Here is a 72,089-nt window from a genome sequence, read left to right on the forward strand (position 1 = left end):
AATTTAAAACTTTCTGCCCAGCACTTCCACATTTGCGGACAAAGAAGTGCATCTCTCGCACCTGCGAGAATATTCATGCATATACGAAAACAACCTACCATCCCAAGCTTTGATTCTGTGCTAGGAAGGTCGCACCTGCGACACCGTAGAAGCGAGACAAGAACCGCGGAAACGGACAGTTACCCTGATCCATAAACTCGCATCTGAGATGGGCACACCGCACATGCGGCCACATACTTGCGTTTGCCAACCTGCAGAAGCAGAACTCCCACCTAGGCCCAACATCGCATAAGTGGCTCCCCACCTGCACTCTAAAATGCGCAGGTGCGACACACCAGAAACAGACCTGATCAAAAGCACGAAAAGCATCTGAAACTCGTCTGAAACACACCCGGGGACCCGTCCAAACATACCAACTAGTTCCATAACATAATGCGGACCTACCCGAAGCCTCAAATCATATTAAACAATGTCAAAACTATGAATCGCACTTGAAATAGAACTTAATGAACTTTCAACTTCAACAACTCGTACTGAAACATATCAAATCAACCCGGAATAACCTCAAATTTTGCATGCAAGTCCCAGATGACATAACTGAGCTAATTCAACTCTTAGAATCACAATCCAAGCCCGATATCAACAAAGTCAACACCGCCCATCGACCTCTACCTCGGCCCCGGCCTCTACCACGGCCCCAACCTCTCGCGGCCCTAACTGGTGGCACTGGTGGCTGACCATCTGATTCGTTAGTACATTTCCTTACCATCTGTGAGAGAATAAAATAACAGAAATTTAGTTTCTAGAATCAACAAATTCGCATGACAGAATGCAAGAAGGTGAAATTTTCCTAAGGGTTTGGCAGCCTCTCGAAGATAAGTACAGACGTCTCCGTACCGATCTACAAGACTCTACTAAACCTACTCATGACTCGTGAGACCTATATAACCTAGGCTCTGATACCAACTCGTCACGACCCAAAATCTCACCTGTTGTGATGGCACCTATCTCAATACTAGGCAAGCCGTCAATCTCAATAAACCACCATATCTTTTAAGTTTGAAAATAAAATATTTAAATTCAACGGAAGAAATCTCACAATACAGTTATAATTACTCCCAAAACCCGGTATCACTGAGTACGCGAGCATCTAATATGAATACAAAGTATGACTGATAAAACAGTGTCTGAAAGTGTAGAATAGTTCAATAACAGAACGAAAGAAAGTCAAGGTCAGCGAACGCCAGGCAGCTACCTTGATAGGCTCCAACTGATAGCACTCTGATATCTAACAGTCGCTGTGTCCATAAGCACCTGGATATGCACACGAGGTGCAGAGTGTAGTACGAGTACAACCAACTCAATATGTAACAAGTCTAACCTCTGGGCTAAAAGAAGCGACGAGCTCCGCAGGTATAGTCCAGTATAAATAATGGTACAGAAATGTAAGCATGCTTTCAAGTTCAATAGTTAAACTCAGTACAAGTGAAATAGATCAATACTACATGATATGAGGAATATTTCATCTCAGTGGAAAGACCTCATGTAATACTTGTCACAAATCATTCGATCACTCGGTACTGTTTATGGCCAATCCAGCCCAGGGATATTCCATCTCGTATATATATACACAGCGACTGACAGTCAGTCACCTAGTACCGTATAAGGCCAATCTAGCCCTGGGGTAATTTATTCCCCATATGTAAATGATACAGACAAGATCCATGTCCAGGGAAAAAATCATCACAATACAAATAAGTAAGGCAAGTCCATCTCGAATATATAATCATTTACGCTCACTAAGGGTGTGTACAGACTCTGGAGGGGCTCCTTCCGATAATAACATGATTCTTTAATTTTTACAACTTCAAAGAATTTATTCAAGTCACAATTTCAATGGTGCACATCTACACGCTCGTCAACTATCGTGTGCGGAACCTCCAAACAATTTATATAACACCAATTCGGGGATTCATACCCTCAAAACCAAGTTTAGAAGTGTTATTTACATCAAAACCGCATATTTCTTACTCCTCTATGCCCATGCCTCGTGAATTAGTCTCCAAACATCCCGAATCTAGCCAAAAGCAACACGGTATAATCAATATAGGCTAAAGGAATCAATTCTACAAGAAAGATACGAAATTATAGCCAAAAATCCGAAATCGGCTCAAACCTGGCCCCTGGGCCCACTTCTCGAAATCCTACAAAAGTCACAAAACCCGAAATCCAATTCACTCATGAGTCTATCCATACCAAATTTACGCAAATCTGATAACGAAATCCCATTCAAAACCTCAAAATTCTAGTCCAAGAAATCTTCCTCATTTTCCTCAAAGTTTCATCTCAAAATACTAATTAAATGATGAAAACAATAATATATTCATGTATATTTACCAAATACAAATTAGAATCACTTACCCCGATGTTTTTCCTTTATAATCTCTCAAAAATCGCCTCTCCCCAAGCTCCAATTTATAAAAAAATAGAAAATGGGACGAAACCCTCGTTTTATAACTTAAAGTTTTTGTCCATGCGCTGCCCTCGATTTCCTGACCACGATTTCTTGACTTTGATTTTCTGACCTCGATTTCCTGACCTCGATTTCCTGACATTGATTTTCTGACCTCGATTTCCTGACCTCGATTTCCAGCCTCGATTCTTTTCAGCAAGAAAATTCTATGAGTTGTTGAAGGCCAAATTTTAATCTGTTAACCATCTGAAACTAACCCGAGGCCCTCGGGACCTCAACCAAATACACCAGCAAGTCCTAAAATATCATACAAACTTAGTTGAAACCTCAAATCATATAAAATAATGCTGAAACCACAAATCATACCTGTCACGCCCCTCTTTCTCGTGAAATCGGTTTTCGATATTGACAACTCTTTTAAAAGGAAGGGTTACTAAAAGAGAGAGTCTCCACCTAACAGATTAAGGTGCGTTAGGGCACCTATTGCAAATGACTCGGGTTTACTAGTTTGTGTCACCAAAGATCGGGTATGGGCTCAAATTACCTTGATGAGAAGGTGTTAGGTACTTCTCGAGGTCCACAACGGTGGGTCCCGATAGAACTCAAATCATGTGAAGTAGTCTAAGAGAAAAGAAACAATTGACAAATGAAAGAACTATTTTAACAGGAATGGGGGGGTCCTAAGTTTTTTGCCTAAAGGATCACCCCGTGCAACATAAATAATACTTCATAACTCCCTCAAGGCGGGGTGTTACTCATATTATTCAGCGGGCACAAACTATCATCTCCTGCTACCCGATTACTATCTTTAAGTTGTTTACCTAAATCGCTCTAGTCAATTCTAAGTAGTACTCTACGCATGCACTACCCGTCCCATGCCTAGGGTCCAAGAGGCTTTTGGACCTCTATTTCAGGGTGGTTCTAGACCTTAAATTAGGTTGCTCAAAAGGAGAAAACTAGGTGACATACAAAAATAGTTTAGGACTTTCATGTAAATGAAAATAAGGGCTCAGGTTAGCCTCCACACTTAGGTAGCTAATGCAGGCAAAAAACTTTGCGTTTTGACAGTTTCAACAATTGAAGTCGTTAGCCCCTATAGACATGATTTCTATATGATTTTGGATTTTAATCATGCGAGCAGTTATGCAAAGTAATTTCTAAATGACTGCACAGTTATCTACTGATTTTAAGTATAAGTGGTTGAAACCTATAAACATGCTATCTAGGTGATTTACTCAGTATTTGGCAATAATAAACACGAGAGATATTTGGAATAACTCAGTTGTTCCTATAGGCATGCTTTATACTGGCGTTCAACGAGGAAGTATTTTAACATTTTAGTGCTTAACACAGATAGTGATTACCCTATAAACATGATTCCTACCCTTGATGATTGAAACTGGTTTTAGTTCTTATATACTAAATGAGCAAGTATGACAATAGCATATCAATCAATTAAGAACCCTATGGACATGACTTTTAAAAATGCAGATTTATAAATGACCCTTTGATCATGATGCCTAATGAATATGCTGCAATGCAAATTGAACTTTGGTTATTTTATTCCCTATAGGCATGGTATCTAAAAAGCAGAATAGGCAGGTTATCCACATAACTTATTCGAGCAAGTAAACAACTATAGGCAGGTTATCTACAGAGCATATTCGAGCAAAATAAACACCTATAGGCAGGTTAATTAACATACAATAGCAGAATGTATTTGAATAAAGTAAACACCTATAGGTAGGTTATCTAACATACAATAGCAGAATGAGCAAAGTAAACACCTATAGGCAGGTTATCTAACACAATAGCAGAATGAGCAAAGTAAACACCTATAGGCAAGATTTCTACCCATTCTCATGCATATGTTAAAACAAACCCAGTTTCCCAATTTACTAATACCCCAATTTTATTACAAATAATTATTACAGACCAGAATTGAATGAATGAATTACAAAGTATAAAAACTATAGGAAGCCTGCAGCAGGCCCAAATACACCTAGACAGGCAAGGCCTTCAACTCACAGTAGCTCCAAAAGCCCATGTTCATAGAGACACAGTAACCAGCGGTGAATGATTCACCCATGTCTCAAGGATAAGCATACAGAATCCAAATCTCTAGTGTGTCAGAGTTCCCAGGGACTTCAAGAACCCAGGGCAGTGCTCACACTAGAGAAGAATGAACAGAACAGTTCAAAGAAGACTAGGGACCAAATCCTAGTGGGTCAGAGTTCACGAGGGTCTCATATGAACCCTGAGCAGTGCTCACACTAGGGAGGCCAAGGGACAGAACCTAAATTGCTTTGGCTTTCAGCTAGCAAAGAGTGAGAATTCAGGAGAGTAGGATGGGATTAGGGGGTACAGAATCACACATAGAACACAGACAAATAGCAACACATTTGAACACAAACAAATAGCAACACATGCTAATAAGACCAGTTCATAAACATGTTCACAGTGATAACAAAGACTGCATATCAGACTAAGTCACAAAAAGAAAGCTCATTGATTAACAGTAGGTCAGAAACACACTAATTAGTATTAGGAACTGATTAAACAATTTAGCAGAGGTATCATAACATAGTGAGCACAGAACTAAACAAGTCACATGGTGACAGGTTCAATAAACAATCTGATGAATCTGTTAAGGCCCACATAAGTAGACAGTCCTTAGGAAAGGTATGAAGGCATTTAAGGCTAAAGAATAGCCCTAAATTACACAGAGTTAGGCAGATTCAAACTAAGTTCAACATGTCTTAAATACATGTAATAGCATTTGGGGTAACATGGTTTGATAATAGTAACACATTAAGCAGGTAATCATAATGGAATAGCAAAGGATTCAATAAACATACCAGTTAAGATGAAACAGGAAAAAGGAATCCAACAGTGTAGCAATTATTACCAATAGAAGCAAAACAGTTGAGGATTCCTGGCCTTGGCTTCCAGCCTGCCAGGAATCAAAAGCACATAGTAGTATTGCTAGGAGTGAAAAAACTTGAATTCTAAACTTTATTTCAAAGGGAAGTGGGGGGAGGGGGGTTCGAATAATGTTCTAGCATTAAAGAATTCCTCACTTAAATACTGAGGTCAGTGTTTAAATCAGTAGGGTTGAACCCTATGGTTTAGGTAAAAAAAATGCACAAAACCAGTAGGAAACAAGGTAAAGAATCAGATCATGCAGACAAGAGACCATTGTAAAAGGAATACTCAATCCAGTCAGATTTGATTCAAGTAAAAAGGGTTGGAAACGCTAAATTAGGTAAACCCCGAAATTAGCAAAGAATAATGGCAAAGAATCATGTATTAACACATACAAATGAACGTAGACAGGGATTATTCAAAAGATACATGAAATTGAACCAGATTAGTTCGAGTAAAAAGGGACTAAAACCCTAATTTTGGGTAAAACACAAAATTAGCAAGAATAAAGGAAAAGAACACATATTAGCACAAAATAAACATATATAGGAACTTAAAAAAGAAAACTTATAATCGAACCAGATTTGGTTCAAGTAAAAGGGGTTTGAAACCCTAAATTAGGTAAGTCACAAAATCGGCAAAAATCAACAGACCCATAAGTAATAGAGAAAATATAGACGAAGAAATGTTAAAAAAACAGAGTTTGAACCAGATTTAGTTCAAATCAAAGAAGATCTAAAACCCTAACCTTTAGGGCTTAGTGTGAATCAAGAGAGATGTGAGAGAATAATCATAAATAATGTACTTGGACTCGAGATTTTTCCGGATTCAAATGATAAACACAGATTTGGATGGAATCAAATCGGGGTACTTGCCATATTTAGGCAAGTACCTAAGTTATTCCAGAATCAAGCACCAAATAGGGGAAGAACCCTAAAATGTTAAGGGAATAGGGTAAGAATCCCATTAGGATTGGGATTTAGAAGGATTTGGGTGAGGCGGCGGCGTTAGGGTTCAACGTGGGAGGGGAAATGAGGGCGGCGGGTTTTAGAAAAGTGAGGATTAGGGTAGAGAGGAGGGATATAAGGGAAGGGGGTCATTAGTTGTGGGCCGTTTAACATTTTTGATCAACGGCCAGGATTTAGGCGGATTGGGGTTGGGTTTAATGAATAGGTAAGGGTAATTAGGTTAGGGGTTTTGGGCTTGGGCTGGTTTGGGTAGTTTTAGGTCCGAATTAGTTATAGAACTAGGGCCAAATTTTAAATACCCAATTTTATTAAATAATAATTTATAAACATAATACATAAATAACAAAATATATTATTTATGCATGCAAATGATTAAAAACAATTGTTTAACATTATAAAAAATATATAAGTTATTCTTTGCATAAATAAAGTAATTATAAGTACATATGGGCTATTATTGCAAAATGTACAATTTAGCCTAAAAATGTAAATATAATTATAACAAAATGTAAATAAAATATTTAAAACCTAATATGGAGGTAAATGAAAAGTGTAGATGATAAAATCATCATAAAAATAATTTATAAGGTAATTAATAGATATTTATATAATAAAATATAGGAATAAATTGATTTAAAGCCTTTAAAAATCATAGGAAATTATGAAAAATGCTTGTATATGCTTGTAGATCAAATGATGGTGCATATACACTATATATATATATATATATATATATATATATATATATATATATATATATAATTGAAAAATATGAGGGAAAAATTGGGTATTACCCGGGAAGGATGAAAGACTTGTCGGGTAAAGAAATGATGACCGATTTTGAACGAATGGGGTGATTTGAAAAAATGCAGGCCGCACTCTGGTCTCTGAGCTGCGTACATATCCCTGATTTTACAGGAATCAGGCCATGTGTAGTTCTGGATCCAACGGTGGAACGGATCGATGAAGTTGTTGTAAGAACGGACAAAATATTCTGGATAGGACAAATCGAGATTGAGAATGGTTATGGATACTTGAGTAGGTATCAGATGAGAATGGGTAACGGACGATGATCGGTTACATTTGAAATAATTGAAGGATATGGACGTTGAATGGAAACTGGAGCGAAGATTGCTCCCGTTAGGATAACGGTTACTTCCTGGGTCACCTGCAAACTCAAAAACACGATGTATGCATAATATATATATTGATTATTCAAAGAATTTAAACATGATGCAAATTCCCTTTGGACCATGGAGATCGTCTTTGGATGGTGAGGATGATGTCCTTAGACCATGATATCCTGGGTCATGAATTGTGAGATAGGGGATTCGCAGGCGATGAAATAATATTCTCGGGCTATGAAGATGGTGCCTCTGAACCATGGTGCCTTTGAATAATGATGTGCAGTATTGAGAGATCCTCAGGCCATGGCATGGTGTCTTCCGGCTATGAAGAAGATGCCTTCGGACTATGACGCCTTCATAAAATTTGGCTATGTATCAGTCCATGCGATGCAAAGACATGATGCTTGAGATGAAACAAGACATAGCTTAGTCCCGAGAAAAGAGAATAATGCAAGGTTTTGAACAGCGCATCGTTTGTGATTTTGCAAGGAGAGATAATGCTTAGTCTCGTACGGGGAAGGCAGAGCTTAGCCTTATGCAATTAAGGAGGCAGAGCTTAGCCTCATGCAAGATTTGAGACAATGCTTAGTCTCATGAAATAGGAAGGCAGAGCTTAGCCTCATGCAAGATTTAAGACAATGCTTAGTCTCATGCAAAGGGAAGGCAGAGCTTAGCCTTATGTAGTTAAAGAGGTAGGGCTTAGCCTTATGCAGTTAAGGAGGTAGGGCTTAGCTTCATGCAAGATTTGAGACAATGCTTAGTCTCATGCAATGGGAAGGCAGAGCATAGCCTTATGCAGTTAAGGAGGCAGGGCTTAGCCTCATGCAAGATTTGAGACAATGCTTAGTCTCATGCAATGGGAAGGTAGAGCTTAGCCTTATGGGGTTAAGGAGGCAGGGCTTAGCCTCATGCAAGATTTGAGACAATGCTTAGTCTCATGCAATGGAAAGGCAGAGCTTAGCCTTATGCGGTTAAGGAGGCAGGGCTTAGCCTCATGCAAGATTTAAGACAATGATTAGTCTCATGCAATATGAAGGCAGAGCTTAGCCTTATGTAGTTAATGAGGCAGGGCTTAGCCTCATGCAAGATTTGAGACAATGCTTAGTCTCATGCAATGGATAATAAGTGATAGCAGAGTATTTCTTCGCTGGAGATGAGTTTGGTAGCTTTGTTGTTATGATGACAGCGATTCTAAGGTGCACATATTTGTGAATATTCCTTGTTCCTGCATTCAAAGAAAAATTGTGAGTTTTACGGGAGAGGTATGTTCGTGCCTCCACCTGCCTGCTTTGCTATGCTATGTATCGAAGTCCTGCTTGAGTTACCATGGGTAGCATCTGGTTGTTTCATAAAAATAAAGTTTTTTGAAAAATGTTCGTGCATATGATGAATGTAGTTATTTAAAATATATTAGTATGCAATATCGGATAAATTAGATGAACCAATAACTGTGACATTATCGGAGACATTGCGACCTTCTTGCCATAGAATTTTGATAGTCCTCCTCAAAATTTTGCCCCAGTTATTCAGACGATTTCCTGGGTATTCCGCACATGGTGCCGTTGGCTGAGCTTGCCCCGAAAGTTTGAGGGTCCTCCTCAAAATTCTGCCCCAGTTTCTGATTGTGGGAAAAATGAGAATTTTATTAAAGTGTGACTGAAACCACAGGGCTGCCTACGTATCCCCTCTTAAAGTGAAATCAGTTCAAGCGTAGTTCAGTTACATCATATGAAGAAATGCAAAAAGTTTAGACATAGTATCTTTTTACTGCGTCTGAATTGATAGGCTTTGGCCAAATTTCTCCATCCATCTCTACGAGTATGAGTGCTCCTCCTGTTAGTACCATGTGAACTATATAAGGCCCTTGCCAGTTGGGTGAGAATTTTCCTTTGGCTTCATCCTGATGTGGAAAGATCCATTTCAGCACCAGCTGCCCTGGTGTGAACTGTCTAGGTTTGACCCTTTTGTTGAAAGTTCTGGACATTCTGTTCTGATAAAGCTGACCATGACACACCGCATTCATTCTTTTCCCATCAATGAGATCTAACTGCTCGTAGCGGCTTCTTATCCATTCCACATCACTGAGCTTAGCTTCTTGTATAATTCTTAAGGAAGGAATTTCTACCTCGTTGTAGGCTTCGGAGATATCTTCTTCTACGAATGATACTTCTTCATCAGGAAAATATGTTTTTAGTGGTTCGTATTCTCCTCCTATAGGATTTTCCACAAGATGATCCGCTAATGTTTGTCCCTTAACCACCTTCTGAGTCAGATAGACTATGTTGAATTCACTCAACAATATCTGCCATTTTGCCAGCTTCCCTATAGGCATGGGTTTCTGGAAGATATACTTTAGAGGGTCCATCCTTGATATGAGATATGTGGTATAGGCACAGAAGTAGTGCCTCACTTTCTGGGCTATCCAGGTCAAAGCACAGCAGGTGCATTCCAGCAAAGAATATCGTGCTTCGTAGGGTGTGAACTTCTTACTCAAATAGTATATGGCATGTTTATTTCCTTCCAGTCTTGTCATTTTGTCCCAAGACACAACCGAAAGCCCCATCTAGTACGGAAAGGTATAGTAGTAGTGGTCTACCAGGTTCTGGCGGGACTAGGAATGGTGGTGTGGACAGCTATTCCTTGATTTTTTCAAAAGCCTTTTGACAGTCTTCAGTCCAGCTAGTGGCGGCATCCTTCTTCAGCATTTTTAAAATTGGTTCACATATTACAGTTGATTGTGCTATGAAGCGGCTGATGTAGTTGAGACGTCCCAAGAAACTCATCACATCCTTCTTGTTCTTTGGTGGTGGTAAATCTTGGATAGCTTTGACCTTTGACGGGTATAACTCAATTCCTCGGCAGCTGACAATGAAACCTAACAATTTTCCGGCAGGAACTCTGAAGGCACATTTTGCAGGGTTCAGGTTCAGATTGTACTTCCGCAGCCGATCAAAGAACTTTCTCAAATCTGCTATGTGATCTGCGGCCCTCTTGGATTTGATGATTACATCATCCACATATACTTCTATCTCCTTGTGTATCATGTCATGGAAAATGGTTGTCATGGCCCTCATGTAGGTGGCCCCAACATTCTTTAAACCAAACGACATCATTTTGTAATAGTACACACCCCACGGCGTGTTGAAAGCTATTTTCTCTGCGTCTTCTTCATCCATCCAAATCTGATAATAACCCACCAAGCAATCAACAAAGGATTGGAATTCATACTTGGCGCAATTATCGATCAGTATGTGTATGTTTGGTAGTGGAAAATCATCCTTGGTACTTGCTCTATTTAAATCCTGATAGTCGACACACACCCTGATTTTCCCGTCTTTCTTCGGAACCGGCACAATGTTGGCTAACCAAGTTGGATATTCAACTACCCTGAGGACCTTAGCTTCGATCTGCTTGGTGACTTCTTCCTTGATTTTTAGACTCATGTCTGGTTTGAACTTTCTGAGTTTCTGCTTTACTGGTGGACACATTGGATTAGTAGGTAGCTTGTGAGCCACTATGGGCGTGCTCAGCCCGGTCATATCATCAAATGACCATGCAAAAATGACTCCATACTCTCTTATCTTCCTTCTCTGATGGTGACAAGTGAATGCTTATGCGAGTTTCCTTGACAGTTTCAGAATCTTCCAAGTCGACTACCTCAGTCTCGTCCAGATTGGACTTAGGCTTGTTTTCAAAGTTTTCCAATTCTCTGACAATTTCCTCGGGCATTATATCCTCTTCCAGATCCTCTGAATCATTATCCTTATGTTGCGTTGTCTCATTACATGTCACAGTCGTAAGTTCATCGGGGTAGGTAATAATAATGTTGTAGAAAAAAAACATAAAGAATAATTATAAAAATACATTTAGATAAATCTTGAAAACGTCAAACAGGTGTGGCTCGATGACCCGAGCAATTATTTCAAAACAAAACATGCTTAAAACAAAATACTGAAAACGTCTTAAATGCTCATAAAAATTGCTTTTAAAAATAAATGATGTAAATTGCCATGCTACGTAGGAACTCGATGGGCCCTTGATGGTGCAGCAGTCCAGTTCTTGAGAACAACTCTCTTCTCCAAGATCTGAATAATGAGTCCTTCCTCCTCTTCCTCCTCAACTGTCGCACTGCAATTCATGTCTCCATTATCTAGAAACAAATTCTTTATACTGGCTAGAACTTCATCTTCTTCGGACTCCCACATCATGTCAGCTTGGTGAAATGACTGGCTTAAATGTGGTACCGGTTGCTCTAGAGGGTAATAAGGACCACGCTATGGTGGCGACCAATTCTGATAATCGTGCCACGTGTATTCATACCCAAGCCCAAAAGTTGTGCCGTGATGCTTTAGCTGTATTGGTTTGGTGATCCCCTGGAAATTTTTGCCTAGACCTTTGCCAGGCTCATACCATGTCCATGCCAATATGCCTTATATCTTACTGCTCCACCATTTGTCCTTTTCAATTACGTTGACACGCTCGATGCGATAGTATGTTTCTCCACCCAACTTCCTTCTATTCTCGATGACCAGAACAGTTTGATTGGCGTAAATAGGATTACTTCCGTCCCCATGGATGATCACTTCTGGATGGTTCCACTCAAACTTCACGACCTAATGTAGAGTAGAAGCTACGGCCCCAGCGGCATGTATCCAAGGTAGTCCCAACAATAGCTTGTAGGTAGCAGATATGTCCAACACTTAAAACTCAACATCAAACCAGGTTGGGCCCATCTGTAGGCTGAGGTTGGTTTCCCCAATTGTGGCCCTTTGAGACCCATCAAATGCTTTCACACTCATACTTCCTTCTCGTATCTCGTGCAGGCCTTTACTCAATCTTTTTAGAGTAGTTAGTGGAGATATGTTAAGACTCGAACCCCCATCTATCAGGACTCTGGCAATGAACTTATCCTCAAATTGCACTGTGATATGTAGTGCCCTGTTGTGACTTAATCCTTCTTATGGTAGCTCGTCTTCATGAAAAGTGATCTTGTGGCTTTCCAACACTTGTCCTACCATATTAACCATCTCTCCACTGGTAATGTTGTTGGGTACATAAGCCTCATTCAACACTTTCATCAACGCGTTCCTATGTGCCTCAGAATTCTACAGTAGTTATAGAATGGATATCTGAGCAGGGGTTTTGTTCAAATGATCAACCACAGAATATTCTCTCACTTGCACCTTTCTCCAAAGATCATCCAGGCCAGTTTCGATGATGGGTTGCTTGGAAGCAGCTTCTATACTCGTTCCTTCCAAATTCTCTGGTGTATAAATTCTACCAGTTCTGGTCATACCTTGTGTTGCACCAGTTTCTTCCATTTTCCCCTTTCCTTTCCTTCTTGTTTCTACAACATAATCCCATGGTATAGCTTTAGACTTATAAGACGGTGTGGATGCTACCATCACAGTGAAGGGCGTGGTCACTTCTACTTCAAACGGAGCAGGTGTAGCTACAAGTGTTGTTACTTCCACCTTGAACGGTGTCGGTGTGGCTACTTCAACTTTGACTGGTGGTTGTATATGTACCACAATAGGAGTAAGAGTGACCGCGGGTTCCTTAGGGTCATCCCCTTCTCGAATAAGCCCAATTGACCCTTCCGGGTCCCATCCTTCGTCAATTTATATCACATTCACCCCCACACCCCTCCACTACCACCCCACCCCTCCTCTATGATCCGGGAGGAAATTGTTGTAGAGGTTAGGTGTAGCCTCCTTTGCTTGTATGACCTTGGTATCAATTAGTGTCTGGATCTTGCCTTTCATAGTGCGACATTCATCAATGGTATGACCCTTCATGCGGGAGTGGTAGGCACATGGTTTATTTGGATCGACCCATTAAGAAGAATTTTCCATGGCAACAGCGGGAATATGAGTGACATAACCAACAGCTTTTAGGCTCTCATATAACTGATTGATAGGTTCAGCAATAGGGTTGTATTGTCTGGGTGGCCTGCGGTCGAAATTTGGTCTGGGTTTCTGATAGTTTTGACAGGCTGGCGGTGAGTGATAATATGCTGGCTGAGTGTTATAAGTATGGTAGGCGGTGGCAGGTTATGGATATCTAGGAGGTGAAGGCTGATATGTAGGTGGAGGTGTTTGATATTTAAGAGGAGATTTTGGACCTTGGGCCACCATCACGGCCCCTACTTCTTTCTTTTTAGATATACTCCATGACTGTAAAGCTTTGTTCGTAGCCTGTAATGCCTCAAAATTACTTACCATTCTGCTCTTGATTCCTTCTTCAATCCTCTCCCCCAATTTGATGATGTCGGAGAATTTGTGATTCTCGATAACCATTAACCTTTTGTAGTGTTGTGGATCCTGGGCACGGACAAAGAACTTGTTCATCTGCTCTTCTTCCAATGTCGGCCTTACTTTCACAGCTTCCGATCTCCATCGAGTAGCATACTCGCGAAAAGTCTCTGTTGGCTTCTTCTTGAGATTCTGGATATAGAAGACATTTGGCATATTTTTCGTATTAACCTGAACCGATCCATGAAATCTGATGCCATGCTTACCCAGCTAACCCACTTCTTTGGATTTTGGCTGATATACCACGATAGGGTGTCTCCAATGAGGCTTTTCATGAACAGTTTCATGCGAATCCTTTCATCGTTTCCAACTCCTATGAGTTTGTCACAGTATGTCCTTAGATGCACCTTTGGGTCACCTGTTCCATCAAATATCTCGAACTTGGGAGATTTGTAACCCTCCGGCAGTTCTACGTCTGGCTGAATACACAGATCTTCATAGTTCAAACCCTCAATGCCTTCACCCCCTTCGACACCCAGGACTCGGCTTGTGAGCTTCTTAAGTTCCTCTACCATATTCTTGATGAGCAGGTCCTTCTCGGCAGATTCTGGTGTGTATGGGGTTTGTTGAGTGGGGTGAGGTAGAGTTTCTACGTATATGGGGTTACTTTGGTGGATACCGGGGATTTGGGTGTAGTGATGATCATTAGTTGAGTTCTGCATATCCGGAGTAAGTTGTGGTGTATTTTGAGGGGTATGGTAAGTGGTAGTTTGTGGATACTGAGTCAGAAGATGTTGGTCTTGAGGAGGAGTTGGCACTGGTGGAGGGTTAGGATTTTGAGCAGGTGTGGCACACTGATGAGGTGCGGGAGGATTTTGTGGATGTTGGTTTGGTATGTTTTGAGGAGGTGTTGGGTTTTAGGCATTCTGTTGGTTAATATTCGGGGCGTTTAAGGTGAGGGAGAGGTTTGCCAAGTTGTGGACTTGCTCAAGTTCCCGTTGCAATTCCAGTATTTTCTGCTCCAACCGTGAAACCAAATCATTCTGTGCCGGAGTACTCCAACCATCTGAAGTTTCAACATTTTTCGCATGCGCAGCGTTAACTTTCTTGATACCACTCATGTCATCCATCTTAGCCTTTCCCTTACTTTTAGTATCACTTGGAGGAGGAGGAGGTGGAGGGCCTCTGAATCTGGTATGATACACTGATGATGCTAGTATGCAAGAACCAACCTTAGGGGATGGGAATAATCAAAAAAAAGAAAAGCAAAAAAGGTAAACAAGTCAGTAGGGGATTTTGGAAGGATATTTGCAGTATTTAAACATGTATTGCGGAATTATAAATTCGCGTCCTATTTTTGGGGAGCTCATTGTGACTGAGGTAGGCCTAGCGACACATAGATTTGGAGAAACTTGATGCCGATAACTGCCTCATTTCATTAATGTAATAAATATATCAAACCTCTAAAATGACAATAATTAAAAGAGTTGCTAGTGGCATTTGCCTTATTACAATCAATTTCTAAAACGACTCTAGAAAAGCAAATAAACAACAATTCTATTCTATTTGGTCCCGGAGGGACCCTCTCCAAGCTTGGCCTTCTTAGCCCCATCGATCAGATTCCCCAGGTCGCGCATGTCCAGCAGCAGATATGCCCTTGCTATGTGTTTTCCTTCATTGCCCTCTATATTCTGACAATCCACAATCCTTTATCTCATCTTCCCTACAAGTTCCATCAGACCTTCTCTAAGTACTCCAACCTCTCTGTTGATTTTGTAGCAACTTCCCTCCATTCATTGATTGATTCCATGTCTATCTTGTGTTGTTCCAAATGTCTGGCTTCAGACTCAAGGATTCTCTTATACAACCTCTTGTATTTTACTTGTGCTTCAGCAGCATCATTTATGACCCTATTTCCTCGATCGATCCCTGGCTCGACTTCTCCTGCTATGTCATCATCTAACCATGATAGGTAGAAATACGCATGACCGGCGTGGTACCGATCTGGTTCGATGGTATCATTTTCCACAATAATCTTCGGATACCACATGTGTTGGGCTTCACACTTGAATGGAATAGCACCACCCTGAAAGTTTGCTTTGTAGTGAACCATTTTAGAAACTCGCGGTATGACTTGTTTTCTCCCAGCCTGTCTCATGACCCTGATAGGAGCCTAAGGATAGATACCCCGCAACCCGATCAGCACTAAGTGAGGAACATCCCTGGACCTGATGATGAACTCGCTAGTAGGGAACCACTCGAACATCCAATGGACCTTGTCATCAGTCAAATTGCTAAAGAAGTGTACCCAATCCACGGCGTGTTCCGGTTGTACAAACCTGTCTGGGATAAAAGTCATTCTTTTTGGATGGTGAAAGGCTATGTGGTCATTCCATGGTCGCCGCGGAAATTCCTGACGGTACTGTCCTCTTTGAAGTTGCTCCAACAACCATATTTGCAGTAACAAATTACAACCCTCAAAATGTCTGAATCCCTTCTTACAGCGGTCCAAAGCTCGGTATATTTATGCCACGATCATTGGGACAATAGTGTAAGTCTGTCCCTCAATCCCTTCTATTAAGGTCTTGGTAACCACAGCCAAATGAGTGTGAATCCTGTCTCCTTGAATTGGAAATACTATCATACCTAGAAAACAGACGATGAACACAAAAACCCGACGATGAGTCCATCCCAGGGAAGTGATGGAAAACTCATCATGATAGATACGGTAGGATGTGTTGTGCCCATAATGCTCATAGAGAAATTCGAAAGGTATGTAGGACTTCTTCAGGCAGACTAACTCGTCATTCTTTCTAAGACCCATCATTTTTAGAAATTCCCTAGAAGTACGATTTTCCGGTACCAGCAGACCAGGGCTATCCCAGGGTAGCCCGGCAAAACCTCTTATTTCCTCAAGAAGGGGAGTCATCTCTGTGTTACCAAAATGGAAAACAACCCTCTTTTCATCCTAGAACATAGTAGCGGCCTCGATCAGTACATTGTTTGGCTGAATGTCCAGCAAAGAATGTAAATTTCCTAGAATTTTTTTTACATGGTTTTTGTCGCTTGGCGAGAGATTTTCCCACCAGTCTAGCAACAGAGGTGAAATACTTTGGACCATGCCAAACTTGGGGACTTCGTGCCTCATTTCTGCAAAATAAATAAAGTTAGCCCTCTCCCCATCCGGACTTGACTACTTACACATTAATGATTAGCATATCAGCACGTTTTCTCCAAATAAAGCACATATCATGATTGTGCCCTGTTGGGATTATGGAAATCCCGATGGGTTTTGGACAAGGCTTGCTTTAGAGAGTTATTATGCAAACAGCATTCTAACCCGTACTAGGTTCAGACATGATGCATGCATAGTTAACATCAGAGTGGGGTTTTCTAGAAGAGTCTAGACCGGTACCCTCAAGTGGACAACTTGAGAGAGAAAGGCACGGAACCGTCGACTGCACCGCTGATCGACTAGTTTTACCGCAAATAAGCCTTTCCAAATTTAAAAGGGTGATATAGGAAGAGCGCGGACACTCATCAAGTGCCGTTACGGTATTAATTGCGCACGAGTGGAATATGAGGTGGAGCATGCAATTATGCAAAGACAAAACAACATATTGTTAAGTATTTTGCAAGGTAAAGTGATAAATGCAGTATTTAATAAATGTAAAGACAGAAAAGAAAGAAAAACAAGGAAAGAGTTAGTCCGTATAATGGAAAAATTGTAAAGAGATAAAAAAGGGTAGGGATTGGGAAAGACATAAACATTGAAGCCAGCGAACAAGGGTAAACGAAAAGTTGCATGTAAATTCATGCAAAAAGGAAAATAGGGAAGGTGGTGTGCATGTAGAAAGTAAACGGTGAATTTGAGCATAAAATAATAAAGACACGCTTATCGAGAGAGACTAATTCACAGAGACCAAGTTCATTATGGTAAGAGCCTAAGGATTTCCCCAGCAGAGTCGACATGATGTCGCGCCTCTCTTTCTTGCGAAATCGAGTTTCGACATTGACAACTCTTTTAAAAGGAAGGGTTACTAAAAAAGAGAGTCGCCACCTAACAGATTAAGGTGCGTTAGGGCACCTATTGCAAATGACTCGGGTTTACTAGTTTGCGTCACCAAAGATCAGGTAACGACTTAAATTACCTCGAGGAGAAGGTGTTAGGCACTCCTCGAGGTCTACAACGGTGGATCCCGACCGAACTCAAATCATGTGAATTAGTCTAAGAGAAAAGAAACAATTGACGAATGAAAGAACTATTTTAACAGGAATGGGGGGGTCCTAAGTTTTTTTGCCTAAAGGATCACCCCGTGCAACATAAATAATACTTCGTAACTCCTTCAAGACAGGGTGTTACTCATATTATACAGCGGGCACAACTATCATCTCCTGCTACCCGATTACTATCTTTAAGTTGTTTACCTAAAGCGCTCTAGTCAATTCTAAGTCGTACTCTACGCGTGCACTACCCGTCCCATGCCTAGGGTCTAGGAGGCATTTGGACCTCTATTTCAGCGTGGTTCTAGACCTTAACTTAGGTTGCTCAAAAGGAGAAAACTAGGCGACATACAAAAATAGTTTAGGACTTTCATGTAAAAGCAAATAAGGGTTCAGGTTAGCCTCCACATTTAGGCAGCAAATGCACTCAAACAAATTAGGCATTTTGACAGTTTCAACAATTGAAGTCGTTAGGCCCTAAAGATATTAAGAATAACTCAGTTGTTCCTATAGGCATGCTTTATACTGGAGTTCAACGAGGCAGTGTTTTAACATTTTAGTGCTTAACAAAGATAGTGATTACCCTATAGAAATGATTCCTACCTTTGATGATTGAAACTGGTTTTAGTTCTTATATACTAAATGAGCAAGTATGACAATAGCATATCAATCAATTAAGAACCCTATGATCATGATGCCTAATGAATATGCTGCAATGCAAATTGAACTTTGGTTATTTTATTCCCTATAGGCATGGTATCTAAAAAGCAGAATAGGCAGGTTATCCACATAACTTATTCGAGCAAGTAAACAACTATAGGTAGGTTATCTACAGAGCATATTCGAGCAAAATAAATACCTATAGGCAGGTTATCTAACATACAATAGCATAATGTATTTGAATAAAGTAAACACCTATAGGTAGGTTATCTAACATACAATAGCAGAATGAGCAAAGGAAACACTTATAGGCAGGTTATCTAACACAATAGCAGAATGAGCAAAGTAAACACCTATAGGCAAGATTTCTACCCATTCTCATACATATGTTAAAATAAACTCAGTTTCCCAATTTACTAATACCCCAATTTTATTACAAATAATTATTACAGACCAGAATTGAATGAATGAATTACAAAGTATAAAAACTATAGGAAGCCTGTAGCAGGCCCAAATACACCTGGACAGGCCAGGCCTTCAACTCATAGTAGCTCCAAAAGCCCATGTTCATAAAGACACAGTAACCAGCGGTGAATGATTCACCCATATCTCAAGGATAAGCATACAGAATCCAAATCTCTAGTGTGTCAGAATTCCCAAGGGCTTCAAGAACCCAGGGCAGTGCTCACACTAGAGAAGAATGAATAGAACAGTTCAAAGAAGACTAGGGACCAAATCCTAGTGTGTCAGAGTTCACGAGGGTCTCATATGAACCCTGAGCAGTGCTCACACTAGGGAGGCCAAGGGACAGAACCTAAATTGCTTTGGCTTTCAGCCAGCAAAGAGTGAGAATTCAGGAGAGTAGGATGGGATTAGGGGGTACAGAATCACACATAGAACACAAACAAATAGCAGCACATTTGAACCTAGGTAGACTTAATCCAATTTTTAGAAGTTAACACAATCACATGCTAATAAGACCAGTTCATAAACATGTTCACAGTGATAACAAAGACTGCATATCAGACTAAGTCACAGAAAGAAAGCTCATTGATTAACAGTAGGTCAAGAACATACTAATTAGTATTAGGAACTAATTAAATAATTTAGCAGAGGTATCATAACATAGTGAGCACAGAACTAAACAAGTCACATGGTGACAGGTTTAATAAACAAACTGATGAATCTGTTAAGGCGCACATAACTAAATAAGTCACATGGTAAAAGGTTCAATAAACAAACTGATGAATCTGTTAAGGCGCACATAACTAAACAGTTCTTAGGAAAGGTATGAAGGCATTTAAGGCTAAAGAATAGCCCTAAATTACATAGAGTTAGGAAGATTCAAACTAAGTTCAACATGTCTTAAATACAGGTAATAGCATTTGGGGTAACATGGTTTGATAACAGTAACACGTTAAGTAGCTAATCATAGTGGAATAGCAAAGGATTAAATAAACTCACCAGTTAAGATGAAATAGGAAAAAGGAATCCAATAGTGTAGCAATTGTTACCAACATAAGCAAAATAGTTGAGGATTTCTAGCCTTGGCTTCCAGCCAGCCAGGAATCAAAAGCACAGAGTAATATTGCTAGGAGTGAAAAAAAACTTGAATTCTAAACTTTATTTCAAAGGGGAGTGGGGAGGGGTTCGAATAATGTTCTAGCATTAAAGAATTCCTTACTTAAATACTGAGGTCAGTGTTTAAATCAGTAGGGTTGAACCCTAAGTTTTAGGTGAAAACATGCCCAAAACCAGTAGGAAATAAGGTAAAGAATCACATCAGGCAGACAAGAGATCATTGTAAAAGGAATACTCAATCGAGCCAGATTTGATTCAAGTAAAAAGGGTTGGAAACCCTAAATTAGGTAAACCACAAAATTACCAGAGAATAATGGCAAAGAATCATGTATTAACACATACAAATGAACGTAGATAGGGATTATTCAAAAGAGACATGAAATTGAACCAGATTAGTTCGAGTAAAAAGGGACTGAAACCCTAATTTTGGATAAAAAACAAAATCAACAAGAATAAAGAAAAAGAACACATATTAGCACAAAATAAACATATATAGGAACTTAAAATAGGAAACTTATAATCAAACCAGATTTGGTTCAAGTAAAAGTGATTTGAAACCCTAAATTAGGTAAGTCACAAAATCGGCAAAAATCAACAGACCCATAAGTAATAGAGAAAATATAGATGGAGAAATGTTAAAAAAACAGAGTTTGAACCAGATTTGGTTCAAATCAAAGAAGATCTGAAACCCTAACCTTAAGGGCTTAGTGCGAATCATGAGAGATATGGGAGAATCATCACAAATAACGTACTTGGACTCGAGATTTGTCCGGATTCAAAAGATAAACACAGATTTGGACGGAATCAAATCGGGATACTTGCTATATTTAGGCAAGTACCTAAGTTATTACGGAATCTAGCACCAAATAAGGGAAGAACCCTAAAACGGTAAGGGAATAAGGTAGGAATCTCATTAGGACCGGGATTTGGGAGGATTTGGGTGAGGCGGCGGCGTTAGGGTTCAACAGGGGAGGGGAAATGAGGGCGGTGGTTTTTAGAAAAGTGAGGATTAGGGTAGAGAGGAGGGATATAAGGGAAGGGGGTCGTTAGTTGTGGGCCGTTGATCATTGTTTATCAACGGCCAGGATTTAGACGGATTGGGGTTGGGTTTAATGAATGGGTAAGGGTAAGTGGGTTAGGGGTATTGGGCTTGGGCTAGTTTGGGTAGTTTTAGGTCCGAATTAGTTATAGAATTAGGGCCAAATTTTAAATACCCGATTTTAATAAATAATAATTTATAAAAATAATAGATAAATAACAAAATATATTATTTGTGCATGCAAATGATTAAAAATAATTGTTTAACATTATAAAAAATATAAAAGTTATTGTTTGCATAAATAAAGTAATTATAAGTACATATGGGCTATTATTGCAAAATATACAATTTAGCCTAAAAATGCAAATATAATTATAAGAAAATGTAAATAAAATATTTAAAATCTAATATGGGTGTAAATGAAAAGTGTAGATGATAAAATCATCATAAAAATAATTTATAAGGTAATTAATAGATATTTATATAATAAAATATAGGAATAAATTGATTTAAAGCCTTTAAAAATCATAGAAAATTATGAAAAATGCTTGTATATGCTTGTAGATCAAATGATGGTGCATATGCACAATTGTGAAAGTATGTATATATATATATATATATATATATATATATATATATATATTTGAAAAATATGAGGAAAAAATTGGGTATCAACAATACCCCAATTCAAGCTTAAGGAACTTAAGAATTTCCATCTTCTACATTCGATGCCGAAACCTATCAAATCAATTTCGATTGACTTCAAATTTTTCACACAAGTCATAAATGACATAACGGATCTATGAAAATTTTCATAACTAGATTCCGACCCCGATATCAAAAAGTCAACTCCCCAGTCAAACTTTCCAAAAATTTAACTTTCGCCATTTCAAGCCAAATTCCACTACGGACTTCAAAAAATATTTCCGGACACGCTCCTAAGTCCAAAATCACCATACAGAGCTATTGGAATCATCAAAACTTTATTCCGGGGTTGTTTACACATAAATCGACATCCGGTCACTATTTCAACTTAAACTTTAAACCTTGGAAATAAGTGTTCCAATTCATTCCTAAAACCTCACCGGACCCAAACTAATCACCCCAACAAGTGACATAACAACTGTGAAGCATAAATTAAGCAGTAAATGGGGGAATGGGGCTACAACTCTCAAAATGACTGGTACATCCTCCCCCTCTTAAACAAACGTTCGTCATCGAACGGGTTTAGAATTATACCTAGAGTTTTGAAAATATGAGGATAACAGCTACGCATATCATGCTCGGTCTCCCAAGTCGCCTCCTCAACCGGATTACCCTCCACTGTACTTTTACCGAAGCAATTCTCTTCGATCTTAGCTTTCTAACATGTCTGTCCAAAATGGCCACTGGCTCCTCAACATAAGATAGATCCTTATCCAACTGGACTGAGCTGAAGTCTAACACACGAGACGGATCGCCGTGATACTTTCGGAGCATGGAAACATGGAACACTGGATGAACTGCAGAGAGATTAGGTGGTAGTGCAAGTCTATAAGCCACATCTCATATACCTAGGTCTCAACTTGCTCTTATTCCCAAATCTCATAACACCCTTCATGGGCGAAACCCGGAGCAAGACCCGCTCACCAACCATGAATGCAACATCACGAACTTTCCGATCCGCATAACTATTTTGTCTAGATTGGGCTGGATGAAGCCGATCCTGAATCAATTTAACCTTTTCCAAGGCATCATGAACAAAGTGCATACCCAACAGTCTAGCTTTGCCCGACTCGAACCAACCGACTGGAGACCGGCACCGCCTACCATATAAGGCTTCATACAGCGCCATCTGAATGCTTGAATGATAACTGTTGTTGTAAGCAAACTCCGCAAGAGGCAAGAACTGATCCCAAGCACCCCCAAAATCTATCACACAAGCACGAAGCATATCTTCCAGTATCTGAATAGTGCACTCGGACTTCCCGTCCGTCTGAGGGGCGAAAAGTTGTACTCAACTCCACACTAGTACCCAACTCTCGTTGTACGGCTCTCCAGAACCGTGATGTAAATTGCGTACATCGGTCAGAGATGATAGATACTGGTATGCCATGAAGCCTAACAATCTCGCGAATGTAAACGTGAGCCAGCTACTCCAAAGAGTAAGTAGTAACCACAGGAATAAAATGAGCTGACTTGGTCAACTGATCTACAATCACCCAAACAGCATCAAACTTCTTCAAAGTCCATGGGAGCCCAACTACGAAGTCCATGGTAATACGCTCCCACTTCCACTCCGGAATTACAAGTCTCTGAAGCAATCCGCCCGGTCTCTAATGCTCGTACTTCATCTGTTGACAATTTAAACGCCGAGCTACAAACCCAACTATATCTTTCTCCATTCACCTGGACCAATAGTGGTACCTCAAATCCTAATACATCTTCGCGGCACCTGGATGAATGGAGTATCGCGAACTATGAGCTTCCTGGAGAATCAACTCACACAAACCATCTACATTATGCATACATAGCCTGCCCTGCATCCGTAATACAACATCATCCCCAATAGTGACTTCCTTGGCATCACCATGTTGAACCGTGTCCTTAAGGACAAGCAGATAAGGGTCATCATATTGACGTTCTATGATACGATCATAAAGAAAAGACTCAGAAACCACATAAGACAAAACTCGGTTCGGCTCAAAAATATCCAATCTAACAAACTGGTTGGCCAAGGCCTAAACATCCATGGCTAAAGGCCTTTCTGCTACCGGTAAGTATGCTAAGCTGCCCAAACTTTCCGCTTTATGACTCAAGGCATCGACCACCACATTGGCCTTTCCGAGATGATAGAGAATGGTTATATCATAATACTTAAGCAACTCCAACCACCTCTGCTGCCATAAATTAAGATCCTTTTATTTAAACTGAGGTTGTAGACTCTGGTGATCAGTATAAACCTCACAATGGACACCGTACAAATAGTGTCTCCATATCTTCAAGGCATGAACAATAGCTGCAAACTCAAGGTCGTAGACCAGATAATTCTTCTCATGTACCTTTAACAGTCTGAACGCATAGGCAATCACCTTACAGTCTTGCATCAGTACTGTGCCGAGACCGATACGCGACGCATCACAATATGCAGTATAAGACCCTGAACCTATAGGAAAAACTATAACTGGTACTGTAGTCAAAGCTGTCTTGAGCTTTTGAAAGCACTCTTCACACTCATACGACCACTTGAACAGAGCACCTTTCTGGGTTAATTTAGTCATAGGAAGTGCAATAGACGAGAAACCCTCCACGAAGCGACGATAATAACCAGCCAAGCAGAGAAAACTCTGAGTCTCAATAACTGAAGATGGTTTGGGCCAACTCTGAACTGCCTCTATCTTCTTTGGATCCACATTAATCCCTTCACTGGACACTATGTGTCCCAAGAATTCCACTGAACTAATCCAGAACTCACACTTAGAGAATTTGGCATACAATCTCTCCTTCTCTCAAATTCTGTAATACAATACCCAAGTGTTGTGCATGCTCCTCCTGGCTACGTGAGTACACCAGGATATCATCAATAAATACTATGACAAATGAATCAAGATATGGCTGGAATACACTATTTATCAAGTGCATAAATGTTGCTGGGGCATTGGTCAGCCCAAAAGACATCACAAGGAATTCATAGTGGCAATAACGAGTCCTGAATGTCATTTTTAGAATATCCGAATCACGAATTTTTAACTGGTGATACCCATATCTCAAATCAATTTTAGAGAACACCCTCGCTCCTTGAAGCTGGTCGAATGAGTCATCAATACGTGGCAAGGGATATTTATTCTTAATTGTAATTTTTTTCAACTGCCTGTAATCGATGCACATCCACATAGTACCGTCTTTCTTTTCCACAAACAGAACCAGTGCAGCCCAAGGTGACACACTAGGCCTAATAAACTCCTTTTCAAGGAGTTCCTGAAGCTGCTCTTTCAATTTTTTCAACTCAGCTGGTGCCATACGATACTGAAGAATAGAAATGGGTTGAGTGCCCGACACGAAGTCAATACCGAAATCAATATCCCTGTCGGGTGGCATACCCAGCAAGTCTGCGAGAAATACAACCGAAAAGTCTTTCACTATCGGTACTGAATCAATAGGAGGAGTACCTACATCAATATCTCTCTTAAAGGCCAAATATGACAAACATCCCTTCCCAACCATACGTTGGGCCTTCAAATAAGAAATTACCCTACTAGGAACATAATCTAGAGAACCTCTCCATTCAACCTTTGGTAACCCCATCATCGTCAACGTCACAATTTTTGCGTGGCAGTCCAGAATAGCATGACATGGAGACAACCAATCCATACCAAGAATTACATCAAAATCAACAATACCGAGTAATAAAAGATCAACTCTAGTCTCCAGTTCCCTAATAGTTACCACACACGACCGATACATACGGTCCACAGTTTTAATATCGTCTACCGGTGTAGATACATGAACATGTGAAACTAAGGACTCATGGGGCATATCCAGATAATGAGCAAAATATGATGATACATATAAATAAGTGGAACCAGGGTCAAATAATATAGAAGCTTCCCTGTGGCACACTGAAACAATACCTTTGATCATTGCATCTGAAGCTGCAACATCTGGCTTGGTAGGAAAAGCATAGAATCGGGCCTGACTGCCACCTGATCAGCCTCCCCCTCTTGGGCAACCCCTAGCTAACTGAGCCCCACCCCGAGCTGGCTGGGCGGGTGGTGGAGCAACTGGTACAAAAGTAGTAGACTGACTCCTCTGCTAAACTGGACCTCGAGTAAGGCGGGGACAAAATTTCCTGACATGACCCAACTCTCCACACTCATAGCACTCCCTCTCGAAGAATGGTGGTGAGTTCTGAGGTGGACCTCAAGAACTAGAATAACTACCAGACGAACCTGGTACAAATGATCCCTGAACTGAAGGACCACGGGGCATACTTTGGGCTGGAAGGGCACCGAGAAATGGCTGACCTTGATGAGAACTGTATGAACCATGGTTGGATAATGCACCACGGTGAACTGGATGACCCGTCTGGGCGTGTCTGTAAGAATGACCCCTATCGCGGTAAAACTGACCCCTGAAGGAACACCACTGAAACCATCTGGTCTACGAGGCCTCTTGGCCTCCCTCTCACCACATTCCTGGCTACGGACCATCTCTATCTGCCAAGCAATGTCAACTACCTCATCAAAAATAGCGCCAAAAACCCTCTCCCTAGTCATAAGTAACCGCAGCTAATATGTGAGGCCATCAATGAACCTCCTAATCCTCTCCCTATCAGTGGGAACCAACCAAATTGCGTGACGAGCCAACTCAGAAAATCTCATCTCGTACTGCATCATAGATATACCATCCTGACGTAACTGCTCAAACTGCCTGCGCAGCTACTCCCTGCAAGACTGTGACACAAACTTCTCCAAAAGAGAATAGAGAACTCCTGCCATAAAAGTAGTACTGCACCGACCGGTCTGCACCTCTAATAAGCCTCCCACCATCTGAAATCAGCCCCAGAAAATTGAAAAATAGTGAACGAGACCACATTGGTCTCCAGAATACCCATTGTCTGAAGCATCCGCTGGAACTTATCCAGAAAACCCTGAGCATTCTCTGATTCAGCACCGCTAAATGATGAGGGTCGAAGCCTCAAAAATCTCTCAAGTCTCCTTTGCTCATCTTCTGCCATAACGGGGAGTACCGGGGCCTAAGCAGCTGCAATTGGCTGAACTGGTAGTGCCCCCGGTATCTGCATTCCCTGCACTACCTGATCTGGAGAATGGGCAATAAGGGTATGAGTACATCCCCCGGCCTGAGAAGTGGCAGGTGTGGCATGAGCCGAAACCACCTGAGCAAGACCAATGCAAATTGTCAATATCTGTGCTAGTGCCTCCTGAAGGCCTGGAATCACAATAGGTGCAGCTGGTGCCTGAGCTGGTCCTGTCGGCTCAACTATATCTGGAATATTCTCCTGAGTTGGAGTAGCTGGTGGTGCTACAGGTTCTATTCCAACTGTTGTACGAGCTGCACCTCGACCTTTACCTCGGACGTCTCTATACCGATCCACAAGACTCTACTAAACTTGCTCATGACTCGTGAGACTTATGTAACCTAGGATCTGATACCAACTTGTCACGACCCAAAATCTCACCTGTCGTGATGGAGCTTATCTCAATACTAGGCAAGACGACAATCTCAATAAACCACCATATCTTTTAAGTTTGAAAACATAATATTTAAATTCAACGGAAGAAATCTCACAATATAGTTATCATCACTCCCAAAACCCGGTGTCACTAAGTACGTGAGCATCTAATATGAATACAAAGTATGACTGACAAAGCACTCTGATATCTAACAGTCGCCGTGTCTATAAGCACATGGATCTGAACACGAGGTGCAGAGTGTAATATGAGTACAACCAACTCAATAAGTAGTAAGACTAACCTCTTGGCAGAAAGTGGTGACGAGCTCCGCAGGTATAGTCCAGTATAAATAATGGTACAGAAATGTAGGCTTGCTTTTAAGTTCAATAGTTAAACTCAGTACAAGTGAAATAGATCAATACTGCATGATATAAGGAATATGTCATCTCAGTGGATGACCTCATGTAATACAGGTGTTACACCATATTTTTTCATATATGAAAGTACGCCATAAGTAAATTGATCGAAGCTCGGAGAGTGATGAATTGATCAAACAAGTGGTGAATAAATTCGTGAAGGTGAGAGAGTAAGAAAATCAAATAAAATGAATTTTTGTCAAAGTTTAACATGTTGGGATAAAATACGGCCCGAGCTAAAATACCCGATATTTATGGACTAGTGCCATACAAGGTACTATATGACCATAATAGTAAGATGTATAAGGTATGTTAAAAGTGAGTAGTATTTTAATTAAGTTAAGGTAATTGATTAATTATTAGATAATGGGATATTACCTAGTTAATTAAGGAATCATTGGGTAATTAATTAAAGAATTGGGTAAGATAAGACCCTCCCCCACGTGGCAACAAGCCACCCCAAGGAATTGTGACTCTTAAGTTATTATGTTATGTGGCAAGATTAGAGAGGTGATATTTGGCAAGTCTTAAAGACATGAGTAACATATTCATTTAATGAAAGAGATCCATTTTAAGTCTTAAGCATATGAGTCACATATCCATCTAATGAAAGAGAGCAAATTTTAAGTCTTAAGAACGTGAGTTTCTTCAAATGAATTCATGTGTAAATTATAAATCAAATGAGTTCTTCATGTGTGCAATTCACGCTTTAGAGAGTGGCTGGCCGTGAGTTCTTCAAAGAGCAAAATAATTCCATACCAAAATTAGATAACGTTGGTTGTTGATTCTATAATGCTTGAATTACAAATTCTAAGAGAATCGGTTCAGGTATGTTAAGGCTATCCCTTCTTTCCTTTTGGCATGATCCAAATGATACAAATGAAATGAGCAAAATACGCAACTTTCATAAATGACTCTGTTCATAGAAATATTAGGGGTGTAAATATTCTTGATTCCCCATGTGAATTATTATTATATCTTCTGTTCATGGGTCTCAGAGAAATACGTATTTGATAAAGTTTATCCGACAGGCATATTATTTTTATGACATTCCAAGAAATCTTATTAACTTATTTCTTATGCATTTCATGTATTTATACATATACATTGACCCATGACTAGATGGCGTTATATACGCATATATTATATGTATATGGGATATGAAAAAAGTTTACGGCATTATATACGCACCACCACCTGATCAGCTGGTATACGTTGATGAATTGCCCACAGTGGCCGAAATGATATGATGGGATGCCCTCAGAGGTTTGATGATGTTATGAACATATATACCTATTCATGGTATGGCATTTATACGCATATGCATGACGTTATAAAAATGAAATGATTCACAGAGCTATGAAGACGTACATGTCAAGTCTTTTACTCCATGTTTCTCTCATGTCTATTATTTACTGATTTTCATTCCTTACATACTCGGTACATTATTTGTACTGACGTCCCTTTTGCCTGGGGACGCTGCGTTTCATGTCCACAGGTCTCGATAGACAGGTCGAGAGTCCTCCAAGTAGGCGATCAACTCAGCGGAAGATATTGGTGCACTCCATTTGCTCTGGAGTTGCTTCTTTGGTCAGTATGATTTAGATGTGTATTTATTGGTATGGTAGGGCTCTGTCCCGACCTTTATGATAATTATGTATTCTTAAAGGCTTGTAGACAGATGGCGTGTACGTAAATGATTGTATGGCCTTGTCGGCCTATGTTCAGTGTACGAGTGGTTATTTTGGTCTTAGAGGCCCATATGTCTTATGTATAAGTTGGTATTACATGTTGTATTCTACCTATCTCACGGCAGCCTCTCTGGCTCAGTTATGTATAATAGTATGATACGAAAAGATACGTTATGTTGCTACTCGGTTGAGTAAGGTACTGGGTGCCAGTCGCGGCCCATGGTTTGGGTCGTGACAAAAGTGGTATCAGAGCAGTTCTATCCTAGGGAGTCTACAAGCCGTGTCTAGTAGAGTCTTGTTTATAGGTATGTCGTGCACCACACTTATAAGCAGGAGGCTACAGGGCATTTAAGACTGTCATTCTTTCTTCTTACTCTAGATCGTGTGGTAGAGCTCAGTTGTAAGAACTCAATTTCCTAAACTCTATCTCATTCATAATACGACGATACCTACATCCAGAAAGATGGTTGGTAAGATATATAGCTGTGGAAGAGTTGAGTTATAGGAACTCGAGTTTGCATCATTCCTATGATGGATAAATGTGAGGTCTTCAGCAGAACATGTGTGTACCTTACGTGTAAGCTTCTTGATAAGGAGCCTTAAGGCAAGAATATCTATCCACCTCTATGGTGAACGGCAATGAGAGATTCAGAAGATAGATACAAGCTTCAATAAGTAAAAGGAGGAAGATGAGAAGGGTACGAGGTACCCAGTTAATGAAGATTATCAGTATTTTCAACTCCGGCAGAAAAATATAAGCATTGTGACTTACCTTCAACAGTAACAGATGTATGTAGAATTGGCCACACCCATCTCAGCTATACCCTATTTGGGGGCTAACATGTGTAGTTTAAGAAAAGGAGAGGATATTAGGATCCGGCTGGGGTTAGAATAACCCAAAATGGTAAATGGATTGTTTGTGTTAGTTGACATTTCCGAAGGATATTACAAAGGTGCTAATAGATCTCCTTGTGAGGAACCCAGATGGTGCACTCTAGAATATTACAATTAGATGTGAATATTAGCATGAGAAATAATCACAAGATAGGCATGGAAAGCCTGGAAAGGATAAATATTACCTTATTGTGGCTCGCGTCCCTAGTAGAGCGAGAACGTTAAGAAACCCAAAGAGCCACTGGATGGAGCAAAGGGGAGCTAAAAGCAAAAGAATGTCTTGTTCCAATTTTCAGAATAAAGTGATAGACATAAATGTTAGCGGGAAATAAGAAATGAGTTAATGAAGCATTATGAGTAAAATATGATACATGGATGACAACGGTAGATCAAAAAGATGACAGTATTACAGAGTCTATAGTCAATTGAAGGAAAAGACGAGAGGTGACAGGCCTTGAGATAACAAAAGAGTATAGGCCAGAAAGTCATATCCTCATTTCAAGAAATAAGTTCGTGACTCCAATGCGACTACCTGAAGGAAAAGTTAGATCTCGGAACAATAGAAACCAGTATGGGCTGGTGAACAAGATAAACTAAACATGAATTAGGGGCTGAGTGATTGGATAATAGTCAGCATCATGAGAATTTTAGATATTGTTCCGGCGATAATAGAGTGGACAACAAAAGAAGATTCATGAGAAATTCAGAGAATGGTCATTTAGGAAGACGCTTCCCTAAGGCAAGCAATGTAAGTAAAGTTAAGCTTAAGGGAATGTATGTGCTAGTTATACTAAGTGTCACACTCGCGATTAAGGAATTTTATTATCCTTGATACAGAAGGATTTTCGCAAGGCGAGTAAGGGCCATAGATGATTTAAAAAGATGCCAAAGATGAAGATGTAAAATATCTATAGGTAGATCCTCGTGGCTCCAACTCCTAGTATTCCCCTAAAGGGGGGAATATGGAGTGATGTGGCATTAAGTCATAATTAAGTGGTTCTAGTAACTATGGATTAATAAAGGAAGAATGTGATAAGAATGAGAAAGGGATAGGATTGCACTTATTCAAATCCTACAGATATGCTACGATTCCAGAACATTATGCAAATACAACGTCAAGGAGAGTAGGTAAGGGTTCCTGCTTGAGATGTTATTGATAGATAAGGAGCCAGTGCGGGACGTAAGTTAAGATAAAGGAAATGACCCATGAAAGATTACGCAGAATATTGATATGAGAATGAGCCAATGAGTAGTTGATTCAGGAAGAGCCTAGTTATGGCTAGACAAGAGGATACAGACAAATCAACAAATCGTGCAAGATAAACATAGTGAACCCCAACATGGGGAATTTAGTCTCGTAGATATGACATTGTAATACTTGAGAAATATTCAGATGGGAGTCGGGGTAGTTAAAGGTACCGTATGAATATTTTGGATATAAAATATAGTCTCACTGGGAAGACAGTCAAAACTTCAGTTCAGGAGTAACCCTACAAGCCCAAGGGCGTGGAAATAAGTAACTACGGATAATTATAGGCAAGGAAGAACATCAAAAATTCCTTAAAGTATACGATGTAATAAGCTCGCAGCTTCACAAGAGTCAGAAGGTATTCCCTAAGTACTACAACGAAAGACTAGCTGAGGAAATAAGGAAGAAGGCTTCAACCTAAGCACAGTGACCTAAAGAGGAAATGGTCATGTAAAAACAGTCTCAATACAACATTGTATGCGCTCCATGAGAAAGTGGAACCTACCATGGCTAAGGAACAGGAAGAAAAATGCAAAAGTAATATGCGATACCATGTGAGTTGCACAAAAATTCCGGCATGCGTGGGAACTAAGATAAACTAAGTATACATGCAACAGAGGGGCAGAAAGTCCAGGAAATGTAATAGCTTACGTTTAAAGGAACCTCAGAGGGAACAAAAGGGATTATGCACTTAATACTTCGGAGTGATATTCATGCACCATATATGTTGACATTCATACAACCGTAGAAGACTCTGGTATAAGTTAAAAGAAAGAATTGAGCCTAGGGCATAGACAAAGGATTGAATTATCAGAAGATTGTATCATGGATATTCCATAGCGCCCATGAAAGGCTAAAGTAATAACTAATACCGTGAGCCACAGATCAGAAAATAGCTTTAGCCTACATAAAGGTTGATCAGAAGGAAGAGGAAACTAAAGAGTTACAACAACAACAACAACAACAACAACAACAACCCAGTATAATCCCACTAGTGAGGTCTGGGGAGGGTAGTGTGTACGCAGACCTTACCCCTACCCTGGGGTACAGAAGTTGTTTCCAATAGACCCTCGACTCCATCCCTCCAAGAACTCCCCACCTTGCTCTTGGGGTGACTCGAACTCATAACCTCTTGGTTGGAAGAGGAGGGTGCTTACCACTAGAGCAACCCACTCTTATCAAAAGAGTTACAACAACGAAGTAAATCAGGAGTCTGATTATTAGACCCAGAAAATTATAGAAATCTTGATTGAGAACATTGCAGGATCGCTCTTAATATAAGAGGTACAAGAGAGATAGTACAGTAGCCATATTCTATAATGGTCTATGATAAAGTCAGTTAGAAGAGTACCAGCCTCATAAGAAGTCAATATGAAGCTCCCACCGGAGTGTGTATGCACTAGAGGTGCAAGTATTATAATAGAGCTTCCAGTCGCGGATGCGAATTATACCTATGTGGAAGGGAGGTCATGAAAGAGATAGAAGATGTGATGCGAGATTTTAAGGTAAGTAAGGTAAAGGTGAACAACGTACGAGATACTCAAATACAGAAGATCGTGAATAGTCCATACTTCAGATAGAAGGCTAGAAGCACTGTGATTCAATATCCAGGAATGATAGCGGCGTCGTCAGTGGCATATATTTTCCAGCCTATGGTTTCTAGGTACCGAAAGGCCTAGTTAAGAGAGTAAAGAAGAGTTTGAGACGATGTGATGGCTCGCTTGATGTTCCAAAATAACACAAGGAAATATATGGTGCAAGCAAGTTGAAAGAAGGTTGTGAGTAGTATAACTAGATATGTGTAGGTCGCAAGCTAAAGTATGGTAAAGCGACAAGGTTTTAGGAAGACACGAGTAAGGATAAGAAAGGGCGAGTGAAAGGTGATGAGAATGGATAAGTCCTTAGGATTAAGCCCATGAAAACAAGAGAGCTGATGGTTTCTCTAAGTTATAGAAAGCTCAGTATAGCCTGAATGAACTCAAAGGAGTCTAAGACTAATAGCATTTAAAAGGGATGGAATGTTGCCCTGGTAGAAAAATGACGGTATACTTGTGATAAATGAAGGATGACAGTTGGACCTTCGATTGAGTGATGATTTGAAGGGATTTCATGAATTGTACAAGATTAAAATACCCACATAAGTGAGTCACATTGGGATGCTATAAAGTACGGTTATTGAAGTACAGTATCGCCGCTAAGTGGATCAGGAAAATCACTTCGAATATTCCTCGATGCAATGTAAACCCTAGTGGCAATGTTTTACGTAAGAAGTTTTAACATATTAGTGGTAGATTGTAGATCAACATTGAGGTAAATCAACAATGGATGGATAGAAGTTACAAAGTACGAAATGATATATGCCAATATTCTTAAGTTCAACAAAGTACCGACCGAAGAACTTCAATACACCTCTAGATGCCCAGAGAAACATCTTATCAAGTTCTGTATATGTTCCCATAGTGAGGCCTAAAGATTGGCTAAAAGCTGAAGGGAAGAGTTGCATAGGAGCACATGCAAGGAAAAAGTCCTACAGGCTGCATGGCAGAAGGTAGCAAGAGTTACGAGATTGGAAGAATTCCGACCACAGACCATGGTGTGAGAAAGAGGCCTAAAGGGGGGAATGCCCTGGCCTTTGGATTTATTCAAAGAACAGTTGCCTAAATGGCAACGAGAATATTATAGTATTCGGAAGACATAAGTTATGAAATTGATACGTGCATCAATCAACATTCGAGGATGAATGTTCCAAAGGGGGAATGATGTTACACCCTATATTTTCATACGTGAAAGTACGCCATAAGTAAATTGATAGAATCTCGGAAATGAGATGGTACATCCCGCATTTTCGTATGTTAAAATTTCATCGTAAGCTAATCGAGGTAAGTTCGAGAATAAGATTATTTTGAGATTATAAGCATTATGCTATTTCAAACAAGTGATGAGTAAATTCGTGAAGGTGAGAGGGTAAGAAAATCAAAGAAAATGAATTTTCGTCAAAGTTTAACATGTTGGGATAAAATAAGGCCCGAGCTAAAATACCTGGTATTAATGGACTAATGCCAAACAAGGTACTATATGACCATAATAATAAGATGTATAAGGTATGTTAAAAGTGAGTAGTACTTTAAGTAAGTTAAGGTAATTGAACAATTATTGGGTAATGGGAGATTACCTAGTTAATTAAGGAATCATTGGGTAATTAATTAAAGAATTGGGCAAGATAAGAGCCTCCCCCACGTGGCAACAAGCCACCCCAAGGAATTGTGACTCTTAAGTTATTATGTTATGTGGCAAGATTAGAGAGGTGATATTTGGCAAATCTTAAAGACATGAGTCACATATTCATTTAATGAAAGAGAGCCATTTTAAGTCTTAAGCATATGTGTCACATATACATCTAAAGAAAGAGAGCAAATTTTAAGTCTTAAGAACGTGAGTTTCTTCAAATGAATTCATGTGTACATTATAAATCAAATGAGTTCTTCATGTGTGCAATTCACGCTTTAGAGAGTGGCTGGCCGTGAGTTCTTCAAAGAGCAAAACAATTCCACACCAAAATTAGATAACGTTGGTTGTTGATTCTGTGAAGCTTGAATTGCAAATTCTAAGAGAATCGGTTCAGGTATGTTAAGGCTATCCCTTCTTTCCTTTTGGCATGATCCAAATGATACAAATGAAACGAGCAAAATACGCAACTTTCATAAATGATTCTATTCATAGAAATACTAGGGGTGTCAATATTCTTGATTCCCCATGTGAATTACTATTATATCTTCACGCTTCGGCCTATGTTCAGTGTACGGGTGTTTATTTTGGTCTTAGAGGCCCATATGTCTTATATATAAGTTGGTATTACATGTTGTATTCTACCTATCTCACGGCAACCTCTCCGGCTCAATTATCTATGATAGTATGATACGAAAAAATACGTTATGTTGGTACTTGGTTGAGTAAGGTACCGAGTGCCCTTCGCGGCCCATCGGTTTGGGTCGTGACAACTGGTAACAAATCATTTGATCACTCAGTACTGTTTATGGCCAATCCAGCCCAGGGATATTCCATCCCGTATATATATACACATCGACTGACAGTCAGTCACTCAGTACCGTATAAGGCCAGTCTAGCCCTGGGGTAATTTATTCCCCAAATGTAAATGATACAGACAAGATCCATTTCCAGGCAAACTTTCATCACTATACAAATAAGTAAGGCAAGTCCATGCCCTGGGAAGTCCATCTCGAATATATAATCATCTACTCTCACTAGGGGTGTGTACAGACTTCGGAGGGGCTCCTTCAGCCCAAGCGCTATATAAAGCCGGTATGGCCTACTGCGGCGTGCAGTCCGATCCCATAATAATAATAATAAAGCCTATAAGACCTGCTGCAGGCGGGCAACCCCGATCCATATAATAGTAAAGACTATAAGGCTTGCTGCAGGCGGGCAGCCCCGGTCCATATAATAATAATAATATATATAAAGGCAATATAGCATGTTGCGGCGCGCAACTCGATCCCATAATTATCCTCATAATGGATGAATATGACTGAGTGTGAAATGTACATTTTTAAAATAATTAATTTAACAGCAACACAACCCCATGGGTCCCAAAATATCGGCACATAGCTTAAACATGATCTTTAATAAGAGCATCATCTCATGTTCTCTAACACGTGGGAAATGTTCAGATAATAACATGATTCTTTAATTTTTACAACTTTATAGAATTTATTCAAGTCACAATTTTAATGGTGCACATCCACACACTCGTCAACTATCGTGAGGCACCTCCAAACAATTTATATAACACGAATTCGGGGATTCTTACCCTCAGAACCAAGTTTAAAAGTGTTATTTACATCAAAACCGCATAATTTCTTACTCCGCTATGCCCTTGCCTCGTGAATTGGTCTCCAAATGTCCCGAATCTAGCCACAAGAAGCACAGTACAATCAATATAGGCTAAAGGAATCAATTCCACAAGAAAGATACGAAATTATAGCCAGAAATCCGAAATCGGCTCAAACCCCGCCCCGGGCCCACGTCTCGAAATCTGACAAAAGTCACAAAACCCGAAAGCCCATTCTCTCACGAGTCTAACCATAACAAATTTACTCAAATCTGATAAAAAAATCCCATTCAAAACCTCAAAATTCAAGTCCAAGAACTATTCCTTATTTTTCTCAAATTTCCATCTCAAAACACTAATTAAATGAAGAAAACAATGATATATTCGTGTATATTGACCAAATTCGAATTAGAATCACTTACCCCGATGTTTTCCCTTGAGAATCTCTCAAACATCGCCTCTCCCCAAGCTCCAATTTGTCAAACATTGAAAATGGGACGAAACTCCCGTTTTATAACTTAAAGTTTCTGTCCATGCGCTGCCCTCGATTTCCTGACCTCGATTTCCTGGCCTCGATTTCCATACCTCGATTTCTTGACCTCGATTTCCTGACCTCGATTTCCAGCCTCGATTTTTTTCCAGCCTCGATTATTTTCAGCAGAAAAATTCCAGCAGCTGTTTAAGTCCAAATTTTGATCCATTAACCATCTGAAACTCACCCGAGGCCCTTGGGACCTCAACCAAATACACCAGCAAGTTCTAAAACATCATACGAACTTAGTTGAAACCTCAAATCATATAAACAATGATAAAACCACGAATCATACCCTAATTCAAGCTTAAGGAACTTAAAAATTTCCAACTTCTACATTCGATGCTGAAACCTATCAAATCAATTCCGATTAAACTCAAATTTTGCACACAAGTCATAAATGACATAATAGAGCTATGAAAATTTTCAGAACTAGATTCCGACCCCGATATCAAAAAGTCAACTCCCCGGTCAAACTTCCCAAAAATTCAACTTTCGCCATTTCAAGCCAAATTCCACTACGGACTTCAAAAACAAATCCGGACAGGCTCCTAAGTCCAAAATCACCATACGGAGCTATTGGAATCATCAAAACTCTATTCCGGGGTCATTTACACATAAGTCGACATCCGGTCACTATTTTAACTTAAACTTTAAACATTGGAACTAAGTGTTCCAATTCATTCCTAAAACCTCACCGGACCCTAATAACAAATGTGAAGCATAAATTGAGCAGTAAATGGGGAATGGGGCTACAACTCTCAAAACGACTAGCCGGGTCGTTACAGAACGTGCCAAGAACCATTCTGAAGTCATCAAATCACTGAATGTACTTACCATACATATACTCGCAGGTGACCCCACGTCACCCCAATCAACATAGCCCGAAAACACCATCTCAACTGAAGATTTTTCCTTCCACCAACATTAATAAGCCTTAGAGTCAAATTTTTACTATATAATCATTTCCCAAAGACCTGATTCCCACATCAACACACAGTACTAGCCTCAACCATCTGCAACAACTCATACCTACACCCACAAGGTACAACTACACGACGTGACACATCATACATATGCCCAGAACAAAAACTCTAGTCACAATAGTTGCGCATAATCAAATCTAGCACCGACAATTAACCTCATATCAGCTAGAACCCTGTTCCAAACCTTCATAACACTGACAACGGTGCGAGAAAAATAAAGACCTCATAACTATTCACACAAATCAATAAGTCACATCTAACACCACCTGGGCACGCACCTCGTAAGCTAAAACCTAATAAGCACAACGAGAATATGACTAAATATGCAAAGACAAACACATGAGAGAACTATCGAACAGGTCCGACAGGCACAACTCCCTATAAGTACCATACTCATGAATCAATTCCACAAGGGAGGATCAAAACATATGAACTAATCACAAGGATCTCATCCTAATATAACCCCACTGCGGCACGTAGCCCAGTTAAAACATGTCAAATCACATGAAAATGCGAGGGTGTCACCCTTAACTCTGAATCACAAGTAGAATATACATCATACCAACCGAACCTTCCACTAATTCCATTTCGCGATACAAAATCACAACATGTAACGTACTTCACATATCGGTAGAGTATCTAAATCACAAATCGTAACCAACCATCTATAAATCACATCAAAAACTATTGTAATGGGAAACAGAAAGTCCCGAAGGATCTGGGCAACAAACTCTCTCAGGAACATCTCTAAAAACTGAGTCCATGAAAGTGAAGTTGCATCGGCTGAGCTATCCAACTCGAACACTTGCCACCAGTGATATGTCGCTCCCTTAAGCTAAAACATAGTAAAAGCAACCCCACTTGTCTCCACAACACCCATAGTGCAGAGAATACGGTGGCACTTCTCTAGGAACCCATGCACATCCTTTGAAGCCACACCACTAAAGGTAGGAGGGTAATACTTCTTGAACATTGCAAGTCTAAGTTGTTCCTCCTCAGATGCTACTGTGCTAACCACGGGTTGAACTGGAACAATAAGCTATGTCGGAATGACACCTGGAACCTGACCAACGTGGACTCGCTGCTCTAGAGTACGGGCGGTGGGAGTCTGAGCTCCTCCCCCGGTCTTTGAAGTGGCTAGTGCAACCAGATTCAACCCCGCCTAAGCCAATATGCCAAACATGCTCAGGAAATGTGCCAACATCCCCTGAAGTCTCGGGGTAGCAACAGACACCTCCGGTACCTGTTCCCCAACCGGCGTTACTGGCGGCTCCTCAATTGCTGCTCTGACAGGTGCTCTAGCTACAGAACATGCCCCTCTTCGGCCTCTGCGTCTGTCTTTGCCTCGGTCCCTATCAGCTCCAGCTCTGGAGGCAGTGTCATTAGTAACCACAGCTCGTGTCCTCACAATTTGTGAGAGAATAGAAGGACAAAAGCTCAAACTCTGAGATCAATAAACTCACGCAATAGGAATGAAAGAAGTGAAATTGTCCTAATAGTTCTGTAGCCTCTCGAAGATAAGTACAGACATCTCTATACCGATCCGCAAGACTCTACTAAACTCGTTTATGACTCGTAACACCTATGTACCTAGGGCTCTAATATCAACTTATCACGACCCCAATTTCCCTCTGTAGGATGTCGTGATGGCACCTAGTCACTAAGACTAGGTAAGCCTAACACTAACTGAATTAAATGACAAAATTTGACCAGATACAACTATTAAGCATGGAACTGAATTTTCTATAAGTAAACCAATAATCCTGAGTGCAATACAATACTCAAAATTGGTAGTACAGGTCATAAGCTCTACTGAGTTTACTAGAAAAAATCTTCTAAGTACAACTGTTCCGGAATAAAAATAGACATGATAAGTACAATATCAGAAGGTGACTCTAAGGCCTGTGAACGCGACGGTAGATATACCTTGGGTCTCCACAGCAAAACCTGAACAACTAGCCAGTGATCAACCAACTCTGAAGTACCTAGATCTACACAAAAATGTGCAGAAAGCATAGCATGAATACACCACAGCGGTACCCAATAAGTAACAAGACTAACCTCGGTGGAGTAGTGACGAGGGACGGTCAAGATACCAACTAGACTTAACAACATGTACTAGTATGAATGTGAAACTAACAAGGAAACAATGCCAATATATAACTAAGCAGGGTAAGATAACAAAACTATACTCGCAATAGAACACTAGAAACAACAATTAGCAACAAGGAGCACGCAGGTAGTAATGCTGTTGATACACAAATTTTGCCCTCATATTTCTCAAAATGCATATACACTTTCAAAATAGCATATATGCATCAATATTTAGTTTACAAACCTATAAAAGCATTTTCTATAATTGTCCATAATTTTTAGAGCTTTAAATTAATTTTCTTGAATTTAAATTATATAAATATTTAGGAATTATTTTGTGATGACTTAGTTAGCTAAAATTATTATTTTTTGCACATATAATATATGTTTCAAATATTTTATTTTATTTCATATAATTACATTAGCATTTCTAAGCTATTTATCTAATTTTGCAATAATGGCCTATATTCATACATAAAGGCTCTTTATTCTATATTATTTATGTCAAAATAGAAAATTTATATTTTTATAATACAAAGTTATTATTTTAATTATTTCAGTGCATAAATAATATTTGCATTCATTTTATTGAGCATTTTCCATAAATTATTTTGATAAAATTTGGGGTATTTAATTAATAGCCCAATTTCATACCTATATTTCGGACCCAATACTACCCAGACCATAGCCCAATCTACCCAAACCTTAGCCCAATTACCCTAAGCCCAAAACATAAATACCCCTTTGTAAATACCCAGCAACCCACTACCCATACCCGTTAAAACAACCCGCCCAACCCAATTCTCTCATCTTGGTCGTTGATCTCACATTATCAACGGCCCCTAATAAACCAACACCTTTTAATTAATCCCATCACCCTAACCCTAATCCCCATTTCCTAAAAACCACCGCCCCCTTTCCCTCACACTCTCTCCTCTCTGAGAAACCTTAGCCACAACACCCTCCAATCCCCTCCGAATCCGGCCCCAATATGGGGTCCTTTCATGATTCTCTTGCCTTATTTTGCTACTACTCAGGCGTTCATGGTGTTACTTGATATTTACCTAATTTTGGTAAATGCTACCTTTCAAGACAAGCCTGATTTAGCTCTAATTTTGTGAGAATCTGGCCGATGTTTCATCTATATATACTCTACAATGAACGGTTCTTACATTTCCGGCCAGATTCATGACTATTGGACTCAATTAGGTTTTGAAATTTTGATTTCTCCTTTACCGGTTCTATTATTGAGCGCATGATATATTTTTCCTTACTTATTTGTGTTTGATTGACTGTTTTATTGTTTGTTTGCTTGATTTTTACTGCTATAAAACCCCCTTCCTATTCCCCTTTTAGGGAAGACCGGAATCGCTAGACTTTCAATAAAAATTAGAGTTATTACTCTATTGTTCTCTTATTCTCTTGTTCTATACTCTGATTCTTGGATGGCTGAAAGCCAAGGCTACCGGATTTTGATTTTTTAACTTTTCTTGGTACGAGCACTACCCGGGGTTCATTCAAAGCCCTTGGGAACTCTGACGCACTAAGATTCTGGGTTCTCACTCTTTGATTGATATTCAGAGTTTTATGGAGTTGGTTCTTTCCTGTTGTCTATTTTTGTCAACTGATAACTGGTAAGTCTTTTGGCTTTTACAATTTTGTTCTTCTGTGTTCACGATTTGCATATTCTTACCTCTAAAATTCGTGACCTAATGTGTTTTGGGATATTTCTGTGTGCAACCTTGTTAGCTTTACACATGTCTTGAACCTCTTTAGCATTTGATTTTAAATAAAGCTGCCAGTTATGAGATATGTTATTTGAATATGTTTTACCTAAATAATTTAGACCCTCTTAAGCTTAATGTGTTGATACCCGAATGTCTATATTTGCAGTTTGACATGAGTTTGTTTTTCCTACTCTGTTCTGCATTCCTGTAATGACTAACTCGCATATGTAATATGTTCACTGTTAACTATGATCCGCTCCCATGCTAGTTTTGACACTTCGCCATGTCTTTGTTTGCTGAATCTCATATCCTTTAGTGATTATTTGAACCTTTAGAGTAGCTATCTCAACTTGTGTTTCCTTACCATGTTTAATACTGTTTAGCTTCATGACGTAAGTTAACATGTCTGTCTTTTGATATTGTGATGGATACTTAACATGATTTGGTCCCCCTAGGTTCTAATACTTCAAGTTAATGCTCTACTTCAGACTCGTTTAGTATTATGCACCTTTGTATGTCAATCTTGTAATGTCAGAAACTTTGGTGCCCTTGTCTTTCAATAAAATATTTTCTGCCCAATATGCTAAGTGTTTGAATTCGTGATAACAACCTGCTCTTTGAGTTTTGTTGATTCTCTTTGCTTGTATGTCACCCTTGTCATGTCTGCTTTCTAAAATACAAATGCACCTCTTCAAATTCCGCCCTCTAAATCACTATTCCCTCACTCTTATTTGTTACCTACACTATTCTGAATATATCACTCTTGGCCGGTTGAAAGCCAAGGTCACTAAGACTTCTCTATTGACCACCCTAGTGTGAGCACTGCTTAGGATCCATTTAAGACCCTTGTGATCTCTGACACACTAGGATTTGGGGTCTTCTAGCCACTCTCTTTACTATTTGAGACCTGAGCTATCTCTGACACTCAGTTCTTTCTTCCTACTGTCCACTGAATATATGTAAACTGGTTGGTTTGAGTGATTCAATGTCCGGGTAATATTGGTCAATCTAGGGCTATTTGGTTTGGCTTGAGTTCTCCTATGGTTTCTGTGTTATGCTGATGAATATAGTTCCCTGTTGGGAATCTAGGTATTCTATGTGAGAGTTATTGAAGGCCCAGGCAATGCTGGGTATTTACTTTTGGGCCCGATGTGGCCTACTTTTATTGTTTGTACAATATTTTGTAATTATGTTTATCATTGGGTCTGTAATAACTCTGTAATGAACAATTGGGGTGATAGTGAAACTAGAAAACGGGTATACTCTGATATTTGTATGCAAGGGTAGAAAACATGCCCATAGGTTTCCTATGATTTACGTGTTATCCAATTTGTTGTATATGCCATTTTACTTCCACTGGTAGAAATCATGCCTTTAGGAAACTCACACACTCACATAACTTGTCTACCATTAGAGCACTGATGTAAACCCTCTATTCATTCTACTGCTATGTGCTACTAGACAACATACAGAAAATAAATGCCAGTGAACTTTCTTTCGATTTGTATGATTATAGCATACTCATTAGATACCATGCCTATAGGATCTCACCAGCTTATATTCTATTTTCACCTAGAAGTCATGCCTATAGGACCTTGACTGATCAATTAGCTATTGTTATTGTTATTGCTCCGCCCAGATAACCTGCTCAAAAGAGGTGAAGTGTTATAAAATCAAGGTTCGATTGTCAATTGTTAGAGATCCTGCCTTTAGGATACTGTCATTCTCTTAATATTGTTTATCCCCTTGTCAAGGCTGGGTTCCCATAACTATGTTCATTTGCTTAACTATGCCACTATTAGATATCATGTATGTAGGACAATGTCACCTTTCTAAAACTGGTATCTAAAACCAGCGTTAACAGCAAATGGTTTACTGCTTCCTTGTCTAAGCCACTAGAAACAACAATGTCATATATGCATGTAATAAATGGGGGCCCCTAAGTTTTTTAGCTTAAAAGATCACCCCGTGCAACATAAATAATACTTCGTAACTCCCTCGAGATGGGGTATTACTCATATTATTTAGCGGGCACAGACTATCATCTCCTGCTAACCGATTACTATCTTTAAGTTATTACCTAAAGCGCACTAGTTGATTCTAAATCGTGCCTTATACGTGCACTACCCGTCCCATGCCTGTGGTCCAGGAGGCATTTGGACCTCTATTTTTGGGTGGCTCTAGACTTGACTTAGGCTGCTCAGAAATGTCAAAACTAGGCGACATTAAAAACATGTAGGACTGCACATAAAGACAATAAATGGCTCAAGTCGGCCTCCATATGTAAGCAACAAATGCACACAAGACAAATTGTATGTTAAGCAGTTCAGAGTTAAGAACTTAAATCCCTATAGACATGAATCAAGTGTTTACTCAAAGTCTTTGATAATCAAACTTCCCAAACTTCTTGTTTTCTCTATCTTTGTTTATCTGACTAATTCATATAATTCAAGTTCATTCGGGACCCATAGTTGTGGACCTCGAAAAGTGCCTAACACCTTCTCTTCGAGGTAAGTTCGAGCCCATACCCGATCTTTGGTGATGCACACTAGTCAAACCTGAGTCATATGCAAATAGGTGCCCTAACACACCTTAAACCATTAGGTGGCGACTCTCCTCTTTTAATACCTCCTTTAAAAGAGTTGGCACGACGTCGAGGTCCGATTTCGTGAGAAAAAGGGGCGCGACAAATTCCATGGAGTCAGCTGAACACAGTTTAATTCCGGTGAAACCAAGTAAGGAAAAAAGTAACAACTCAGTAAGAGCAACCGCTTCCACACTAGATTTGTTTAAGGATTTTACTTCACCTCATAGTCCTATTTCACAGGCCCCAACTCATGAACACTAATCACCTGGAATCTTGTGCCCTCATTACAATTCATAACCGCACGGATGACTCACGTGCCAAGGGAGTGACAGTATCTCATATCCTCACGGACAACTCACATGCCAACAATAATAATGACTCATGGCCGCACGGACAACTCACGTGCCAATAAGACAATTCTCACACAGAAGGCAAGTAAACGAGAGTATATGTAAATGGTCAATAACATCAGGATTTATCTTCTTAAATTGATATAGGTGATCAACTATGTGTATGTTTGTGTAAGTGTTCTATCACAACTCAATTCAATGAGTAAGAGTAGAGACAATGAATGGCACATAGGAAATAATCATCACAACATGTACAATGTATAACTCACACAAGGTAGGCACACCACCACAAAAATATCATCAATAACAATGCCCCCAAGCCATCACAAATCATTCCCGACATATCCCACCTAGTCTCGCTAAGTGCGCAACTATAAAGTAAATACCTGCCTTATCTCGCCACACGCGTATAATAATATTCCCACCTTGTCTCGCCACATGCGCAAACCCACATATATAGCCCTCCTTGTCACGCCCATGTGCAAATATCAATGGTAAAAAAAAGCACGGACTACTCATGTGCGAACAACCCGGCAGTCCTCTCAACAATACCACATGTGCCAAAAACATAACAACACAATATAAGGTCTTTCACCACATGTGCCCATATGCCACAACTTTCCCTCAAAACAAATTTCAATACAGCAACCACGCATAGCCCTCGGCTCAACAACACTAAGTACAAGAACAACAACAATAACACGAGAGTACTGCAAGTAAATCAACACAAGATCTACAGAACACAAGGAAACGGATGAACGTGCTCACAATGAAAGACACAAAAGGTAATAATGATTTCAACAAGAATATCTCAACTAGGGAAGATTTAATGTATAACAACTATTCCAAATAAGTACAACTCGACGATAAGAGAGATAACATAAATCAATGATTCCAAATAAGGATAAGTCAACAATGAAAGGGATAACAAAACTCAATTAATGTTAAGCATTTACAGAACAGATAATAATAACTTCAATTAAGGTTATGCAATTACGGAAAATATAATGATAACTTCAATTAAAACCCTCCCTCAGCCTCTAACAATAGGGGGAGCAGCTCCTCCCTGGTCTGGAACCTCCACAAAGTACGTTCTCACTATCTGTGAGAGAGTAAGGGGAAGATACTTAGTATTACATCAACTGCACGATAGAAGATGAAGAAAGGTAGTTTCCTAACACCCTATAGCCTCTCGAAGATAAGTGCAGACGTATCCGCAAGACTCTATTAGGCCATGCTCATAACTTTTGAGACCTACGTGAACCTAGTACTTTAATACCATGTTGTCACGACCCAAATTCACCTATAGGTCGTGATGGCGCCCAACATCACCGCTAGGCAATCCAACTAATGAATTTAACAAATATTCCCTCTTTTAATAAATTTACGAGTAATAAAGCTTTCCATAATTGCAAGATTTTAAGAAAATAAAAGGTTTAAGTGCATAAAACCGAAGTAATAATTCAAAACCATAATTCTACTAGCGTGTTTGCCAAGACCTGGTGTCACAAGAGTATGAGCATCTAGTAGATTATACAAAATCCAAAATATTGTCGAAACATAAAATAGACAGAATACAAATACAAAGGGAGACACTAGGTGTTACCGAACGGCTTAGGAAAAGAAGCTCACCACTAGGCCTCGGGATAGCGCGGATGCACACCGGTAAGACCGCCCGAAGTACCTATCTCAGACCCTGCACAAAAAGTGCAGCAAATGTAGCATGAGTACGTAAACAACGTGTACCCAGTAAGTATCAAGTCTAATCTCGAAGAATTAGTGACGAGAGGTCGACTTTTACACTCACTATGGGTCAATAATATTAAGATAGAAATACTTTAATAAACACAATTTATGCGATCAATAATAATATCTACTTAGCAGGCAGAAACAAATAATTCTTTCACAATTTAATAATTTCCAAATAATCATTTACCTTCACAAGCTGCAATAAAGAAAATCAAAGCATCGAGTAATTTTTATTATTAAGAACGATTTATGACGAGGTCGTACGGCCCGATCCAAAATAATGTGTACACTGCCGAGGGTCAAGCGGCACGAACCATAGATGCATCTATCTACTGCCGAGGCATTCGGCCCGCTCCACAAGAAGAGGAGAATATTTTGTAAGCATTTGACTTGAATATTATATAGATTTTTATACAACAATAATACTAATTTCATAAGAGAATTCCCACAATTTTTCCAATAATTACTAATAAACTTCAGACATTTTTAAATTAACAAGTATGATGCAATAATTCCATATAACTCATGAATTGGTTTGTAAAAACTACCCGGACAATAGTATAATAGTAGCTACGCACGGACTCTCGTCACCTCGTACGTACATAGCCGCCACAATTAGAGACAATTATTTATTTTAAACACCTATGGGGTAAATTCCCTCTTACAAGGTTAGACAAGAGACTTACCTCGTCTCGAGGTTCACTTCTTGATCACAACTTCACGTTAAAACCTCAATTTGATGCCGAAAAATTCGAAACTAGCCAAATGTTATATAATTTAATTAATACATGCTTAACTATTCGAAATAAGATTATTAGATTAATTACCCAACCCAAATTGATAAAATTCCTAAAATTCACCCCGAACCCACGTGCCCGGGTTCCGAAAATTTTCGGAGGAAATCGTTACCCATAATCTCGAGAACTCAAATATACAATTTTTTTCCCATTCTATAACCATTTTCGTGGTTAAAATCTCATTTTTGTCAAAACCTAGATTTTTCAACTAAACCTTTGATTTCCACAATTTACATGTTATAATCTACCTGCAATCTATGTATTTAACTCACAATGGGTAGAATTAACTTAACTCCAAGTTGCTAGTTGAATACCCCTCTCACAAAGGTCAAACATCACCCAAGAATGGAAGAAATGGGCTCAAAATGGCTGAGCCCCATTTTTAAGGCATTCTGCCCAGCTCTATTGAACCCTTCTTCGCGAACGCGACAGGTCGCGTTCGCGAAGGCAAAGTTTCCACAGGCCACAAAATTCCCTTCGCGAACGCGTAGACTCCTTCGCGAATGCTAAGGGTGAACTACACTGGTCCCGTACCCCTTCTACACGAATGCGAGAGGCCTTCGCGAATGCATATGCCTATGTTCCTAGGCTTCGCGAATGCGCTGCCCTTCACACAAACGCGAAGGGCAATTGCCCAGCGAACTGGAATTTCTGGTTTTTCCAACTTAACTCCGGGTGGTTCAAACCTCACCCGAGCCACCCGGGACCCCATCTAAATGCACCAATGAGTTTGTAAACATAAAATGGGCATGTTCGAACTCTCGAAGCGCATAAATCAGCAACGAAACCAAGAATCGTGACCCAAAATCGAATTGGACCAAAATATGAACTTCAAGTTTCCAAATTTCTCCGAACGCGCGGAATCATATTTAGACTACTCGGAATGACATCAAATTTTGCGTGCAAGTCTTAAATCACCATACGAAACTATTCTCACGTTCGGAATTCCAAACGGACCTCGATTACTCCAAAATATACTCCAAACCAAATTTAAATAACTTTAAAAACTTCAAATAGTCAACTTTCACTGTTAAGCGCTGAAACGCCCCCGGGTTGTCCAAAACCCAGTCCGAACCTATGTCGTAATCCAAAATCATTATACGAACCTATTGGAACCGTCAAATCCTGATCCCGAGGTCATTTTCTCAAAATGTTGACCGAAGTCAAATTTGGCCTTTTAAAGCCAAACTAAGGAACCAACTGTTCTGATTTCAACCCGAATCCTTCCAAATCCCGAACTAACTATGCTCGCAATTCATAAAACAGTAAAAGTACATATAGGGAGTCTTATTTAGGGGAACGGGGTTCTAGAAGGTAAAACGACTGATTGGGTCGTTACACTAGGACAACAGCCTACCAGCCCAAGCTTCCATTATGCGAGTCCGTACTATGTTGTTGGATGTTTGAGTGTAATTAGATGGGGGACCGGATACGAAACAAATTGGAATCGAACTTGAATTTGGACATGGGGGAATTGTTGGTGCTTCAAGTATGGTGCGTTCATACCTACATGAATTTGGCCGCAGGTGCGAGCTCGAAAAGTGAGCCTGTGGTCGTAGAAGCGGCCTGGAAGTGGGTTGGCAGTGATCCATAGAAGCAAATAAGTTTTCGCATAAGAGAACTCGCTTCTGCATTGAATGGACCACAGATGCGAAGAAAAGGCCAGCTATGCTTGGGTTCGCAGGTACGACCAGCCTTTCCATAGAAGCGGGCTCGTAGAAGAAAGACTTAGTCTGTAGAAGAGAGGCGAGCTGGCCTGGGCAAGGACCGCACATGCGAGGATTTTTTCGCATAAGCGTAGCCGCAGGTGCGACTGATTTTGTCGCATGTGCGAAAATCGTTGGGCAGTGAGGCTTTTAATCCGAGACTTAGGCCATTTTTCCTCACATTTCATTTGGCTTTGGGCGATTTTGAGAGCACATTTGAGGGGGGATTCTCATCAATATCCTAATGTAAGTAACTCCCACCCATTTTCAAGTTAATTATGTGGACTTTAGGTAGATTAAACATGAAATAATTGTGAAAACTTGTGGGATTTGTGAAGAACCTACGGTTTTGATAAAAATGGGATTTGAACACGAAATTGGTTATGGAATTAAGTAAAAATTATATATTTGAGTTCGTGAGGATATGGGTAATGTTTATCTTCAAATATTTCTAGAATCCGGGAATGTGGGCTTGGAGGTGAATTTTAAGAACCTTGCAATTTGGGTTGGGTTATGACTCTAGAAGCTAAATTATGAACTTTTGAGTATATATTGATTAAATTATATAATGTTTGACTAGTTTCGAATTGTTCGGCAATGACTTGGGCCTTTTAGAGAGGATTAGTGGACCGGAAGTGATCTTGGGAATGAGGTACGTCTCTTGCCTAAACTTGTAAGAGGGAACTCATCCCCTTAGGTGTATCTTGTTGTGTATTACTTGTGTGGGGAGCTACATACGCACGAGGTGACGAGAATCTGTGCGTAGCTATATTCCATGATATGTCCGGGTAAACTTAGATCCACATCATGCTTTTAATTGTATTGTTGTGTTTATCATGCGTATTAATTGTCTTGAATAGAGCTGAGACTAGGGATTTAAAGTTGCAATTATCGATTAAACCTTATTATTTTTGGAAATTTAGGAATATTTAATAACTATGAAAACTCTATGTCTTCTCGCCTTGCAAGTACTTCTGTGAGTGAGGTAAACTTCTCTACTCTAATGGGATCGGGTCGTTTGCCTCGGCGGTATGATAGCACCACTCTTATGGGTTCGGGTCATTTGCCTCGGCGGTATGATAACACCACTCTTATGGGATCGGGCCGTTCGCCTCGGCAATATGATAACACCACTCTTATGGGATTGGGTCATTCGCCTCGGCAATATGATGGTAACACTACTCTTATAGGATTGGGTCGTTCACCTCGGTTGTACTGAGTACCACTATTCTTATGGATTCGGGTCGCTCGCCTCGGTAACTTCATGCTTAATAATCGAAATGGGTTCCATTTTGGGTAAATTAGTTAATGCCTTCACGGCCAGTTATGCGATGTTGGTGATGTGATATGGACTCTTGTTGTACTTAATGTAGTGCTTTTATTTGCTACATTGATACCTATTGTATGCTTACCATGTCTACTTTATGCACTTATATTATTATTATTGACCTCTAGTAAGTATCAAGTCGACCCCTCGTCACTACTTCTTCGAGGTTAGGCTAGATACTTACTAGATACGCGTCATTTTCTGTACCCACGCTACACTTATGCACTGATGTACAGGTAACAGGTTCCACCAGTAGTCACGCGGGCGAGTAGCCGATCATCTACGGAGACTTAGGGGTGAGTTGCTTTCCTTGCTACGATCCGCAGCACCAGAGTCTCCTTCCATCTTATTTACTATTCCTGTCTATTACTTTCGAACAGTAGTTTTAGTAGTTTTATGTATTCTCTAGATTGCTCATGTACTTGTGACGTCGGGTTTTGGAGATTTGTAGCATTTATGTACTACTATACTCGTTATTTCTATCATCGCCGAGTATGTACTTATAATGTTGGCATTTGTTTTAACAAGACTTGTCACAGTTGCATGAAAGCTAGTTAAACTATTCTCTAAAAGAAGAAATTTTCGTATTAAAATATGTCAAGAAGGGGTAAATAATTAGTATTTTCACTTCTGGGCTTGCCTAACGGCGGCGTTAGGTGAATTTAGACCTATTACGGATTTGGGTAGTGACAGCGTGGTATCAGAGCTTTAGGTTTACATAGGTCTGATGAGTCATAAGCAGGCCTAGTAGAGTCTTGTGGATCGATGCGGATGTATCAGTGCTTATCTTCAAGAGGCTATAGGGTGTTAGGAAACTTCTCTTTCTTCATCTTCTATCGTGCAGTTGATATTATACTAAGTGTTTTTCTATTGATCTCTCACAAATAGTGAGAACGTGCACGGAGGATGTACCAGGCGGTCGAGGGGCTGCTCCTCCCGTTGCTAGAGGCCGAGGTAGAGGCTGGGGGAGGGCTTCGGCTCTTGTCAGAGGATGAGGGTGCCCTAGGATTGCTTCTGTTGTGCCACCTCTGGATCCAGTGGAGGATCATATTGTTGAGGAGTAGGATGTGGCGCCTACAGTTGTGCAAGCCCCAACAGATTTCATGACTACACCAGGATTCTAGGAGGTCATGGGTCGTATGATGTGGTTCATGGACTCTATGATGTAGGCTGGTTTATTTCTAGTGGACCCTGCCACATCTCAGGCGGGAGGGGGAGCACATACCCCTACCACTCAGGCTCCAGGGCACGCCGTTGTCGTTTATCAGACCCCAAATGCACTACCTGCGGATGGAGTCTAGCCTATTGCAGTGGCTATACTAGAGGTTGTACTAGTCATGACCGATGATCGACAGAAGTGGCTGGATAGATGGACTAGGCTTTGCCCCCTACCTTTGGGGATGAGCGGTCAGAGGACCCCCAAGATTTCATTAACCGGTGCAAGGATAGGCTCCGAAACATAGGGATATTGGAGTCCTATGGAGTGGACTTCACCACTTTCCAGTTTGAGGGCCAGGCTAGTAGATGGTGGCAGTATTATCTTCTTAGAATGATATTGGGATCAGTTTACACATCTATTCTTGGAGAAGTATATACCAAATTCTGAGGGAGAGGAGCTTCGGGGTTAGTTTGAGCAATTCTGTTAGGGTCACGTGTCTGTCACCGACTATGAGGTGAGATTCACTAACTTGTCTCTCCATGGAGCTATTATACTCCCCACAGATGCAGAGAGGTTGCGGAGGTTCATTAAAGGTCTACACCCTGAGATTTAGGTACCTATGGCCTGAGAGGCAGAGATGGGGACTTCTTTTCTTTCGATTGTGGATATAGCTCGGAGGATAGAGCATATTCGCAACCGCAGTGGAGAGTTTGTGCCGAAAGACAATCGGACCTGGTAGTTTGGAGGATTTAGTGGCGCCCTACCTGGGGGCAAGGCTCAGTTCATGAGGGGTCAGCCCAGTAGGCTCATGCAATCAGCACCACCGCCTGCTCGGAGTGCTCCAGCACGACCCTATTTCAGTGCCATTCCAGAGAGTACGTATCGCCAGCCAGCTATTTAGGGTTCCTCCGGTGGGTATTCAGGCAATCAAGGCCAGACTTTAGGTCAGAAGTCCACCATTTCGAGGGGTTGTTTCGAGTGCGGGGATCTGGGCCACGTCAAGAGGTTTTTTCCAAGACTTTGGGGCAAGGCTGAGCAGCAAGACTATCAGCACATGATTACTGCACCAGCCATCCAGCCACCTAGAGGTGGAGGGTAGGTGGGCAGGGGTCGTCCTAGAGGTGGAGGCCAGTCAGGGGGCGCTCCAGCTAGGTTTTATGCATTTCCAGTCAGAGCAGATACAGTAGCCTCAGATGTCGTGATCACAAGTATTATTTTTATCTGCGGTACGGATGCTACGGTACTATTTGATCCATGTTCTACATATTCATACGTTTCATCACTGTTTTCTCATTTTCTAGGTGTTCTTCACGAGTCCTTGGGTGCTCCTTTATATGTATCCATGCCAATGGGCGATTCTGTTGTTGTGAATCAGATTTACCATTCCTGTATCGTGACTTTCTATGGTTATGAGACTAGAGCGGATCTTCCATTGCTTGATATGACCGACTTTGAGGTCATCCTGGGCATGGACTGGTTGTCTCCATATCATGTCGTCCTTGATTGCTATGCCAAGACTGTTACCTTGGCGATACCAGAGATGCCTAGATTGGAGTAGAAGGGTTCATCTGTCAGTGCATCTAGTCGAGTTATCTCTTTCCTGAAGGCTCGACACATGGTCGAGAAGGGTTGTTTGGCTTATCTTGCTTATGTTCGGGATACTGCTATAGAGACTCCGACGATTGATTCAGTTCCCTTGGTATGGGAGTTCTTCGATGTGTTTCCTTCTGATCTACCAGGCATGCCACCAGATCGCGATATCGATTTATTTATTGATTTGGCTCCAGGTACCCAGCCTATATCTATTCCATCATACCTCATGGCTCCGAAAGAGTTGAACGAGTTGAAGGAACACCTTGAGGAGTTGCTAGCAAAGAGGTTTGTCATCCCGAATGTGATGCCTTGGGGGTGCACCGGTGTTGTTCGTGAAAAAGAAGGATGGGATTATGCGGATGTGCATTTATTACCGCCAGTAGAACAATGTTACCATTAAGAACAAGTACTTGTTATCGCGTATTGATGATTTGTTTGACCAGTTGCAGGGTGCCAGGGTGTTCTCTAAGATCGACTTGAGATCTGGGTATCATTAGTTGAAGATTCGTGCTTATGATGTTCCGAAGATAGCCTTTCAGACTAGATATGGTCACTATGAGTGTTTAGCGATGTCTTTCAGCTTGACTAGTGCCCCAACGGTGTTTATGGATTTGCTGAACTGAGTGTCTAGGTCGTATCTTGATTTATTTGTCATCGTCTTCACTGACGACATATTGCTCTACTCACGTAGTATGGAGGAGCACGAGCATCATTTGAGATTAGTGCTTCAGACCTTGCGAGAATAGACGTTTTATGCTAAGTTCTCCAAGTGTGAGTTTAGGTTGGATTCTGTGGCTTTCCTGGGGCATGTTGTATCAGGCGAGGGTATTAAGGTAGATCCCAGGAAGATCGACGCAGTCCAGAGTTGGCCTCATCCTACCACAGCGACCGAGATCAGGAGTTTCCTGGGGTTAGCAGGTTATTGTCGCCGGTTTGAGGAGGGTTTCTCATCTATTGTAGCACCTTTGACTAGATTGACCCAAAAGGGTGCTCTGTTCAGATGGTCCAATGACTGTGAGGCGAGCTTTCAGAAGCTCAAGGTGGATTTGACGACAACACCGATTTTAGTGTTGCCTTCCGGTTCGGGGATGTATACTCTGTATTGCGACGCTTCATGCATTGGCCTAGGTTGTGTATTGATGCAGGAAGGGTGAGTTTTTGCATATGCTTCATATCAGTTGAATCCCCACGAGAAGAATTACCCCGTTCATGATTTGAAATTGGCCATGATAGTTCGTACTCTTAAGATCTGGAGGCATTATCTTTATGGGGTGTCTTGTGAGGTTTACACTAATCATCGCAACTTGAAGTATTTTTCAAGTAGAGGGATCTTAATTTGAGGCAGTGCATGTGGCTTTAGTTACTAAAGGACTATGATATTATCATCCGGGCAAGGCAGACGTGGTAGCAGATGCCTTGAGCAGAAAGGCCGAGAGTATGGGTAGTTTGGCATTCAATCCGACAGAGGAGAGAGATTTGGCTTTGGACATTCAGTCCTTAGCTAACAGACTTGTGAGGTTGGGTATTTTAGAGCCCAGTCGGATTCTTGCATGTTTCTTGGCTCAATCTTCATTACTTGAGTGGATCAAGGCTCGTTAGTACGATGATCTGCACTTGCTGGTTCTCAGAGAAACGGTACTACAGGGTGGTGCCAAGGAGGTTGCTATTAGTGAGGATGGTGTTCTACGAATCCTGGGTCGCCTAAGTGTTTCTAATGTTGATGGCTTGAGGGAGAACATTCTAGAAGAGGCGCAAAGTTCTCAGTATTCTATTCATCCAGGGGCTACGAAGATGTATCACGACCTGAGGCAGCATTATTGGTGGCGACGGATGAAGAAGGATGTAGTTGAGTATGTGGTGAAATGTCTAAACTGCCAGCAGGTCAAGCATAAGAACCAGAGGCCAGGTGGCCTCCTTCAGCAGATGGTTATACCAGAATAGAAATGGGAGCGCATCACTGTGGACTTCGTTGTTAGGTTGCCGCGGACATTGAGGAAGTTTGATGTTGTTTGGGTCATTGTTGACAGGTTGACCAAGTCGGCACATTTTATTTCGGTGGTGACTACTTACTCTTCAGAGAGGTTGGCCCATATTTACATTCAGGATATTGTCTGGTTGCATGGTGTGCTTGTTTCCATCATAACAGAAAGAGGCCCTCAATTTACTTCGCTTTTTTGGAGGGCAGTACAGAGTGAGTTGGGTACCCGAGTTGAGCTCAGCACAGCTTTTCATCCACAGACCGACGTGCAGTTAGAGCAGATAGTTCAGATTCTAGAGGATATGCTCAGAGCATGTATCAGTGGGATAGATTCTTTCCCTTGGCCGAGTTTGCTTACAACAGTTATCAGTCCATCATCGAGATGGATCCATTTTAGGTTTTATATGGTCGGTGATACTGTTTGCCCATCAGATGGTTTGAGCTCGGCGAGGCTAAGTTATACGATACTGATTTAGTGAAGGATGCCTTGGAAAAGGTAAAGTTGATTCAGGAGTGACTTCGCACAGCACTGTCCAGACAGTAGAGTTACGTGGATAGAAGACGTGTGATTTGTCATTTATGGTGGGTGAGAATGTTGTCTTGAAAGTTTTGCCGATGAAGGGAATCATGAGGTTTGGGAAGAAGGCCAAGCTGAGCCCAAGGTTTATTGGCCCATTTGAGGTGTTGAGGCGAGTTAGGAAGGTTACTTATGAGCTTACTTTGCCTCCCAGTTTATCATGAGTTCATCCGGTGTTCCATGTGTCTATGCTCCAGAGGTATCATGCCGACAGGTCACACGTGCTAGATTACAGCACGGTTCAGTTAGATGAGAGTTTGGGTTATGAAGAGGAGCCAGTTGCCATGTTGACAAGAAAGTTCGTTGGTTGAGGTCCAAGAAGATTGTTGCGGTGAAGTTTTAGTGAAGGGTTCGACCAGTCGAGGAAGCAACTTGGGAGGCCGAGGAGGACATGAAGAGCAGATATCCGCACCTTTTCAGTACTCCAGGTATGATTCTAGACACGTTCGAGGATGAACGATTGTTTAAGACGTGGAGAATGTAACGACCCGACCGGTCATTTTGCTTTCTAGATCCTTGTTCCCCTAATTAAGACTCCCCGTATGTGATTTTAATATTTTATGACCTACAGGATGGTTGGTTTAAGTTTGTAAGGGTTCGTGTTGAAATCGGAACACTTAGTTCCTTAATAGTAGCCTATAATGGTTAAGATCGACTTGACTCAATGTTTTGAGTAAACGACATTAGAACTGGGATTTGACAGTCCCAATAGGTTCGTATGATGAATTTGGACTTGGGCGTGTTTTCAGATCAGGTTTCGGATGAACCGGGAGCATTTCGGCCCTTAATATTAGAAGTTAACGCATTGATGGTTTTCAAGTTCTTTAAGTTTGGTTTGGAGTATACTTTGGTGTTATTGAGGTCCGTTTGGGATTTCGAGCCTGAGAATAGTTTCGTATGATAATTTATGACTTGCACGCAAAATTTGGCATCATTCCACATTGATTTGATAGGAATCGGATGCGCGAAAGTGTTTTTAGAAGTTTTTGAGTTTCATGTCGAATTCATGTGTTTTGGCATCCGATTCATAGTTCTAGGGTTATTTTGGTGCTTCAATCGCGCGAGCGAGTCCGTATTATGTTGTTGGATGTGTGAATGTAATTGAATGAGGCCCCAGGGACCGGGATGCGAAACAGATTGGAATCGGACTCAAAATTGAACATGGGGAACTAATGGTGCTTCAGGTTTGGTGTGTTCGAACCTGGTGGATTTGGCCGCAGGTACAAGCTCGCAGAAGCGAGCCTGTGATCTCAAAAGCGGCTTGGGAGTGGGCTGGCCAGTGATCCGCAGAAGCGAAGAAGTTTCCGAAGAAGCGAACTCGCTTCTGCGATGAATGGACCGCAGATGCAAAGGAAGGCCAGCCAGGCTTGGATTCGCATGTGCGACCAGCCTTTCCACAGAAGTGGGCTCGCAGAAGCGAGACTTAGTCCGCAGAAGGGAGGCGAGATGTCCTGGGCAAGGACCGCACATGCGATGATATTTTCGCAGAAACGGAGTCGCGTGTGCGACTGTTTTGGTCGCAGGTGCAAAAATCGCTGGGGCAGTGAGGCTTTCAATCCAAGACTTAGGCCATTTTTCCTCACATTTCATTTGGTCTTGGGCGATTTTTGAGAGCACATTTGAGGGGGGATTCTCATCAATATCCCAAGATAAGTAACTCCCACCCATTTTCAAGTTAATTATATGAACTTTAGGTAGATTAAATATGGAAAAATTGTGAAAACTTATGGGATTTGTGAAGAACCTAGGGTTTTGATAAAAATGAGATTTGACCACGAAATTGGTTATGTAATTAAGTAAAAACTATATATTTGAGTTTGTGAGGCTATGGGTAATATTTATCTGCGAAATTTCAGGAATCTGGGTACGTCGGTCAGGGGGCAAATTTTAAGAACCTTCCAATTTGGGTTGGGTTATGACTCTAGAAGCTAAATTATGAACTTTTGAGTATATATTGATTAAATTATATAATATTTGAGTAGCTTCGGATTGTTCGGCATCGACTTGGGGCTTTTAGAGCAGATTAGTGGACCGTAAGTGAGCTTGGAAATGAGGTACGTCTCTTGCCTAACCTTGTATGAGGGAACTAATCCCCTTAGATGTATCTTGTTGTGTATTACTTGTGTGGGGAGCTACGTACGCACGAGGTGACGAGAGTCCGTGCGTAGCTGTATTCCATGATATGTCCAGGTAGACTTAGATCTATATCATGCTTTTAATTGGACTGTTGTGTTTATCATGCATATTAATTGTCTTGAATAGAGCTGAGACTAGGGATTTAAAGTTGCAATTATCGATTTAGCCTTCTTATTTTTGAAAAATTGAGGAATACTAAACAATTACAAAAAATCCATGTCTTCTCGCCTCACAAGTACTTCCGCTAGCGAAGTAAACTTCTCTACTTTATTGGATCGGGCCATTCGCCTATGCGGTATGATAACACCACTCTTATAGTATCGGTTTGTTCGCCTCAACGGTATGATAACACCACTCTTATAGGATTGGGTCGTTTTTCTCGTAGGTATCATAACACCGCTCTTATGGGATCGCGTCGTTCGCCTTGGCGATATGATAGTAACACTACTCTTATGGGATCGGTTCGTTCGCCTCGGCAGTACTGAGTACCATTATTCTTATGGGATCGGGCCGCTCGCCTCGACAACTTCGTGCTTAATAATCAAAACGGGTTCCAGTTTAGGTAATTGAGTTAGTGCCTTCACGGCCAGTTATGAGATGTTGGTGATGTGATACGGACTCCTATTGTACTTATTGTAGTTGCTTTTATTTGTTTCATTGATACATGTTGTATGCTCGCCGTGTCTACTTTATGCACTTATATTATTATTATTGACCTCTAGTAAGCGTCAAGTCGACCCCTTATCACGACAGAGACTTAGTTTACACCGGTGCGTAGCCGATCATCTACGAGCCACAGCACCAGAGTCTCCTTCCATCTTATTTACTATTCCTATCTATTACTTTTGGACAGTAGTTTTAGTAGTTTTATATATTCTCTAGATTTCTCATGTACTTGTGACACCAGATTTTAGGGATTTGTCATATTTATGTACTGCTATACTCGTTATTTCTATCATCACCGAGTACTTATTATATTGGCATTTTGTTTCAAAAAAACTTGTCACAGTTGCATGAAAGCAAGTTAAACGATTTTCTAAAAGAAGAAATTTCCGTATTAAAATATGTCAAGAAGGGGTAAATAATTAGTAGTTTCACTTGTGGGCTTGCCTAATGATCATGACATTCATTTTATCCCTTTTTCATTTCTCCATGATTTGTATCATTGCTATTCTTTGAATCCCTTCAACTCTTCCACTTATTCACTTTCTTTTGCATTTTTGTTTTTGTTCTTTCCTTTTTTTGCCTTTTCTTCTCATCATTTCTTTTCTCTTTTTGTGCCTTGATACGTCTTTCAAGTTCCTCGTCTCTCCCCCCAAACTTATGCTTTTAGCCAATTGTCTCACAAGAGTGTTAAGGAAATCTCGGATGCCAAGAGAGGGTCACAACAAAACGGGTAAAGGCTTGTAACATGGTTATCAAATGAGAAAGGCTCGAGGTTCAAATGGGTTGACTAGGGATAACAACATTGGTATGCAATGGAAAATTCAAGCGGGTCAAGGAAAGCCTACAATCGCTTCTCAAGCCAAGCAAAACTTAAGATTTTGCATTTTAAAATCATTCGTGGCAAGTTCTAGACCATTCGCATGGGTACTTGGACTTGAAACACAAACATCTCACCCCTCACGCAACTGGATTGTTAAAGAGGATAGAGTCGAGGGCCCACAACGATCACATTCAAGATTGAAAATCACTATGGTTCAATTAAACCACCCGATGATTGCCTAAGTCAACACAAGAGTCACAAGGTCACTAACTAGAGTTATTTCTTTCCAAAAAACTTGTTTTTAACCATAAGCATGTAGTTAAGTGTGTTGGTACCAAGTGAAGCATGTTTGACATTTCGAGCATGACTTAATTAGGTCTTTTTATTTATTACTACTACTATTATTACCTAAACAACATAAACAGACTCAATCCCTTAAAGAAGGTTGTCACTCCATCCATCGTTGGAAAGAGTCACCCGGTTCACACAAAAACTACCTTTGGAAAGAACCGTGGCATTAAGAAAACCAAAGGCCTATTATCTACTAAAACATAAAAAGAAGCTACTAAATCAAAAAAAAGCTACAAATTCAAAAAAATGAAGCTACTAAATAGAAAAGAAGCTACTACATTAAACACTGACTAGTAAGAAAAACAAACATAAAGAAGCTACAAGCAAAAACTATAGAAAGCAATACAAATATACATAATGAGATAGAGAGTATATACAGAATAAGGAAAAAAGAAGAAAATACTAGCAGTTATTACAAACCAATTGCTAAGAATCATCAAAATAGATCAAATAAACTCCATATAAACTCCACCCCCTCCCCCCGAATAAAAATAAGCATTGCCCCCAATGCTTAACAAAATAAGAGTAAAGGAAGGGTAAGAGTGAAGAAAACTCCCTATGGCTCCTTGGTCATCTCTGTGTCCACAAAAGCATCATCGACCTCAGTCTTATCCAACTAGATCTAATCATCATCAACTATATGAGTGACTGGGTTGGTGAACATCTGACGTACTACCTCGGCAGTATCAGCAGCAAGGTCTAGCTCCTCAGACTGGCCAGTCAGTGCTGTATGTGCTGTAGGATCTGGGCCTGGGTGTTGTGGGTCAATTAGCATGTCAAAAGGAAAGTCTCTGGCTGTTGCAGTCTTTGTAACCTGTCTCCAGAGCTCGTCCACTAACTTCTTAGATGCCTAGAACTTTCTCATATTCTTTATCTCTTTGCCCAACTCTTCGATCACTGACCCATGCTGCACCAAAGTGGCCATGATTGTGTTCTGATTCTCCAAGAGCTTCTTCAGAGTTTCTTCGATTGTGGGGGAATCTGGGGTGTCAGCATGGAAGACTGAGATACAACATTATTGGATATGTCAGACAGGTTTGCAGTAGCTGTATGCACCCAGTTGTTGAGGCTCGCCAGTGTCTAGGAGACTCACAGTGCAGATAGTGGAGCAGTGGGCATCGGCACCGATTTCAAAGCCGAGGTGGAACCTATAATAAGGTTTGTTGGAGGCACTGAGGCTGAAGGTAGGGGCATAGTGTCTGCATTGGCTGAAGGCTCTGCTGAAGTAGATGGCATGTCAACTTTCTCTGTAGATACCATCGATGGCTCATCAGACTAGCCTATGGTGGTAGTCAGCTGACCCTTCTCTTAGGGTTGTGTGCATCCATCAACGAATACCATGAGAAGGGCTTCTTCGCCCGCACCTTCGTATCAAAATATCTTGGCTCCAACCATGCATCTATAAGATACTCATCAATGGTGTTAGGATATGGGTAAGAGGTATCGGTTTTCCTTGAGACCACAGATATGTTGGCCAACATCACGGCACCCACATTGATCGGGTACCCGGACATAATGGAGGCGACTAGAACTGCCCGCGAGATCGAAAGATTTGTCTTATTCTGACACGGGTCGAGTCGACTGCATACAAAGGTCTGCTACCCCTTCGCTTCAAAACTCAAGGTGTTTCTTTGAATAGACACACTTGCTGTAATTCATGGTGGTGGTGGCCCAAGAGCTGCCAGAATCGCAGCTAGCCATGGGTGAGCTGCATCTCCCATTGCCAACTTCTCCAAATACTGTGCGGGCTCAACATCATCAAACCCCAAGTAGGTGTTCAATGTGTGCTGGTCAAAATGCACCTTCAAGTTCCTCACTTTAGTTACCTTTGTACCTTTCTTGATGTGCGCCATATTGGCATAGAACTCCCGGAAAAGGTATTCCTTCGCATCCACTATGCTCTGGGTGAACCACATCCACCCCTTCCACTCTCGGAACTGCCTCAACACTGTCGGGTTGTACTTTTCTAGATCTTGCAATTTGCATTGTCACTCAAGAGTGAGCGGCCTCACCGACCACCACCCACGGAAGCTAGAGAAGGCAGCCATACTGACAAACTTGTCCTTCTACACCTCTTTCTTCATTGACCGCTCAAGGTCAGCAACTGTAGCATCTCCCCATCGGCCATCATCTAGGATGTCATCAACTGTAGTCGCTGGTGCCTCAGGGACAAGTGTAGAGGAGGGCTCAGAAGCCTGTCTAGCACTTTCCGAACCCTCAGAAGTGCTCTGAGATGTGGAAGGCTTGTCTCGGGGTTGATACCTTCCTAGTGGCTTTGATTGGATAGACGGCTACTCTTAAATCGAGTTGCCCTCCGATTCTTCCCTATATGGGACATAAGAACTGGATTTGGAGGGCTCTGCATTTCTCCCTCGGCCGGTTGTAGCCTTCTTTGTGATTATCTTTTGGAGGGCGAGGGGTAAAGCACTCTTGCCTCGACCCCTAGAAGGTTCACCCCTCCCATTTGAAGTATCACCTCTACCTCGAGATCTAACCATTTTATGTACCAAGCAAAAGCAGGTGTCAATTGTATTTCAAGTGCAAACATACAAGAACACACTAGAGAAATAATGAACATCACAGTGTAAAACATGCTTGCAGGGTAGGGGAGTACGGCCCGCAGAATTCTCATTGCGACCGCAGAATGGGCATTACGGACCGCACAATTTATCATTATGTCCGCAGAATTGGATTGCGGCTGCACAATTGTCATTGCGGTGCATCTCAGACACCACCAATATGCCAACTCTCTGATAACAGAGAATGGGCTGTTTTGCGGCCACAATCAATTTTCTGCGGTCCGCACATTTTCTATTGCAGTCGCACATGTGAGTCATCAAATTGACAACTCTCTGATAACAGATAAGTAGTTGTCATGCGGCCGCAATAGAATTTCCCGCACATTTTTCATTGCGGCCGCAAAATCATGCTAACTAAAGTACCCTAATTGCAACTTCTGCGGACAGCATAATTTCTTTAGTGGCCGCAGATTTCAACACAATTACGATTAGAGTTATTGAGTTTGCAATTTGTGCACAAATTTGACATGGTGGAACAGTATAATCATGAAAAGTTATTTACCCATTCCCCATATAGCAAGTACTAGTTGGCCCACTACAATTTTAACCCCACATAGTTGTATAATTGAATACTACTGATAAAAGGCCTAAAACTAACTAACAGGTTGTAAATTAAACTAAATATTGAAACATTCTACAAGTAATTGAGACATACCAGATATAAAGTAGTGCAAATGAGTGATCACAGATGTTGAGTGTGTGTGGCAGATGATTTACCAGATGATTTCAATGTTTTAGACTTGTGAATGCTTAGAGAGGGAAAAAATAAAAGTAGCCCTAGGCCCTCTATTTATACTAGACGGTTCTGACTGAGGGAAAGAGAGTTGAGTGCGGCTGCAGAATTCCCATTGCGGTCCTCACTCTGTTACTTGGGAGCTCAGAAGCCCTTTTGTGTTGCGGTCCGTAGAATTTGCTGTGCGGCCGCGGAATTTGTTGCGGACTGCAGATTTTGTCTTGCGTCCGCAATTTGGCCATTTCTTTGACAAACCAACTTCAGAGAGTTGTCATTGTCCCCCTTCAATTTGTGCGGTCCACAATGTAATTGTGCGGCCGCAGAGGATATTTTGCTGCCACAATCATAAGTGTGCGGTCCGCACAATACAATTTGTGGCCCGCAATTCTTTCCATACTTAGCCAAATTTCTAGATATATTTCTTGTAAAGCACACTCAATCCTGCAACACACTTCAAATCCACTTTTCACAAAAATAACACCAAACTACAAAAGAAGAAGAAAAAGAAAAAGAAACATGGGTTGCCTCCCAAGCAGCGCCTGATTTAACGTCGCGGCACGACGCAGATTACCATCATTTGAAATGAATAACCGCCACAATGCGGCCATTACCAACTTTTCCCAAATAGTGCTTCACCCTGTGACCATTGACTCGGAATACGTTATTGCTTTTGTTCTTCAAAGTCCAATGCACCAAAAGGTGTTACACCCACAATTTCAAAAGGACCACTCCATTTAGATTTCAGCTTTTCAGGAAACATTGTAAACCGTTAGTTGAACAACAAAACAAGATCGTCCGCCTTGAAATCCTTGTTTCGAATGTTTTTGGCATGAAGGTACTTCATCTTCTCTTTGTACAAGGACGAGCTTGCATAGGCATGGTACCAGAACTCATCCAATTTATTTAAATGTGCAACCCGCAAGTTAGCAGCTGCATCCCAATCAAGATTCAATTTCTTTAAAGCCCACATGGCTTTGTGCTCAAGTTCCACTAGAAGATGACAAGCTTTTCCGAACACCAATCGGTATGGATACATTACGATAGGAGTTTTGAAAGCAGTCTGGTAATCCCATAATGCATCATCAAGCTTCTTTGACCAATCCGTCTGGTTAGCATTCATTGTTTTAGACAAGATATTCTTTATCTCCCGGTTGGAGACTTCCACTTGAACGCTAGGTTGTGGATGATAGGGAGTCGTGACTTTATGAGTGACACCATACTTTCTATGCAAAGTGTAAAAATCCTTGTTGCAAAAATGCGACCCCCCGTCGCTTTTGATAGCCCGCGAAGTACCAAATCTTGTGAAAATATTCTTCTTCAAGAATGCCGCCACACTTCTCGCTTCATTGTTGGGTAGAGAAATGACCTCAACCCATTTAGACACATAATCAACCACGACCAAGATGTAGGTGTTTCCACAAGAACTCACAAAAGGACCCATGAAGTCAATACACCACACATCAAAGATATCAATCTCCAAAATGGTAGTGAGAGGCATTTCATTTTTCTTCGAGATTTCACCGGCCCGTTGACATTCATCACATCTTTTCACCACATCACTTGCATCTTTGTAAATAGTGGGCCAATAGAAACCGCAACTTAGCACTTTGGCCGTCGTTCTTGCTACGCCATGGTGACCACCATAAGGCGAAGAATGGCAAGCCTTAAAAACAACACTTTGCTCTTTGTCCGGTACACATCTTCTAATTACCCCATCCGTACAAATTCGGAAATGGTATGGCTCATCCCAATAATAATCTTGACAATCCCGTTTGAGCTTCTTCCTTTGATTTGAAGAGGACTCATCCGGGATGATTCCATACACAAGGAAGTTTGCTAGTTCCGCGAACCATGGCACCTCCTTCATTAAAATAGTCGAGAGTTGCTCATCGGGGAAGGAGTCATTGATTTCAAGGCCATCATGCTGCCTCCCCTCCTCCTCCAAACGAGATAAGTGGTCTTCCGCTTTATTTTCACTCCCTTTTCGATCTTGGATGTTAATATCAAACTCTTGCAATAATAGCACATATCTCATCAACCGAGCTTTTGAATCTTTTTTGCTCACAAGATAGCGAAGTGCCACATGATCCGTATGAACAATAACCTTTGCGCCCATCAAATACGGGAGAAACTTCTCAATTGCAAACACAATGGCAAGGAGCTCTTTCTCCGTAACGGTGTAGTTGACTTGGGCATCATTCATGGTCTTACTAGCATAGTATACTGGAAGTACAAATTTTCCTTCAGTCCAAATCCTTCTTCGCGAACGTGAGATCCCCCTCATGAACACGGAAGCTTACATTGCCTGACCCTACGCGAACGTGGGACTCTCATCGCGAATGCATAGGCTAACTGCCTAGAGTTCCATCTGACAATTCCTGTATGAGAAAGCGATGACCATATCGCGAACGCATAGGCTAAATAATCCATATCTTTGCAAACGCAAGAACCACATCGCGAACGCAAAGAACAAACTCAGCTGGCCTCCCAGATGCCTTACACGAACGCGAGACCTCTCTCGTGAACGCGATGAAGAAAAGTCTGCAACAAAAGTACCAGAAAATATGTTGTCTTTCCTAAGTCCAAAATGATCTGTTAACCTCCTGAAATCAACCCGAGGCCACCGGGACCTCAACAAAATATACCTACAAGCCCTAAAAAACCATACGAACTTAGTCGAGCCCTCAAATCACATCAAACAACGCTAAATACACGAATCACCCTCCGATTCAAACTTAATGAACTTGAAACTTCAAATTTCTACAAGCGACGCCGAATCATACCAAACCACGTCTGATTGACCTCAAGTTTTGTTTCACAGGTCATATTCAACATTACGGACCTACTCCAACTTTCGGAATCGGAATCCGACCCCGATATCAAAAAGGCAACTCCCGATCAAACTTTCCAAAAATTCGACTTTCGCCATTTCAAGCCTAAATTAGCTACAGACCTCAAATTCACAGTCCGGACACGCTCCTGAGTCCAAAATCACCCAACGGAGCAAACGGGACAGAAAAAACTCTATTTCGGAGTCGTCTTTACACAGTTTTGACTATGGTCAAAATCCTAAGACTTGAGCTTCCGTTTTAGGAACTAAGTGTCCCAAAACACTTCGAAACCAAAAACAAGACTCCTGGCAAGTCACATAAGCAGAAATAGATACGGGGAAAGAAATAAACAGGGGATCGGGGCTATTACTCTCAAAACGACAGGCATGGTCATTACGTTTCTCCCATTGATATCTTATTTGCTTACTTTTGTTTCGATTTTCATTCGTCAATTAACTTTAGATTCTTAGTTAATTTTTGTTGTAAATCATATAATTCTAGACTGTTGATTATCTTGTATAGCAATCTAGCTACAAACTATGATAATACTGTTTAACTCCAATCCTTGTTGATACGATATTATACTATACTATATTCGACTAGCGAGCATATTTTAGTGTGTTTTAAGCTCGTCAAATGTTGGCGTCGCTGCTGGGGATTGGCAATCAATAGTGTTTGAAATAGTTTGTAGTGCTAATTCAGGAATTTTTCTTTTTATTTTATTTTATTTCTCCCTTTTTACGTTTGGTGTTATTTGACTGTGCGCAGGCTACAGGTTAGATTGGTGCATGACTCGATCTTCTGGTAAGGAATTACAACCATACGAACAAGAAATCGAGACACAAATGCGACAGTTGAGGAAGGAAAAAAATCTCGCTGAGAAAATAGAGAAGGTTAGGCAATCCTCAACCAAGGAAGACATGGCTGGAGATGATGATAATGTTGATTTGATTGCGAGAGAGGCAGCCCAACTCAGAGAGAAAGCTGCAAGGGATGCTGAAGAAGTAGCACTTGAAGATGCACAAATTGCTTATGAGGATGAGAGGGCTCGAAGAATGGCTCAGAATCAGCTAGTGGGTGCAGACCAGTTCCAAAACATAGCTCCTGGCCAAGGGAGACCACTTAATGATTATGCCAGACTAGTCTACAACCAAGGCTTATCGAGTGTGAGATCACCTCCAGTTGCAGCCAAAAATTTTGAATTGAAGCAAGTGTTGCTCCAAACCCTCCAAAATAGTTGTGTCTTTAGAGGAAACATGAATGAAGATCTAAACAATCATCTGATGGACTTCGAGGAGATAATGAACACCTTGCAATATAATGATGTGTCACAAGATGTAGTTTATCTAAGGTAATTCTCCTTCACACTTATAGATGATGCAAAACACTAGCTTCAAAGCTTGCCCTAGGGATCGATTAGAACATGAAAGGAGTAGACCAGAAATTTTCTTGCTAAATATTTCTCCTCAGCTAAAACGGGTGAGTTTATAAGAGAAATCCATAACTTCTATCATAATGAGATTGAAGCGGTGTTTGAAACTTGGGAGAGGTTTAAGGAGATAGTGCTAAAGTGTCAACATAGCGGAATTGAACTCTGGATGCAACTCCAGGACTTTTGGGATGGATTGACACCGACCTCACGGAGAACATTGAGAATGCAGCTGGAGGCCCGTTGATGAAAAAGACTCCAGAGGAGATAGTCACTATTCTTGATGAGTTGTCTGAAGATGAAAATCAGTAGCCCTCTAAAATTGCTGAAAGAAGAAGATCAAATGGCGTTCACCAGGTTGATGCTAACATGTCTGTGCAGGTACAGCTTGATGTTATGGCGAAAGAGATAAGAAAGCTAACCTTAGCTTCAATAAAGAGTGAACTACATGCAGCTTGTGATATATGTGGAAGAGGACACCTTACTCATGAGTGTCAAGTCTTAATTGAGGAAGTTAATATTGTGGGTAATTATAACTTCAATGCAATGGGTCAGAAGCACCCCAGTTTTTCATGGAGTTCACCTGGGGGTACATCAAATACATGGCAACAAAATAACTAAAGATTTCAAGGAGCTCCTGGTTTTGTGAATCAGTCGAGGCCGTAGATTCCACCTCAACAGCTAATTCAGTATGGGTTGGAAGATCTAATGAAGTCATTAATTATCAAGACTGATGAGAGATTAGATGCTCATGGCGCAGCTATCAAAGAACTTGGGACAGGTTTGCGTAATTTGGAGAGACAAGATGGACAAATTACAACTAAATTATCTGAGAGAATCCTAGGTACTCTGCCAGTTGATACTGAAAATAATCCCAAGGAAATAGTAAATGTTATGACCTTGAGAAGTGTGCAAGTGTTGAAAGATCCCACTCTAATCCAAAAAGAGGTGATACTTGAAAAAGAAAGTGGGAAGGAGCTGAAAATTGAAGATGGTAAGAAGAAGAAAGGTAAGAATGGAGTAGAGAAAAAGAAGGAGGAGGAAACTTCAAGAAGGGAGGAATCTAATGAAGAGAGAAAGCACATGCTTGTTCTAACTTTTCCCCAAAAGCTCTATAGAGAAAATTTGGACAAGCAGTTTGAGAGATTTCTAGATATGCTAAGATAGGTTAATGTAAATCTATCATTCACTAAAGTTCTCTCCCAAATGTCAGCTTATGCTAAGTTCTTGAAGGAAATCCTGACAAAGAAGAGGAATATAGAAGAGACCTCAGTGGTCAAGCTCACAGAGCATTGCAGTGCAATCTTGCAAAACAAACTCCCACAAAAGTATGGAGATCCAGAGAGTTTTACGATACCTTGCTCTTTAGGCACTCTTAACTTTGATAAATGTTTATGTGATTCTAGTGTCTCAGTTAATCTATTGTCACTGTCTATTTATAGGAAACTGGAGAAGGAGATTGGAGAGATAAGGTCGGTGATAATATCTTTGTAGCTGGCAGACCAAATAATTATAACACCCGAGGGGATAGTGGAAGATGTCTTGGTGCGAGTGGATAAATTTGTATTTCCTATAGATTTCATAGTGGTAAATATGGAGGAGAACAAGGAGGTCCCCCTCATCCTAGGAAGACCATTTTTAGAAACGATTAAAGCTATACTGGATATACATGATAGCAAACTCTTTCTTAGAGTGGGTGAGGAGACTGTGACGCTTGAGATGAATGTAGCAACTGGAGTGAAAAAGGAGAAGTGAGCTGCAAGTGTTGAGTGGAAGGTGAAGAGTTCAAAAGAGAAGGCTCCGGTGATTGAGAAAGATAAGTGTGGGGTGTACCCCCAATAAGGCTGAGAAGAAGCTGTTTGCGTGGATGTGTGCACTAGTTCGGGTGCATGGAATGGAGCCTGACTTCGACTCAGACCCCGACTAGAGATTCAGGGAAGTTTACTCTACCTTATGATTTTAATTGTGTGTCATGGGAAAATGACACAACTTAAAGTGTGGGTTGGGGTATATTTGTATGTTGTATGTATATGTGTTAGTTTCTTCCTTTTAGTGCTTTTTAGTAGTTAGAAAAAATTGAAAACCCATAAAAATTGAAACAATTATTGATTTTTCCTGACGATGGATATCATTCGACATGTTTCTTGAGGGATTAAAGTCGAAAGAAAAGGTCAAAAAGATTTTATTTTGTTAGGTAGTGTATTAATTCTCCCTTGGTTTTTCTTTGTGCCGCGGTTCTTTTCCAATGATTTTGTTTGAACCGGGTGTAGTTAGTTTTTTTTTTTTAGTGGTAGGAAACCTTGTGTTGTGATTTGAAATGAAAGCAATATCTCTTGACTTGGTTATGCCTTGAGAATAGTGAGTGCTTTAGTATGATCTTAACCACTTTGACTAGAGTGTCTTGATAGCCCGATCCTGAGTGAGTTATGTGCCGTATGTGTGAGAGGTTTGTGTTATTCTATGCATTGCATTTGATGTCTAGAACTTGTCCCGTGTGTTTGCAAAGCAAAATAATAGTTTTATTCAGTCTTGAAAGTGACATAGACGTTTCTTTTTTGAGCCAATTATATGCTATTACCCATCTAATTGTTATGTATTTTATTTAAACCCTTTGAGCCTGTAATATTGTTTCTTTGGCAACCACATTACAAGCCTTACCCATTTGTTTTGAATTGACCATCTATTTGAACCTTGTACCTCTCTTGAGCACTTAAATTTGTTATGAACTTTATAAAAGTTGAAGTGTGTAGTGGTTGGTTTGGCTTTGAGTGTGACTAATGAAATAAGGATAAAGGTGCAATGTTTTGAAAAATTAAGAGCCACTTGAATTGAAAAATAAAGAAAATATATATATAGTAGTATTGTTGTGCAAAATATTCCGTGATAATGGTAAATCTTGATGGAAGTTGGGAGTTAATGTATAATGATGTTAAGGTGGAGTATGGTTTGACATAAGTGTGGGGTTTTGAATGTTAAAGTGTATATATTAAAGTGCTTAGGGAGGTGTAGTCATTCTTATATCTAAATGTATCATACTCATCCCGCAGCCTACATTACAACTAGTTAAAGTCCAACTTGATCCTTGACTGAATGAGCTCAATTAGTAGAGTAGTACACTATGGGAAAGCCTATGGTTCATCTTTTGTGGCATATGAATGTTATTTCTGAGAGTGAGTGAATTCTTTCTATCTTGAGTTCCTAATTGTTCTTAATTTCTATTGTGTGTGGAACGACTCTCTATTGTGGTGAGGGCGCTTGATTCATGAAGAAAAGGTAATGTCGTTGACCTTTGTGTTAGAGTAAGTGAGCTAGTTATAAATAATTCGTGGTACTTGTGAGTCAAATCTTGAGGCAAAAATGTTACGCTATTGTGCGTAGTCTATTTTAAATATTCTTGGTTTAATGATTAGGGTACTTGCTAAAAAAGGTTGTGTCTATACAAAGTGTGGTTTGATTGCTCGAGGACGAGCAATTGCTTAAGTGTGGGGTGTTATTGGTAGGATATAATATCGTGTTTTAGTCGCTTATTACACTCAAATTTACTGTAATTTAATTGAGTTTTAGCTTTAATCGCTAGTATTTTGCACTAATTGTGTATTTTGTGCCTTGTAGGAGAATTTTGAGCTATGTAAATGTTATGGAGCTAATTCGAGTGATTTGGAGCTTTGAAGTCTAAGTAAAAGCCCAAGGGATTAAGTCGGGATCGCGTTCGGGGGTCGAATACCACGTCTGGATGTCAAAATCGAAGCAAAAATTCAGACTCTGAGAAAACTACACTAGCACGGCGCGTGGCGCCTGTGTAAAATCCTACCATCTGTCAGAAATCAACTCTCTGGAAATCCCCACTAATGCCCCGCATGGCGTGTCGCCCCATGCAACGCGCTTGTGTAATATTTACATAATATTTTTCTATTTCATGCGGGAAAAGGTATTTTCGTTTGGGCCCAACCCTACTTGGTATAAATACATGGAAAACGGTATTTTTGAGACTTTTGACACATCTAAGACCTAAGGAGGCTAGAGAGAAGAGGGAGAAGCGAAAGCACAGGGGATTCATCATTCAATCCTCACTCAAGATAAGAGTTTGGATCGTTTTATGTTTTTCGTTATATTTGTGATGAATTACTCCATATCTATGGAGTAGTTCCCTTTAGGGATTGATGGATTTGGTGTATTGATATTTGTTTATGGATATTAACTCTAGTTTTCATGTATTGAATCGTTTTGGATGTTTTATATAGTTGCATCTATATTCACATATTCATGTAATCAAGATAGGCATAACTTGTGATATCTTTGCATTATCTTGTTGGTTGAATTCATTAATTCTTCTTAGTAATCGAAAGAGGCTAGTTGAATTATTGTTTAGACCTAGTTAGGAGGATAATCGAGAGAGGTTCTCCTAAAGACCAATCCACTACGAACTCTTGCATATCTTCACCGAGCTTAAATTGGTTCACAGTGAGGTTGAGACTTAATCGAGAGAGGAATTTCTACTAAACGTTTGAACTAATAATTGAGTGAATTCAAGAGACTCACTTGAACATTATAAGTGAATTAACTAGAGTTAAATCACAGACATTTATCCTGCACCTATCCAATCAATCCCTATTTTCTCCCATTGATATCTTCTTTGCTTACTTTTGTTTCAATTGTCATTCGTCAATTAGCTTTAGATTGTTAGCTAATTTTAGTTTTAAATCACATATTTCTAGACTGTTGATTATCTTGGATAGAAATTTAGCTACAAACTATGATAATACTATTTAACTCCAATCCCTGTGGATATGATATTATATTATATTATATTCGACTAGCGACCATGGTTTAGTGTATTTTTTAAGCTCGTCACTAACATC

The sequence above is a fragment of the Nicotiana tomentosiformis genome, chromosome 9 (genome assembly GCF_000390325.3).
Source record: "Nicotiana tomentosiformis chromosome 9, ASM39032v3, whole genome shotgun sequence".
NCBI lineage: Eukaryota > Viridiplantae > Streptophyta > Magnoliopsida > Solanales > Solanaceae > Nicotiana > Nicotiana tomentosiformis.